Source organism: Miscanthus floridulus, chromosome 3, assembly GCF_019320115.1.
Source record: "Miscanthus floridulus cultivar M001 chromosome 3, ASM1932011v1, whole genome shotgun sequence".
Classification (NCBI taxonomy): Eukaryota; Viridiplantae; Streptophyta; class Magnoliopsida; order Poales; family Poaceae; genus Miscanthus; species Miscanthus floridulus.
In genome coordinates this window covers 69,174,567-69,238,650 of record NC_089582.1, presented here as the reverse complement: position 1 = coordinate 69,238,650, position 64,084 = coordinate 69,174,567, and the positions used below count along the sequence as shown (strand labels likewise).

General features: G+C 42.9%; 3 protein-coding genes across 5 annotated transcripts; all 3 read right to left on the bottom strand.

Moving 5' to 3' along the window:
- Positions 1–4,245: 4,245 nt before the first annotated feature.
- LOC136541768 (kinesin-like protein KIN-4A) lies at positions 4,246–7,807 on the bottom strand. 2 transcript variants are annotated; one of them, XM_066533853.1, is made up of 10 exons: positions 7,709–7,807; positions 7,303–7,374; positions 6,940–7,033; positions 6,814–6,845; positions 6,648–6,745; positions 6,467–6,562; positions 6,035–6,256; positions 5,538–5,694; positions 5,149–5,304; positions 4,246–5,045 (listed from the first exon to the last, which is right to left on the bottom strand). In XM_066533853.1, exons 3-10 carry the CDS (start codon positions 7,001–7,003, stop codon positions 4,842–4,844), a joined length of 1,029 nt encoding a protein of 342 aa, XP_066389950.1. In that variant the 5' UTR covers positions 7,004–7,033; positions 7,303–7,374; positions 7,709–7,807; the 3' UTR covers positions 4,246–4,841. The 2 variants fall into 2 exon arrangements, with proteins under 2 accessions (XP_066389950.1, XP_066389951.1); XM_066533854.1 differs by having other exon boundaries at positions 4,951–5,063.
- Positions 7,808–14,942: 7,135 nt separating this feature from the next.
- On the bottom strand, positions 14,943–15,284 carry LOC136541769 (uncharacterized). Its single transcript, XM_066533855.1, has one exon. It carries the CDS (start codon positions 15,282–15,284, stop codon positions 14,943–14,945), a length of 342 nt encoding a protein of 113 aa, XP_066389952.1.
- Positions 15,285–32,603: 17,319 nt separating this feature from the next.
- LOC136541767 (kinesin-like protein KIN-4A) lies at positions 32,604–46,817 on the bottom strand. Of its 2 annotated transcripts, XR_010780463.1 has the most exons (26): positions 45,965–46,817; positions 44,540–44,686; positions 43,969–44,118; positions 43,582–43,838; positions 43,139–43,326; positions 42,831–42,955; positions 42,526–42,562; positions 42,259–42,350; positions 42,021–42,131; positions 41,830–41,940; positions 41,511–41,604; positions 41,240–41,352; positions 36,681–36,776; positions 36,462–36,569; positions 36,268–36,384; positions 36,074–36,154; positions 35,668–35,739; positions 35,305–35,398; positions 35,179–35,210; positions 35,005–35,102; positions 34,824–34,919; positions 34,392–34,613; positions 33,896–34,052; positions 33,507–33,662; positions 33,124–33,421; positions 32,604–32,899 (listed from the first exon to the last, which is right to left on the bottom strand). XR_010780463.1 is itself a non-coding variant. In XM_066533852.1 (25 exons), exons 1-25 carry the CDS (start codon positions 46,085–46,087, stop codon positions 33,200–33,202), a joined length of 3,099 nt encoding a protein of 1,032 aa, XP_066389949.1. In that variant the 5' UTR covers positions 46,088–46,817; the 3' UTR covers positions 32,604–33,199. The 2 variants fall into 2 exon arrangements, 1 of the variants encoding a protein (XP_066389949.1); XM_066533852.1 differs by having other exon boundaries at positions 32,604–33,421.
- Between the last annotated feature and the right edge of the window lie 17,267 nt (positions 46,818–64,084).

Sequence of the window (64,084 nt, the reverse complement as noted above, 5' to 3'; positions counted from 1 at the left end):
AGTGTGGCACATCACAGTTATGACCGTGAACCACACAATTACATTAAAAACTATGGCGTGGCAAGTTGTGGTTATAAACCAAACAAACCCTAAGCCCCGCGTCTGTTCTTGGACTCTCAAGAAAAAGGACTCCCGTTACAACACACGAGTATATTTGCTAGTAATAGGAAAAGACTGATTTAATATCTCAAAATTTGTAACTACTAGTACCATTTTTCCAAAAATGTTACCTATTGGGTGAGTTAGTTTTGAAACGTATTGCTCCTCATTTATTTAAATAATCATTCTGCACTGTATCAAATCTAGGTACCGACCAAGAGGATCTGGTAGACTATGTGTCGGTATTTCGTACCACCATCAAGTAAATTTAATATCGCACACTAGGTCTCAGATGGGATAGTACACAAGACACTAAGGGTATGTCAGGAATATATGTATGTCACAAAAAAATCATGCAAAAAATCCACAGGAATTAATTTAATTTCAAAGAAGTATGTAGGAATAGAGAAATTTTCCATGGTTCCAAACAAACCCTAAGGTTTGTACTAGCTCGGGCAAGCGCACTACATCTGTCCCAAGTATTTGAGAGTTTGATAGGGGGTATTCGAGCGCTTCACGTGTGAAATTGGGCATCTTTTTATGCAGTTTTGGTATCATGATGGCTCCATCGGCCTTGCTTTTACTCCCTCCACGTTCCTAAAGAAAGTCGTTTTGAGGTTATCTTAAGTCAAATATTTTAAACTTTGACTATAAATAAATTTTTTTGGGTTGAATTTGAAAATATAAAAGTAATGCAAGTAGAGTCATCTCGAAATGTAGTTTTATAAAAGTATATATTGACTATATTTTACAAATATTTTATAGCAAAAAGTAGCGGTCAAAGTTATTTTTGGAGATCGTGTTGATGTCCAAAACAACTTTCTTTAGGAATATGGAGAGAGTACCTACTTAGTTCTGTCTTTAAACTTGATGATTATGCACGGGTCTAGATATCCGTCACTATGAGTACCTAGAAATATGTGAAAGTCAATACCAACCCTCACTGATGCCACTATCGACCACATATATAGATCTTATTTTGGCATTGCATGGCTAGCACTACAAAGGAGCGCCTTAAACATCATGCAATCAAGCAGCGATGCCATCAATATAAACTAGAGCGCAAAACAATAATTTAAATAAATAACAAGCGTGACTACAAGCAATTTAAAACAACAGAAATATGGATAAAAGATACACAATCTCCCTGGAAAAAATAGTACCAGTTTTGTATTTTCTAATTTAAATGGATTTTAGGTTAATTCAGATGTTTATTATTTTTAAAAAAACTCCAAACCACTTTTCTAACCAGCCAAAGGAAAATTGGTGACGCCGTTAAGTTGTTTTGCAGGTAGTTAAAGGACATCGGTGGCCATGTTATCCCGCCCATACCGGCAAAGTGGGTGAATGGCAGGAGCCGTCCAAGCTATGGTGATAACGTCCATGAGCAAGCCGGTAGTCTCTTAACGCGTCGGGTGTGAGAGCTGAGTATCCTAACTAGCTAGACTACAACGGGTGCTCCTCCTACACCTATGGTCATTTTATTTCTTTCGACATGTGTAATTCTGTATAAGGCAAAGTCACTATCAGGTATAAGCAAAGCATCGCATGGCCATGACTGAATCCCTGCCCCGTCGCTACATAAAGTATACCTAGCTATTAGCAGCACAGTTTAGCATAAATGCTACCAACAAAATCTTAGAAACACCTCATTCTTTGCATTCAAATTGTAACTGATAGGTGGTAAAAAGTACTCCCAAGAATTTGCTTGAACTTGCCTTGCACAGAACACCACATATGAGTTAGGAGGTCAAACATTACATGTTGGGCAGTAAAATACATTGAAGGTGTCGGCAAAGCTAAAGGATGGACCATCCTCCTGTTAGATGTATAGATGTACTTTGTATTTTTCCTCTATTTGGAGGGGTTCTTTGCATATGTACACATATGTATATTTGCCCCTTTGATCCTGGAATAGAATGAGTTGGCCAATTCTAACATGGTATCAGAGCTCATGCTTAGAATAGTGTTTCTGAGCGCAAGCATCGTCTTATTCTTCAGACTGCTCGTGCTCTCTTGATCTCTTCTGCACTTGCTCCTCATTTCTGGGTTGAGGCAGTTTCTACGGCTGTTTTCCTCATAGGATGCAGTCTGCTTCTTGGTTTTCCAGGCAATTAAGAAGGAGCCAAGGAAAACACAATAAGCTGAGAGAGAGTAGCGATCAGTGGGATCACTTGCCCAGGTCACGTCAGAGTACGCCTAAAGCTTGAGAGAACTAGAGCGAGGGAAGAAAAGGCGGTGGGAGATGGTTTCATGAAGGTACCGCAGAACACGAAGTAAGTGAGCATAGCGGAGCTGGGTAGGAGCTGAGACAAACTGACTGAAGATATGAACAGAGTGAGTAATATCAGGACGGGTGATCCCAAGATAGACAAGGCTCCCAACAAGCTGACGATAGCGAGTGGGATCAGCAAGTGGTGCACCATCAGTGGGTCGGAGGTGAACACTAAGCTCCATAGGAGTGTCAACAATGCGGTGATCAGTGAGAGCAGCACGAGAAAGGAGGTCCTGAGTGTACTTCTCCTGAGAGAGAAAAATACTATCAGATGTGGAGGTGACCTCAAGACCAAGGAAGTAACGAAGAGGACCTAAATTAGACATGAGGATTGTCTCATTGAGACGTTGCTTCACAAAGGCAATGTACTGAGAGTCATCACCTGTAATGATCATGTCATCGACATAGAGGAGTGTGCGACTATGAGGAGTAGTGTGAACGAAGAGAGAAGGATCATGGTCACTAGGCTTGAAGCCAGCATCGGTGACAACAGTGACAACAGAGGAGAAACGCTCGAACCAAGCACGAGGAGCTTGCATAAGACCATAGAGGGAACAATGCAACCGACAAACCATCCCATCCAGAACGGAGTACCCTAGAGGTGGCTACATATAGACTTCCTCACGGAGCTCACCATTGAGGAAGGCATTCTTGACATCCAACTGAGAAATTGACCACTGACAAACAGAAGCAACTGCAAGTAGAGTCCGAACAGTAGTCATGTGAGCGACAGGAGCGAAGGTCTCCTCATAGTCACGACCTTGCTCCTGTTGGAAGCCGCATGCCACAAGACGAGCCTTGTAGCTCTCAAGAGAGCCATCCGAGCGGATCTTTACCTTGTACACCAACTTGCAAGTGATAGGAGTGACATGAAGTGGTAAAGGAACAAGATCCCATGTGCCAGTACGCTCAAGGGCAGCAATCTCCTCAGCCATAGCATGCTGCCACTCTTGGTGAGCAACAGCTTCCCGATAGGTCTCGGGCTCAGCCAAAATGGCAGCAATGAAGCCAAGGTGATCGGGAGGGCGAAGCGTACTGTGGTCATGAAGAGCATAGCGAGGACGAGACTCAAGATGAGGTCCAAGGACGGACAGGGAAGAGTCAAGTGGCGGTGCAGGGCGTGGATGACGAGTGTAGTAGTGTGTGATCTCACGGGAAGGACGCAACGGTGATGGTGGAGGAGAGACTGGTGGTGGAGAGGTAGGAGGAGGTGGCGGAGATGGAGAGATAGGAGGAGGTGGCAGAGGGGGAGAGGTAGGAGATGACTTATTGAGGATTTTGGTGTGCCTGCCACTACACCCACTCCTCTCTCTACTGACAGCACCGGTGCGATCAGTATTGCTCGGGACCCGGTCAAGCATGAGCTCACCAAACACATTGGCGTTGGTGCTTCCTACATGAGATCGCAGGTGCGTGATCAGGTTGTGTCCCTCCACCACATGCCTTCAGAGGTTCAGCTAGCCGATTTCTTCATCAAGGCACAGACACGGACCCATCATAGATTCTTGCTCTCCAAACTCAGTGTTGTAGATCCACCATGAGTTTGAGGGGGGTGTTAGATGTATAGATATACTTTGTATTTTCCCTCTACTTGGAGGGGTTCTTTGCATATGTACACACATGTATATTTGCCCCTTTGGGCCTGGAATAGAATGAGTTGGCCAATTCTAACACTTCCAAGGTTTTGATACATCTCGACTAGCGAACAATTATCTTATTTGTTGGATGAGCCATGGAAAACATGTTACATATATATGTACATGATGCAAGAAACAGAGCTGCTGCTTTCTGGCTGCAATTTTAGAGGTACATTGCACATGAAGATGAAAGTCCTGATTTCACATTTGGTCAGCAATCCGTAGTCCACAATATATAGATTAAAAGGGTGGATTGATATAGGGGAACAAGTCTCTGCATTACATCACAATACTCCTAGCAAAACCAAATTAATGTCACTTGACTTCTCTCATCTTTAGTATCAACAAACAAAAGAAGAAGGGGAAAATAGACTATCACTCGAGCACAAAAAGCATTCAACTTTCGGTTAATACCCTTCACACAAATCTATCACACAACAGCACAAGAAAGACTTTACAAGGCGCCTTCCTTTGACAGATTCCTTTATGAAGACGAACACCAACTATCGACATGTCACCGTCAGAGAAGGCTGAAACATTAAGCATTGTGCTCAGTATTTGCATGAAAGAATGCCCATTCACTCTGCTCACTCACCCACTAACTACTTTTTTTCTCTACGTTGACATCTCACTTTATACGCACGAATTTACATCCATAGACAACAGCCACCCAATCAACACATACTTGTCGATCCCGTGGCCCAGTAAAAACAAGCACGAAGGAGATCTCATGGAGTATTAACTGCTTTGTTACCTTGTGTAGGTAGTTAGCTGTGTAGGTTTGCAAACCGTGTCAGTTCATGTTGAGACAAAAATAAGTCCCTTTCACATCACTTATGAGGTTTATGTGGAAGAAGTTGAGGTCTGGGCCTAATCCTCGTGATTGTTTCATCACTGTTTCGGATCATCTCAGACAAGTTCCATGGCTTCTGCCACTTCCACTTGAACTGCAGCAGCCACTGGTGATGGCTCCTTTTCCACCTCCAGAGCTTTCCTGATTGCCCTGCTATTGAAACTTTCCTCCCCACAGACAACTATGCAATAGGAACCATCTGCATTAAAAATTGTCAATGAAGGTATTAAATAGCGACAGATGGCAACAATGATGATGAGATACAATATGATACTAGTAGATACCTTAAGTTGCTCTTTTTTTATCGCAGCAATCCCTTTGCTGGGGCTATTTACAATACCAGCAGAATACTTAAGCTGCTTCTGTGCAGGAACGGCAACAGGGGACAGTGGTGTGTTGGGGTCATCAGCAGAGTGCTTTGCCATGCCATTTCCACTTTTCTGTAACAGTGAAATTAGTAGCTTTAATGTCATATGTTCATTTTTGCTTTTTATTTATTATATTGTTAAGGTCAAAATGAATCGTTTATATATTACATTGTTAAGGTCAAAGTGAATCGTTTATATATCTTTGTATCCTAGGACAAGCAATGATTTTCTCCTGCTTAAACTGTACATATTGATTGCACGTCAACATTGGTTAAAATCATGCACGATGCTGGGAGAAATCATACCGGAGGTGTAGTGGCCATTGGAGCTGTCTGTTCTCTTTGCTTGAGCTGCTTTTCCATTTCTCTTCTGCATGATTCACTGTGTCGAAGAATGCCCACAAGCTCTGTCATTTGTTCCTTCATTTCCTTGATCTCCACTTCCTTCTCCCTTACTTGGCATTTGAAACAATATTTTAACATTTTAGAGGATTATCACTGATTTTTTGAAGGCAAAAGTATGGCAAGAACTTGGCTTTGCAAAACAGCCATGGGCATCTTCCCGTGGTTGAGTCTTTTCCCCCAATAGGTGTCAAACAAAATTAAGAGAACAGGTAACCATTCTACTTTGAAGTGGTATCAGATTCTAAGAAAAAGCATCAGTGTAATGGATTTTCATCTATTTCTTTTTTAAGGGACGATTTTTTAGTTCCAAACTTTAGTAGTTGAGAACTTCGAGAGGGATAGGTCATGTCATAATATGAAATGAAGAACCAAAACAAAAAAAAAAACAAAAACATAACCTTGCATCAGCAGCAACATTAAAGATATACTGCAGTAAGCTCTTTGCCTCCCCCATTGACCGCAATTGATTCCAACGACTTCGGCCAGAGAAGGCACGCTCTCTTTCTTCAGCTTCTGAGAGTTGAGAAGCCATTGCAACAAGAGTATTTGAAGAGATTGTCACCATGCTCTCAAGTGATGCTATCCTAGCTTGTCTTGCATTTGGTGACAAGGTATTTGTCCTGAGAAATAAAAATGCAGTAAAAAATGCATTAGTATTTGGATACCCTAATTGTCACTTAAGATAAGAAGCAGATTAAATATGTTCAAAGCGTATTAGAGGACTGCATTGGACATCTTGCTATGTGTAATGGGTATACTGTTTTTCCTTATGCGAATTAAATACAAGCAATGGATACCTAGTATCAAACAAAAGAGGAGATAACAATCACCTAGTGTTTCCATTCTTCCCTCTTTGGGGGCTAGATCCACCAGCTCGTATATCGTCTTGTTTCAAAATGGCAAGCTCCTCACCATGTGCAGCGCGCCTTCAATAACAAAAAAAAGCTTCCGGTGAAAAATCCATAAAGCCTATAAGTCCATATAATGACAGCAAAAATAAGAGTTACATACAGTTGGCTTTGTTTTTCGTATTCATTTCGGACTTCATGCACATGCACCATAACTTCAAGCTCTTGATCAAACCATTTTTGCAGCGATCTCTCACTCATCTGTGTTATATCAAGAATGGCTTTAGGTATAAATTGAACTTAAGAACGTTAGGTATGGATAATCTTACGTTAGAGCCTGGAGATGTACCATTAGTGACAGCTATGTTTAGAGGGAAGGAGAACAGTGGAACCATTAGATTGAAACTATTTTTATTATACACAAATACATAATGTCACGATGCAGAGAAAGGTACCAGAACTGTCACGGGCGGAAGATTTCCTAGCTTCTAGTATCTCTTTTAGCCTTTTGGTAGCCATAGCAGCCTCTTCAGTCTTCCTTTGCAAAACCTGCAAACAAAATTTTGTCGACTCTAGCAGTTAGAATAAATTGAAATGCAAAATGAAAATGTTTTAGATGGGAGCTTTAGAATAAAAGAATTGAAAATTTGAAAAATTAAAGGAAAGTGTTTAGAAGGAAGCTGTTTTGTGGGAAAAAGGTACTGTAAAAATATTGGCTAGTGCCTAATATGTAATAAGCTTTTTTTATTCATTTGTTTTCTTTTGTAATTTTCATAGAACAACATTTCTTTTGTCATCACTTTAGGAAAGAAACTGACCAATTTCTGCCGCTGATTAAGTGCTTGAAGCTTGTGGCGTTCATACTCATTTCTCCGTCCCTCTTTGTGTAACTGTTTATAGAACAAATTGGCAGAATTAGTGAATCTTGCTTCTTAAAATGGTCTTACTTCAACTATTAAAAATTTAAGTCAAAAGCCTGAATAATTATATAACTACTGGAGATTAAAGCGGGCGGTAGGAAATAAATACGAGCATGGATCAGCAAGTACATATGGTCATCAGTTTAACCTCAATCTTGTGTTGATCGATTATACATTTCTGAATTATCATTTTGCATTTAGTTTTGGTGACTACTATTATAGTATAAAACCTCGCATATAGTAGTTCTGGTGAATACTATACATGAGGTTGTATACAATAATAACTAAAATTGATAGTTCATACCTGAAGAAGTTCCTTCTCACGGGTAGCTTTCCATTGCCTGAACTGTTCCGCTTCCTGTTTAATTTTGTGTTGTAGTTGAACCTGACAACATCAATAATTGGATTAATGCAAATGAGTTCATATTATTATCATGTATGAAGAATGAGACAAGTGACAGCCTAAATTTATTTGCAATGAATTGTACCACCTTCCTATTCCATAAGTTGATTTGTACGTGGACCTCCTATTTATTATGTTTAGGGAAAAAGTTCTCGACCAACAGATATAGATTACTAGCGAATCAATGCAAACACGAGTATACTGTATACACAATACAGGTAGTTGGGCACAAAAAAAATAGAATCTTGTGGTGAACTTGTTTTCTTCGCTGTCCTAGACTCCTGCTGATCCGGCACTTGGCGATGATTAGCCACTAGTCCACCACAAGATAGCAGGACAAGCACTCGACAGCTAGCACCAAATCGAAGCGATACATTCATTGAGCAATGGCACTGAACAAGTTGGCCATACAGTAGCAAGAGATCGAAACGAGTGAAGAGGAAGAGGGAGACCGAGCCAAACCTGCTGTGGATCTTGGAGAAGGCTTGAGCACGCTCCAGTGAAGCAGTGCGCGCGGGGAAGGCTCGGGCGCGCTCCGGTGAGGCAGCGTGGGGAAGGCTCCGGGGCTCCTCGTCCTCAAAGGTGTGACAGCGTGGGGAAGGCTCGGGCGCGCTCCGGTGGTCGCCTAGGGGCGGCGGTGGGGAAGGCTCGGGCACGCTCCGGTGAGGCAGCGCGGGGAAGGCTCTGGGGCTCCTCGTCCTCGAAGGTGCGGCAGCGCGGGGAAGGCTCGGGCACGCTCCGGTGGTTGCCTGGGGGCGGCGGCGCTGCTAGATCGGATCGATCTGGTGGAGAAGAGAGGAAGAGAAGGGAGAAGGGCGTGGTTTACAAAGGGAGACCTTTAGTCCCGGGTGATGGTTAGAACTAGGACTAAAGGTTCTTTAGTAGTCCCGGGTGATAGTTAGAACCGGGACTAAAGGCTCTTTAGTCCCGGGTGATGGTTAGAACCGGGACTAAGGGTCTAAGCTTTAGTCCCAGGTGTAGCCACGGCCCGGGAGTAAAGGTGATTTTGGCGGACCGCGAAAACGCAGCCCACCTTTAGTCCCGGGTGGTTGATCCACCCGGGAGTAAAGGTGGGCTGCAGTTTGGCTTCCCGCCGGTTTCTAGAAGTTTTTCCTTTTTTATATATTTGTTTTATACAAATATGCAGAGAGTTGTTAATTGCCTAGTAAATAAAATATTAGCAAAAAAATTACAAAAAGAATTCCTGGACCTGGTTTTGCATTATTGTACATAAGAAAAATCTGTAACCTAAACTCTTTTATTTTACCATATAAATATTTAACATAGTGTAAATAATAATCATAATTTTCACCATGCAAAAATGTACTACTTAATTAAAATCATTAAAACTATTGCTTTTCGATAGGAAATTAGTTTTCACATCTTATTGACGTTGAAAATTCATTTAAACCGTAGAAAATATGAAAACATGACAAAAAATTCTGAAGTCGCAATTATTACATAATAGGTCTAATACATCACCATATCAAGCCAGGACTAAAATAATTTTTTCACTAATTTTTTCACATCAGATGCATTGCTTTTGCTTTTTGCTTTGTGCGACATGGAAATCCCACCATCAAACACAAATTTAATCTGAATATAGAAAAAAAGGAAACATCTAATAAACATCTCTGAATTCATAATTATTACATAATACCTCTAATACACACTGTTAAACATCGTTATATATATCAAGCGGGCACAGTAGTGAACTTCTTCTTAACGTATATCCCTTGGTTATGATCGCGTCGTAACTATAGAGTGTCCTCATCATTTAGCTGGATGCTTGGGTCTTTGTTCACTGTGAAGGGTGGAATTCAGTCATCCTTTTCATAATCTTCTGATATGTCTGACTTGTCTTCAATTCTGACAATGTTTCTTTTCCCTGAACGAACTATGTGGCGCTTTGGCTCATTGATTGGGTAGTTGTTGTGTTTCCTTCTCTTCGGTTTTGTAGACATGTCCTTGACATAGAACACCTAATTCACATCCTTGACAAGGACGAATGGTTTGTCTTTGTACCCAATATTGTTGAGGTCCACAGTTGTCATTCCATACTGGTTGTCGACTGCTACCCCGCCTCTAGTCGCCTTTACCCATTGGCACTTAAACAAAGGTACCTTAAAAGTAGGTGCATAGTTTAGTTCCCATATCTCCTCTATGCGGCCATAATATGTTTGCTTATTTCCATTAGGGTCGGTGGCATCTATGCGGACACCACTGTTTTGGTTGGTGCTCCTTTTATCTTGGACTACTGTGTAAAATGTATTCCTATTTATCTTGTATCCTTTGTATGTGAGGATATGCCACGATGGCTGCCTAGCCAACAAATACAGTTGCTCATCAATACTCTCATCACCCTGACATTCTTTTCGCAACCAGTCACTGAAAGTTTCCACGTGCTGATGCGTAATCTAAGCTTCAGACTTCCTTAGAAACTCATATCGGAGCAACTCTTTATGTGCCTCAATATACGGATCCACCAAGGAGGAGTTTTGCAGAACTGTGTAGTGTGCTTTATTAAAATAATTGTCCTATGTACCAATATATGTTTTCTTCCCTAGTGTCCCCTTTCCACTTAGTCTCCCCGCGTGTCGCAATTCAGGAACACCAATCGGGTCAAGGTCGGGAATAAAGTCAACACAAAACTCAATGACCTCCTCTATTCCATAGCCCTCGGCGATGCTTCCTTCTGGCCGAGCATGGTTGTGAACATATTTCTTTAGGACTCCCATGAACCTCTCAAAGGGGAACATGTTGTGCAGGAACACAGGACCGAAAATGCTAATCTCCTTGACCAGGTGAACTAGGAGGTGTGTCATGATATTAAAGATAGAAGGAGGGAACACCAACTCAAAGCTGATAAGACATTGAACCACATCATTCTGTAGTTTAGCTAGATCCATTGGATCGATTGCCTTCTGAGAAATTGCATTGAGGAATGCACATAGCTTCACGATGGCTAGACGTACATTTGGAGGTAGAATTCCTCTTAATGCAACTGGAAGCAATTGCGTCATGAGCACGTGGAAGTCATAGGACTTTAAGTTTAGGAATTTATTCTTTGGCACATTTATTATACCCTTTATATTCAAGGAGAATCCAGATGGTACCTTGATGCTTGCTAGGCATTCAAACATGCTTTCCTTCTCTTCTTTGCTAAGAGTTAGCTGGCAGGACTTAAGTAATGGCGTCCATCATCTGTCTTCTCTGAATGTAGGTTGTCTTGTTCTTTCAAACACCGCAGGTCCTGTCGTGCTTCAAGTGTGTCCTTAGGCTTCCCATACATACTCGTGAAGCCTAGCAAGTTCACACAAAGATTCTTCGTCAGGTGCATCATGTCGATCGTGCTATAGACCTCTAGGACTTGCTAATAGGGTAGCTCCCAAAATATGGACTTCTTCTTCCACATGGGTGCGTGACCGTTGGCGTCGTTCGGAACAAGTTCGCTGTCATGTGCCTTTCCAAATACTACTTTCACATCCTTGACCATATTGAGTACATCCTTACCAGTTCGGTTGCCTGGCTTGGTCTGGTGGTCTGCCTTACCTTTAAAATGCTTGCCTTTCTTTCTTAGGGGGTGATTCACAGGAAGAAATCAATGATGGCCAAGGTACACAACCTTTCGACATTTTTTCAAGAATATACCTTTAATGTCATCGAAACAGTGCGTGCATGCATTATATCCCTTGTTTGATTGTCCTAAAAGATTACTTAGAGCAGGCCAATCATTGATTGTTACGAACAATAATGCTCGCAGGTCAAAGTGCTCCTGTTTGTGCTCATCCCACACACATACACCTAGTCTGTTCCACAAAAGTAGAAGTTCTTCAACTGGTGGCCTCAGGTACACATTGATGTCGTTGCTAGGTTGCCTTGGGTCTTGGATGAGCACTAGCATCATAATAAACTTACGCTTCATGCATAACCAGGGAGGAAGGTTGTAGATACATAGAGTAACAAGCCAAGTGCTATGACTACTGCTCTACTCCCCAAAAGGATTTATACCATCCGTACTTAAAGCAAACCTTAAGTTTCTTGTGTCATTTGCAAACTCCGGGAATTCTCTATCGATTGCTCTCCACTGGGACCCATCAGCAGGGTGTCTCAACATATTGTCGACCTTACGGTATTCTTTGTGCCATCACAACAACTTTGCATGGTCTTTGTTTCTGAACAGACGTTTTAAGCGTGGTATTATAGGAGCATACCACATAATCTTGGCAGGGATTTTCTTCGTGGGACGTTCGCCCTCAACATCACCAGGGTCATCTCGCCTGATCTTATACCGCGATGCATGACATACCGAGCATGCATCTAACTTCTCGTACTCCTCGCCACGGTAGAGGATGCAGTCATTAGGACATGCATGTATCTTCTGGATTTCTAATCCCCAAGGGCAGACTACTTGTTTTGCTTCATACGTAGTAATGGGCAATTCGTTATCCTTCAGAACATCTTCTTTTGGATTTTCAGTAACTCCCCAAAACCCTTGTCAGATACACCATTCTTTGCCTTCCATTGCAGCAATTCCAGTGTGGTACCTAACTTTTTCTGCCCCGCATCACAAGTTGGGTATAGCAATTTCTTTGTGATCCTCTAGCATGCGCTCGAACTTGATCTTCTCCTTTTCACTTTCACATTCTCTTTGTGCGTCACGAATGGCCTGACCAAGATCATCAGCGGGCTCATCTTCTGCCACTACCTCTTCTTTAGCTTCCCCCATTGCAATATCATTGAAGGCACCATATTCAGCAATAATGGCATCATCGTCTCATTGTTCTTCTTCACCTTCTTCTATTACAACCCTGGTTTCTCCGTGCTTCATCTAATAAATATAGTTTGGCATAAAACCCGACTTCAACAAGTGTGAATGAAGACTCCTTAAGCTAGCATATTCCTTCAAATTCTTATATATGGCACATGGGCAGCACATGAAACCATCGCGTTTGTTTGCCTCGGCCACACGTAAGAAAGAATGTACGCACTCAATGAACTCTTGGAAGCAGCGATCAGCATTGTACATCCAATGCCGGCTCATCTGCATTATATGACATACATACCATATTAAAACCTAGAACATAATTAGTTAATTATACGACATGCATGCCACCACACAAGGTATTAATTTATTAAAGTCTCGCTACAATGTAGACAATCTCAACTACCACTAAAAAACTAAAGCTAAAATGCACTTCAGCAGCATAAGGATTTCGCGACCAATCCCAACTAAAACAGACAGATCATGCGTTTGTTCAACATCTATGGGCTTCTTCCGCAGGATCACTGCCTCATCAGCTGCCGTAGTCGCCTGTGCAAGAGAGTTTTGCACGTGTTTAACATACTCTTCCTCCCAATACCAGCCTGAACATCCAGTGCCATCCCACTAAAATTAAAACAAAAAATTAGAACTTTAATCACAATCAACAAGAAAATAAGTATAAATTAACCATAACCATCAAATGCGATAAAATAACTCACATTGCAATCCGGACACTTGTAGAAGATACAGCCCTTGTTGGGACACTCCTTCCTCACCCGGTACTCCATCACAATCTTCTTCTCACACTTTCCGCATGCAATGAGAGGGAGGTCCGACCTCAGTCGCTTTGGAACCCGATGAGAGGCCGAGGACCCGGAAGTAGTTGTCATCTACTCTCTATACTAATTTTTAATATAATATAAATTTCTCATTTTATAAATAAATAAAATTAAAAAAAACTCTAAAATTCTCTATCTCTAAACCATGAAGTGTGCTATGCATGCTAGAAATGAAAGCTGAATACTAGTTTTGAATAACTACTTTAACCTTCCTTCATCTAAATATGCAAACTTTAAAGTAATTTTGAGCTTAAATGGCTTACAAATAAAAAAATCCACCATAAAAAACCACAAATATCTAGTCCACAAAATGAGATATACTACTGATGAAACATGAGAGTATAAAGTTGGTAACCTTTAGAACCGAAGAATCGATAGAGAAATCGAAGAAATCTTGTGATTACCGGCGATGAGGAAGAAGAGAGGCCGTCGATGAAGCAAGAACACTGAGCTCGAAGTGACTCAGGCTCGGGGAGGAAGAAGGGCTATATAGGAGGCGACCTTTAGTCCCGGTTGGAGATAGAAACCGGGACTAAAGGTCCCTTTCTAGTCCCGGACGGAGCCTACAGCCGGGAGAAGACTTTTACTCCCGGTTTGAGGGACCAACCGGGAGTAAAAGTTAACCTTTAGTCCTGGTTGGTAGCTCCAACTGGGACTAAAGGCGCCCTGCAGCAAAAGTCTGCCACAGTAGCCGTTGGGCAGGGACCATTAGTCCCGGTTGGAGCTACAAACCAGGACTAAAGATATCTCTAGTCCCGACGTGAAAAATACCAGGACTAAAACCAAATTTCCTGGTGGAATCAAAGGTCGTTTCTCTACTAGTTGCTATCGATCTCGTTCGAGAGACATAGCTTCTTCTACCATATTTTTTATTTTAAAAAATACTTTGGGCAACGGGCGGTATCAATGCACCGACACAGAACATAGATCTAGTATGATAATATTTTATAATTTTAAATTATAAGTAATTTTTGCTTTTCTATTACTTTTTTAAATACGTAGCATTTATTATACGTCTACACTAATATCTGATAGAATAACGATATTTTATAATTTTAAATTAAGTAAATTTTGCTTTTCTAAATAGATAGCGTTTAATATACATCTAAACATAGTCTATATCCGACGTGTTGTTTGTTTCGTTCAGTGATAACGAAATTAGTTCAAATCCCATGTGTCCACCGGTCTAACTTGTTTCCATTTACGTTACTGTTCAATCAACCACCAAACAGCACGTAAGTACATAGAAAAACAATTGTAACCAAGAAAGTGAATACACTCACAAAGTGGGGGAAAAGGAGAGGACAGATTTGTTTCCAGTGTCATTTTCAACTGAAATCAAGAGTTGAGCTTCTTTATTCTGGAGCGATAGAGAAATCTTTATTCAGTTGGATCTACCACGACCTAGTCTTTCGCAAAGCAGAATGTGGCTCCTCGACACATGCATGGAAACAGAGCTGAACACGAGCAACAGAAGTAGCTATATATATACTATTATTACATCCTGTTACAGCTACCACGGACGACCGAGCTACTTCGCTTCACGCGAGCCCTCAGCAGGATGCTTCTCTGGGTCACGGCCGGCAGCCGGGTCCCCGTGGCCGACGGCGACCTTGGCCACCTCGGTGGCAGGCGTGCCGGGCCTGGCCTTCTGGTACAACACGTGGTAGCCGATGACGCCGACGATTCCGAACCCAACCAGCGCCATGGTGCCGGGACCGTACGGCAGCCAGCCGCGCTGATGCAGCACCTCTCCGGGGCCCCGGCCCGGCGGGCGCATGGACGCCTCCAACCCTGCCGCACGCACCTCCTCCGGGCTCATCTTGTGCGTGTCGGCGTTGCGGCGCCACTCCTCCGTGCCGCTCTTGGCCATTGCGTTTCCGGGCTCTCCACTACGGGAAACACGTGATTTGCCAAGTGCAAAAATCTTTGCTAAGTGCCAAATTTCGGGCACTCGGCAAAGACCTGTTTTGCCGAGCGTCGCACTCGGCAAAATATGGCACTCGGCAAAGAGGCCTTTGCCGAGTGTCTGGCACTCAGCAAAGACCTGCACTCGGCAAAGGCTGTCTTTGCCGAGTGCCTGACACTCGGCAAAGATTGGTAGGGGCTTAACGGCATCCAGCGGCGTCCTCTTTGCCGAGTGCCCCCCGTTTGGCACTCGGCAAAGAATTTATTTTGTCGAGTGCCAAAACTTGGCGCTCGGCAAAATATTTTTTTTATTTTTTACCATCAATTTTTTTGAAGCTTTAGTACACTACCACAAACAACATGTTTAAATTTGAGATATTTTCATTGCTTTTTGGCATATTTCTATAGTTTATTTTGTTTTGTTGAATTTTTTCAGAAAATATAAGTTTGAACTGCATGTGCATTGAATAATGGATTACATTCGTTCAAAAAATGTTATCCTTGTTTCTTAGTGTAAATTTAGGCTAAATCCAGGAACTGTCTCAAAAAATTTCGATCAACATGCTCACGGGGCAACGCCGCCAACTTGCGTGGGAGTGGTTTTTTTAATTGTATAAAATGTGAACGAATTCCGAAAATCATGAAACTTGTCGAGTTGTCGCCGTATCGTATGCGTATACCGTGAAAAAATTTTGAAAAAGTTTCGAGCACATTGTCACGTACGATGCTCACAAACCAGGACATCTCCACATGTGATCAGGTGCATGGACGCCTCCACCCCTGCCGCACGCACCTCCTCTGGGCTCATCTTGTGCGTGTCGGCGTTGCGGCGCCACTCCTCCGTGCCGCTCTTGGCCATTGTGTTTGCGGGCTCTCCACTACGGGAAACACGTGATTTGCCGAGTGCAAAAATCTTTGCCGAGTGCCAAATTTCGGATACTCGGCAAAGACCTGCTTTGCCGAGCGCCGCACTCGGCAAAATATGGCACTCGGCAAAGACCTACACTCGGCAAAGGTTGTCTTTGCCGAGTGCCTAGCACTCGGCAAAGGCAGACACTCGGCAAAGATTGGTAGGGGCTTAACGGCATCCAGCGGCGTCCTCTTTGCCGAGTGCCCCCCGTTTGGCACTCGGCAAAGAATTTATTTTGCCGAATGCCAAAACTTGGCACTCGGCAAAAAAAAAATTTTTGTTTTTTGCCACCAATTTTTTTTGAAGCTTTAGTACACTACCACAAACAACGTGTTTAAATTTGGAACATTTTCGTTGCCTTTTGGCATATTTCTATAGTTTATTTTGTTTTGTTGAATTTTTCCAGAAAATGTAAGTTTGAACTGCAGGTGCATCGAATAATGGATTACATTCGTTCCAAAAATGTTATCCTTATTTCTTAGTGTAAATTTAGGATAAATCCAAGAACTGTCTCGAAATTTCAATCAACGTGCTCATGGGGCAATGCCGCCAACTTGAGTGGGAGTTATTTTTTAATTGTATAAAATGCGAACAAATTCCGAAAATCATGAAACTTGTCGAGTTGTCGCCGTATCGTATGTGTATGCCGTGGAAAAATTTTGAAAAAGTTTCGAGCACGTTGTCACGTACGATGCTCACAAACCAGGACATCTCCACATGTGATCCCCGCCTGCACGCCCCCCTCGGTGGCCACCTCCCCCGCCTGCACGCCCCCTCGGTGGCCACCTCCCTCGCGCGGTGGCCCCCGCCCCCGCCCCCGCCAGCGACCACTGCAGAGAGAGAGGAGGAGGAGGCGCGCCGCGGCCACCGCCCCCGCTCGGCCTCCACCGCCCGCGCTGGCCCCCTTGGCAGCACCTCCCCCGCCTGCGCGCCCCCCTCGGCGGCCACCTCCCCCGTCGGTAGCCCGGCCACTACAGAAGAGAGGAGGAGGAGGCAGGGGAGAAGAGAGGAGAAGGGGACAAGAGAGGAGGAGGGGAGAAGAGAGGAGGAGAAGGAGAAGGAAGGTGCTGGCCTAGGCCTGTCGACCCTCACGCTGCTGAGGTCATCCCTGCCGTCGTCACCGACCCTCGTTGTTGCCATTCTCATCGCGAAGGTATGCCCTACACCTGTAGTAGTTAGTAGTAGTACTTAGTAGTGTTAGTAGTAGTAGTTAGTAGTTAGAAGTGTTAGTAGTATTGTTAGTAGTAAGTAGTGATAGTAGTAGTGTTACTAGTAGTAGTGTTAGTGTTAGTAGTAGTTGTAGTGGTAGTAGTACTTGTTGTTGTACTACTTCGATACTTTCATCTGCATGGAATGAGAACTAAAGTACATGGCTCGTCTTGGTATATATATGTTTGTTGGCCTTCATGCCTATGTTTGGTATATATGTGGTTGTTGGCCATCGCGGCTACGTTTCTTGCAGGTTTTGGAAACCTCCCCATGCAGGGGAGGTGCTGCCGAAATTTTCAATGGATTCTAACCTATTGCCTTTTTATGTAGGAGAAGGACCCATGGGAGGGACTCGGCAACCCCGATCGTCTTCGTCGGCGCTGCTGGTCTGCCTACACCGTATCGCCTTGCCACTGCACCGACACGCCACTGCCCCGCTAGCCTGACTCCACCGCCACCCTAGGTATAACCCCCTCCTCCTTTGCATGCATGTTTTATATGGTCACGTAGCCCAGTTAGGCGTCTCATGTTCGAAAGAGATACGGTCGGAGGTATGCAGATCTTTGCATATCTACGACCGTATCTCTTTCGTATTATCCACGTATTTTGGCCAGCCTGCGGATGCGTAGATGAGGTTAGTTTCCATGGTTCGCTCCGGTCCGAGATAGACTTTCGGCATCACCTCCCTGTTGTTCTCTGGATACACACTCTCCCTTGCAGGACATGTATCAAGAGAATAGCGGGGAGGTGCTACCGAAATTCTATCTCAGATAGGAGCAAAGCATTGAAACTGACCTCATATACGCATCCGCGGGTGGGATTAGGACCTATCCTCACCTATTAGATGGTAGGAATGCCATGTAGATGCAATTGCTGGTTATATTACTCGCTTACATATGTATATGCCAGAGGATGGTGAACCGTGATTGGATGCACATGGGCCACGCAAGTATGACCCCAGAATGGATGACTAAGACTAATGCTTTCTTGGAGCATTCATTTGGCGAGGCTGCTAGAGGGTCGAGTCGGATGCCATGTCCCTGCAGCAAATGTGACAACCGTGTAAGAAAGAATAGGAAGAACGTGGGGGAAGATCTTTGCAAGTATGGATTCACGCCAAACTATACCTGATGGATCCACCATGGTGAAGCCGATCATATTAGAGAGGAGGTGGTGAGACCACGCCTCGAGGCTTTTGATGGAGATGCCAGGGTTGTAGATTGGATGGATGACTTTCAGGAGGCACGGTTCGGTGAAGGATTAGAGGACGAGCCAGAGGAATCCGCAAAGGCGTACTACGATATGTTGTCTTCGGCATAGAAGCCCCTTCACGAAAAGACAATGGTTTCGCAACTAGATGCCATTGGACGCCTAATGGCGTTCAAGTCGCAGTGTAGCATGAGTCGAGACAACTTCGATGGTATGTTGGCAGTTGTTGGATCCCTGCTTCTGGAGGGTCACATTCTATCGAAGAACTTGTACGAGTCACAGAAACTTCTTCGTGCCCTTAAGATGTCGTATGAGCACATCCATGCTTGTCCGAATGGTTGCGTCCTATTTAGGAAAGATCACGAGAAAGCAACGCACTGTCCAAAGTGCAAATCCTCTAGGTATCTGGAGGTCGACACTAGTGATGGCAAGAAGGAACAGCTTGGTATCCCCGTGAAGGTCCTACGGTACCTTCCTATCATACCGAGGATCCAACGGTTGTACATGATAGAGGAGTCTGCAAAACAGATGACATGGCACAAACATGACAAAAGATACAATGCTGACAAGATGGTACACCCATCGGATGGCAATGCATGGACCCATTTCGATGGCATACATCATGGTAAAGCTGATGAGGCTCAAAATGTACGTGTAGCGCTGGCAACAGATGGGTTCAACCCCTATGGATTGCTGGTGGCCCCGTACACTTATTGGCCCGTGTTCGTGATCCCCCTCAATCTCCCCCCCCCCCGGCGTCATGTTTCAACCCAAGAACGTATTCTTGTCACTGATAATTCCTGGACACCTAGGGAACAAGATGGGTTTGTTCATGGAGCCTCTCATTTATGAATTGATCCTTGCTTGGGAAAAGGGGGTACTGACATATGACCGAGCTACAAAGAAGAACTTCACAATGCATGTGTGGTACCACTACTCCCTGCATGACTTCCTGGCATATGGCATATTCTACGCATGGTGTGTTCACGGGAAGTTCCCATGCCCAATATGCAAGACAACTGTGAGGTTCACTTGGCTGAAGATGGGTGGCAAGTTTTCTTCGTTTGACCGACATCGTCAATTCCTCCCTCTTGACCATCCATTTAGATGAGACGTCAAGAACTTCAGAAAAGGGGTTCAAGTCACCGACCCTACACCTTAGATGATGACCGGTGCCAAGGTCCATGCTGAGATAGAGGCTCTCAAAGATGATAAAGAGAATGGTGGTTTTATTGGATATGGTGAGGAACACTAGTGGACTCATAAATCAGGCTTGACTAGGCTTCCCTATTTTAATGACCTTCTTCTTCCACACAACATTGATGTAATACACACAGAAAAGAATATCGTCGAGGTGCTTTTTGCAACACTCATGGACTTTCCTGATAAGTCAAAGGACAACATTAAGGCTAGACTGGACCTGGCAACAATGTGCGATAGGCCAAAGCAAGTGATGAAGCCTCCCATGCCCGGCAAGAAATGGAGAAGGACTCTGGTTGATTTTGTCTTGAAAAAGGACCAAAGGAAGGAAGTACTGTAGTGGATCCAAACGTTAATGTTCCCTGATGGGCATGCGGTCAATTTAAGTAGGGGAGCGAACTTGTCCACTATGCGAGTCTTAGGGATGAAGAGTCATGACTACCATATATGGATTGAGCAGCTCCTTCCTGCGATGACCTGGGGATACGTCCCTGAGCATGTGTGGCGTGTGCTGGCAGAGTTGAGCTATTTCTTCTGCCAGCTTTGTGCCAAGGAGTTATCTCAGGACGTGATTGATGACTTGGAGAAAGTGGCACCTGTGTTGCTCTACAAGTTGGAGAAGATCTTCCCACTCGGCTTCTTCCTGGCGATGCAGCATCTGATTTTGCACCTACCGTATGAGGCATGAATGGGGGGCCCGTGCAGGCCCGTTGGTGCTATACAATAGAGAGATGTCTAAAGATTCTTCGGAAAAAGTGTAGAAATAAAGCCAAAATTGAGGCTTCTGTGGCAGAGGCATTCATTCTGGAGGTGTCAAACTTCACAACAGTATACTATAAGGATGGCCTTCCTAGCGTGCACAATCATCCCCCTCATTACAACGCGGACGAGAGTTCATCGAACCTCAGCCTTTTCAAAGGGCAACTCGAAAAGGCAAGCGCATCGGGCACCAAGACCTTGCAGCATGATGAGTGGCGCACTATCATGCTGTATGTGTTGTTGAACCTTGACGAAGTGAGGCCTTATGTGCAGTAAGTTCTCAATGAGCTTGTTACATATGCCCTTGTCACTATCCTCCATCTATCGAACCCTCTTATCTCTTTTTTTTCAGGGAATTTCTGAATAAATACTAGAGAGGGAACAAGGCTCCTTCCCCTCAAGAAGAAGATAGTCTTCTCAAGGATGGTGTGCCTGATTTCATATCCTGGTTCGATACGAAGGTACCATCCAATTTACCTCGTTCAATCTTTGACATCCCACTTTGCTCCTACGAGCGAGTAATGTAACGATCTATCCGGCCTCACCTTGTAGGCCCACAAGGATGCGGAAATGGATGCTGAGTTGAAAGGGCTCGCCAAAGGCTTCGCCTACAAGGTCAAGTCATTCACCGTTTATGATGTGAATGGCTATCGCTTTCACACAAGAAACTACGAGCGGAGTCGGCCCAATCGGAAAACCACGAATACCGGAGTTCGTACGCCCGGCACCGATGAGCGCGACTACTACGGCATAGTAGAAGAAATATACGAGCTCAATTTTGAGTGTCGCAAAGCTCCTAATCAAGTCATATTCAAATGCCATTGGTTCGATCCTAATGTCACGAGAACAGCCGCTGAGATTGGACAAGTCGAAATTCGACAGGATTCTATCTATCAAGGAGAGGATGTCTATATTGTGGCTCAACAGGCCACGCAAGTTTATTATCTCCCATGGGCATGCCAAAAAGACCCCAATCTTATCAGTTGGTACCTTATGCACTTGGTATCGCCACACGGTAAACTGCCTGTCCCAAACGATGAGGATTACAACTTGACCCAAACACACGGGAGTTCTATCAACCAGAGAGGCTAGAAGGGAGGTTTGACATAAACATGTTTTCGCTGATGGGCATGGAAGTAGACAATGACATTGATCAGGACGATGGAGATGAGGATGACGGAGAAGAGGTGCAAAATGCTAAGGACTTACAAATGCTTGAGCGATTACAGTTAGGCGATGACAATGATGACAACAATGGAGATGAGCCCGATTTACTCGACAATATTGATAGTGATGACGACACCTATGATCCAGCCGCTGCCGATCGTGAAGAATATTTCTAATTCATGTAATACTATATTATTATTATTATTGCAATTATGTTTCGTTCATTTTGCATCTCTTTATAAGTACTTGTAATTTAACTATGCAAATTGGTTTACTCTTTGAAATTGTAGGCACTCAACAAAATGCCGGATGGAAGGCAGGTCCATCGGGGGGTGAACTCCCTCTACATGAGGGAGTGCTCACCACCCCACGCTAAGGAGGACCCCTTGCTGGAGCCGTCGACGAGGAGGAAGAGGAGCGGCCGCCCCCGTGGCTGTCCAAGGACGAGGGTGCAGCCGGCTACCACCCCATCGGTGGACAAGGACGACCAAGCGATGGGCCTGCACATAGGAGGGGGTGGCACTTCCTCTGACTTGTCGGACCATGAGGAGGTGGTGATAGCGACAGCAGGGGGTTCCACTTGCACTGCCTCTGGCTCTACCTCGTCGGAAGTCTACTTGCGCGGGCCCTCGTAGCTCCCGGTGCAGCCGATCCCACTTCACCGGTGCCCGGTGATTCAACCCAGCGGCGACAAGTAAGTATTATTTCACTACTATTTCATATGACATGTTGAAAATCGAACTGGAGACTAACAATTCTTCTTAATGACTCTTGCAGCAACTGGGAAGTTGTGTCCGGAATGGGCCGGCACATCAATGGCACCCTAGGCCTTCTGATTCGGCAGCACTACCCTGGCATGGTCACCTACGCCTCGGTGACTTCACTGCCCTGGACGTGGGACCACTTCTACGCCGCCGAGGACAGCAAGTTCGGCACCGTTGTGGCGTGGATCAAGGCCGAGTTCTGGGTGAGTCTTCATTGCACTAAATTGATCAATACTACGCATTCATTGGTCGTTCTTGAAATAATGAAACGATACATGATGTCTGTATGCAGGACTTCTTTTGGTGCGACGAAGGGTTTGAGGACCGGGCGGCGCGAGTGTAGGACAAGGTCTATAGGTCCCGACTCTCGGACCTATACCACGAGACGCGGCTCCAGTGCATCATCAACTACAACGCCGACGTCCTTGGTTAGGTGGTGAGGAAGGACGATGCCAGGACTAGGACGCTCACCAATGAGCAGTACCTCTCGGTAAGTACGAAACATTAATACTGACTCCTTCCATGAAGAATAGGTAGGCTTTATTTCATCTTCTGATATATCAATAACTTGATGGCATGCAACAATGTCCTGATTGGTGCGCCCGACACCGCCTCTGCTGGGAGGCCATTGTGGACAGGTGGCTCTCGGAGGAGTGGGTGGAGAAGCACAACATCCGTCGAGACTGCCGCCTGTAGATGGGTGGGGCGCCACACCACCAAGGCAACCGGAGCCTCAGCGCGTATGCCCAGACTGGGTAATCTTCTTTGTGTTTTCATCTTTATTTATTTATTCTAACACCCAATTCTCATTACTTGTAATTATCTTTGTGTTTTCCTCGCAGTCCCAGGCGCACCAAGGCCAGGAATGCAACGAGTTCATGGCGTACGCCCTGGCACACAAGGGCAAGGCGACGGCCCTGGAAGTCACCTACAACCCGGTGGACGGGCCCGAGGCATACACCAACACGAGCGTCCACAGCAAGCTTAGCGAGTACACCTCGGCGGCCTACGAGCGCCATGGGGAGGACTTCGATCCGGCCACCCAGCCCCTAGACATAGACCTCCTGATGAGAATGGGAGGAGGGAAGCAGCACGGTTGGTACTGGATGGCGGACAGCACAGTCGACTCCGCCTATGTTCCCAACCTCGCCGAGATTCGAGCAAGGAGCACGAGCTCCTCCCTCCCCATATGCTCTCGGCAGCAGAGCTCACAGCAGTAGATGACGGAACTCTAGGTTAGTACTGTTTTATTCGTCGTTCATTACTTTTACACATCTACCTTGCCTTTGCATTGTTTAAATATTGCGGGTGGAATGTTGCAGGCCGACTTGCGGAGGTTGGAGGCCCAGCAAGCAGCCTAGGCGGAGGCCCATCGGCTGGAGATGGAGGCTGTACAAGCCCAGAGGGTGGCCGAGGCGTAGAGGCTGCAGGACATGTTCAGCTTCATGGCGAGCCTTCATGCCTTGCCAGGTGTGGTCGTGCCCCAGTCGCTGCTCGCTCCAGTTGTGGCTCCTCCTCCTCCTGTAGGGACTCCGGTGAGTATGTATGGTTGTTTATTCCTTTAGCTTGTGCGGCCCTCTTGTAGATACTCATGAATTCACTTCTCCTTTGTGCAGCAACAGTCGGCGGGTTCGAACCCGACTCCTCAAGGTGGCCCTTCTCCACAGGCCGGGTGGACAACTGGCCCTCCTCAAGATGGCAGTTCACACTCCGGGTGGAGAGGCTGGCAGTAGGTACCGTTTATTTGTTTCTTTTCATGTTGCATAGACTTGTGTTAGACTTAGCCTTATGTTGGACTACTACTAGAGACATATATATATTGTGATGGATATTGTCATGGATGATGCGAATGTATGTGATGAATTATGGACAATGAATTTGTATGTGATGTATTATGGATGGTGGATGCGTATGTGATGGGTTATGGATGTGTATGTGATGGAATATGGATGTGTATGTGATATATCATGTGCTGTGTGTTGATATATATGTGATTTCTTTATTTGTGCTGATAGAAAGCAAAAAACCAAAAAATAGCATTTTTTCCCTCTTTGTCGAGTGCCACACTCGGCAAAGAGGGCTTTGCCGAGTGCCGTGACCATGGCACTCGGCAAAGTTGGGAAGCAGAGACCCAATTTCCCAGCTTTGCCGAGTGCCAGAGCCATGGCACTCGGCAAAGATTTTTTTAAAAAAAGAAAAAAAAATTTGTCCGAGTGCAAGAGTATGGCACTCGGCAAAGAATTTTCAAAAAAAAAGAAAAAATTCTTTGCCGAGTGCCACTGAGGTGGCACTCGGGAAAGAGGCCGTCAGAGTTGACGTCGAATTTTTTTTGCCGAGTGCTGACGTAACACTCGACAAAGGCTTTAGCGAGTGTCCGATATGTGACACTCGACAAAAAAACCTTTGCCGACGGATTCTTTACCAACTGCTCTTTACCGAGTATGGCACTCGACAAAGTTTTTACCGAGTATATTTAGAGCTTTGCCAAATACCACAGACACTCGAAAAATAGCCTGAATCGAGTAGTGCTCCCTCCCCCTCCGTGCCACTCCGACTCCGTGCTGCGAGACAAGTGCTGGTGGGATGCGGCGACAAGCTTTGTAAACTGTAGTATAATATATAAGGTGCAAAGCGAGGTGGCGACGTGGCGTCAAGAATGGAACACGTAGCGAACACGTGTTGGACATCCAAGCCGACACCACGACCAGATAGTGCTGGCTGGTACTCGAAAGAGAGGAGCACGACGGGATTGTTTATAGTTATTCGATCGGTGCAATGCGTACTAAACAAGAATAGAAGACGCACACGTATGGTATGATGCATCGACGTGCGGACCCACGCTATGTTTTTTTGTGGATACGTCGTCTCGAGGGCAGAAAGACAATCAATCGATCATGCTAGTCCGGTGCGACGTTAGAAGTATATGTTGCATATATTTGTTTTAGACAAAGGCTATTTTTCACCCTTCAATTTACACTATAGTTTTCCATTCTCCAACTTACATGTACGTCTGATTTTCAGCTTTAAAGTACAAAATTAGATTTCGGACGCCTTGAACTATTAAAGCTGGATAAATTTGGTTTTTCTATTTCCTAAAAAACTATATCTATACCTAATAATAAAGAGACAAAATTTCTGCCGTACTTTTTTTCTGCCTCCTCTGAATTTCTTTTTCAGTCCGGGTTCGAATTCCTTTTCCAGTTCGGTTTCCATCCGTATTTTTACGGCTGCTCGCATGCGTTCCGTCTCGTCTGCTCCTTGGAACTTGGTAATCCCAGTGACAAAAACATCTAGCCTATGAAAAATGCGCCTAAAACTTCATGCCGCAAGACCTGAACCCAGGTCTCCAATAACAGAAGAGAGACCACATACCGAGACACCATATGCTTTACATGATATAAAACAAAAAATTATATTTGATTCTCCTTTGAGCTGCATCGATTCGAGAAATCTAGGTTGATACATAAATACTTGATTTCCTTTTTTGTCTCACCTCAGCCGTGGAACAGTACAAGATGAAATGTTATAAATGATTAGGTCAAAGCAATTTTAAAGTGCTTGATGATCATCTTGATTGCGCACTACAATAACTAAATTGCATTATAGTTCAATAAAGAATCTTGACACGAAGATACTTTTAGGCTTGGTTTGTGCCGTAGTTTGATTGCCACCGATATATCCTGTTTGAAACCGCTAAAAAGTAGATTCTCAGTTGCAGAATGCGACAATCATACAAACACGTCCTGGTTGCGTTGATTTCCTCCTCGCATCAGGCCACAGGCCATGGGATTTTAACTAGAGTCCTGTTTTTTTACCACGACTCACGCCATAGACGCACTGCACGATGGGCATGCACAAGCTGAGCCAAACATGATCAAAGTACGGTGAGCAAAATAGAAGCTACACTTGCGGCAAAGTTTGGCAAGAAAATGAGACTATAACATGTGGAAACAGTCAATGGCGAATCTAGGATTTTAGCTTAGGGTATGCCATCCAAAAAATTTCATATACAATTCGGTAAATCCATTTTACCAATTTGATAATAATTATAAAATTGATAACGTAATTTGGTATATATGCACTAAGTAACACAATAAGGCTCAAATTCATGGATTAAGTTGAAGCCATCCACTAAATACAATATAAATAGTTCAAAAGCCATACCTAATTGAAATATAGGCATAATAGAATACCAGACTTACAATTTTTTTTGCTGCCGATTTTGTTCGGCGCTTTCGAAGGGACATAAATGTCTTGATTATATCATCTTCATCAACTTGAAAGAAAATATCCCGCTCAATGGAAGTGACTAGACAATCATCCAAAAGGCTATCTCGCATCTTATTTTGTAACTTTGTTTTCACTAAAACCATTGCAGAAAATACCCTTTCAACATTTGTCGTTGCCACGGGTAGAAGCAATACCAATTTGAGAAGCTCATAAACCATATCATTCACTTTGTGCCTCTTTGTTTTAACAAGCTTAACTGAGAGATAAACAATATTTTCTAGACCTTTGAAGCTATTATTCTGTCTCATATCATCAATATAACTATGCAGCTGCAATTCAAGTTTGAGCAAATTATTATTTGAGAACTCCATTAGGCAGAACTCAGCTAGTCTGCGTAGCTTTTGTGCATCAAAAGAATCAAATGAATTAGAAGGATTGAAGGCCGCCATACAAGACAACAACTCCATATTAATCTTGTCAAATCGATTATTAAATTCTTGACTTATTTGATCAATGACACCAATATATACTTCTCTTCTGAAGTGGTCATCATTGGTTTACTTTCGGGTACGAGCTTTCCTAGCTGATTTTCCACAAGGAACATAATCATCATCCATAGCAGGAACATCAACATCATGTTTATCACAAAATGAGGTGACCCTCTCAAGAAAATTATCCCAACCATCAGACCTCAATTCTTGCATTCTTTTCTTTGCCACATTAATAACTGATATTGCATTAAGAATATCTTGCTCCCTTCTTTGCAAACACTCGGATAACTCATTTGTGTATCAAGAATAATATACCTTGGGATTCTTAAAGCCAATGTATCTCTCTTGAGCTGCAATATATGCTCTTCGAATTGCATCTTGATCATGAACAGGATATCTCAAAATGGGCTGTCTTTCACCTGGATCATGTGGAAGGCAATCGATGTCATAAACCGGTGGCAGTGAAGATGGTTTGTGGCGGTGGTGGTGGCGGCGATGGCTTAGGATTTATAATTTTCTCAATTACTCTCTCACGAGTCTGCTCTTCCACCACAGGTTCAACCGGATTAGAGAAACGATTAGAAGTTGCAGCATCAACCACCGCCTTCTTTGTTGCATGCTTTTCAAAAAGAGATGTAATATTCGAGTTTCTCTTCGTAACTGCACAAATATTAAAAAAAACATGAGGCTAAATAATTAAATATTTTATTATTTGTGATGTTGGCAATATTTTTCTAAACAAGACGAATAGCACGAGAGATTAGATCATACTCACCACATCTCTGCGATTCTACGTCTCTGCCTCTGCCCACCAGGCTGTCAGGGAGTCCGGCGGCCCTATGACCACTTAGATCAGGGGAACCAGGAAAGTTACGCCTACTCAGAGTCTGGCTACGCGTGGGGCGCGGGCAGTCTGAATCTGCGCGTGTGTAACTGCTGCATGGGGTGACCAGGGTGTTCGTTTCCTGGTCCTTTCGTGCACTTGCCAAGTGGGCCGCCTCACGTAGGCCTTTCGTGGAGGGCTGGAGGCGTGATCCAGGATTCCAGATAAGTTTTTTCTTTTTTTTTTACAAATACACATGCTTATGCTAAGAAAGTGTGGCACATCGCAGTTATGACCGTGAACCACACAATTACATTAAAAACTATGGCGTGGCAAGTTGTGGTTATAAACCAAACAAACCCTAAGCCCCGCGTCTGTTCTTGGACTCTCAAGAAAAAAGGACTCCCGTTACAACACACGAGTATATTTGCTAGTAATAGGAAAAGACTGATTTAATATCTCAAAATTTGTAACTACTAGTACCATTTTTTCCAAAAATGTTACCTATTGGGTGAGTTAGTTTTGAAACGTATTTGCTCATCATTTATTTAAATAATCATTCTGCACTGTATCAAATCTAGGTACCGACCAAGAGGATCTGGTAGACTATGTGTCGGTATTTCGTACCACCATCAAGTAAAATTTAATATCGCACACTAGGTCTCAGATGGGATAGTACACAAGACACTAAGGGTATGTCAGGAATATATGTATGTCACAAAAAAATCATGCAAAAAATCCACAGGAATTAATTTAATTTCAAAGAAGTATGTAGGAATAGAGAAATTTTCCATGGTTCCAAACAAACCCTAAGGTTTGTACTAGCTCGGGCAAGCGCACTACATCTGTCCCAAGTATTTGAGAGTTTGATAGGGGGTATTCGAGCGCTTCACGTGTGAAATTGGGCATCTTTTTATGCAGTTTTGGTATCGTGATGGCTCCATCGGCCTTGCTTTTACTCCCTCCACGTTCCTAAAGAAAGTCGTTTTGAGGTTATCTTAAGTCAAATATTTTAAACTTTGACTATAAATAAATTTTTTTGGGTTGAATTTGAAAATATAAAAGTAATGCAAGTAGAGTCATCTCGAAATGTAGTTTTATAAAAGTATATATTGACTATATTTTACAAATATTTTATAGCAAAAAGTAGCGGTCAAAGTTATTTTTGGAGATCGTGTTGATGTCCAAAACAACTTTCTTTAGGAATATGGAGAGAGTACCTACTTAGTTCTGTCTTTAAACTTGATGATTATGCACGGGTCTAGATATCCGTCACTATGAGTACCTAGAAATATGTGAAAGTCAATACCAACCCTCACTGATGCCACTATCGACCACATATATAGATCTTATTTTGGCATTGCATGGCTAGCACTACAAAGGAGCGCCTTAAACATCATGCAATCAAGCAGCGATGCCATCAATATAAACTAGAGCGCAAAACAATAATTTAAATAAATAACAAGCGTGACTACAAGCAATTTAAAACAACAGAAATATGGATAAAAGATACACAATCTCCCTGGAAAAAATAGTACCAATTTTGTATTTTCTAATTTAAATGGATTTTAGGTTAATTCAGATGTTTATTATTTTTAAAAAAAACTCCAAACCACTTTTCTAACCAGCCAAAGGAAAATTGGTGACGCCGTTAAGTTGTTTTGCAGGTAGTTAAAGGACATCGGTGGCCATGTTATCCCGCCCATACCGGCAAAGTGGGTGAATGGCAGGAGCCGTCCAAGCTATGGTGATAACGTCCATGAGCAAGCCGGTAGTCTCTTAACGCGTCGGGTGTGAGAGCTGAGTATCCTAACTAGCTAGACTACAATGGGTGCTCCTCCTACACCTATGGTCATTTTATTTCTTTCGACATGTGTAATTCTGTATAAGGCAAAGTCACTATTAGGTATAAGCAAAGCATCGCATGGCCATGACTGAATCCCTGCCCCGTCGCTACATAAAGTATACCTAGCTATTAGCAGCACAGTTTAGCATAAATGCTACCAACAAAATCTTAGAAACACCTCATTCTTTGCATTCAAATTGTAACTGATAGGTGGTAAAAAGTACTCCCAAGAATTTGCTTGAACTTGCCTTGCACAGAACACCACATATGAGTTAGGAGGTCAAACATTACATGTTGGGCAGTAAAATACATTGAAGGTGTCGGCAAAGCTAAAGGATGGACCATCCTCCTGTTAGATGTATAGATGTACTTTGTATTTTTCCTCTATTTGGAGGGGTTCTTTGCATATGTACACATATGTATATTTGCCCCTTTGATCCTGGAATAGAATGAGTTGGCCAATTCTAACATGGTATCAGAGCTCATGCTTAGAATAGTGTTTCTGAGCGCAAGCATCGTCTTATTCTTCAGACTGCTCGTGCTCTCTTGATCTCTTCTGCACTTGCTCCTCATTTCTGGGTTGAGGCAGTTTCTACGGCTGTTTTCCTCATAGGATGCAGTCTGCTTCTTGGTTTTCCAGGCAATTAAGAAGGAGCCAAGGAAAACACAATAAGCTGAGAGAGAGTAGCAATCAGTGGGATCACTTGCCCAGGTCACGTCAGAGTACGCCTAAAGCTTGAGAGAACTAGAGCGAGGGAAGAAAAGGCGGTGGGAGATGGTTTCATGAAGGTACCGCAGAACACGAAGTAAGTGAGCATAGCGGAGCTGGGTAGGAGCTGAGACAAACTGACTGAAGATATGAACAGAGTGAGTAATATCAGGACGGGTGATCCCAAGATAGACAAGGCTCCCAACAAGCTGACGATAGCGAGTGGGATCAGCAAGTGGTGCACCATCAGTGGGTCGGAGGTGAACACTAAGCTCCATAGGAGTGTCAACAATGCGGTGATCAGTGAGAGCAGCACGAGAAAGGAGGTCCTGAGTGTACTTCTCCTGAGAGAGAAAAATACTATCAGATGTGGAGGTGACCTCAAGACCAAGGAAGTAACGAAGAGGACCTAAATTAGACATGAGGATTGTCTCATTGAGACGTTGCTTCACAAAGGCAATGTACTGAGAGTCATCACCTGTAATGATCATGTCATCGACATAGAGGAGTGTGCGACTATGAGGAGTAGTGTGAACGAAGAGAGAAGGATCATGGTCACTAGGCTTGAAGCCAGCATCGGTGACAACAGTGACAACAGAGGAGAAACGCTCGAACCAAGCACGAGGAGCTTGCATAAGACCATAGAGGGAACAATGCAACCGACAAACCATCCCATCCAGAACGGAGTACCCTAGAGGTGGCTACATATAGACTTCCTCACGGAGCTCACCATTGAGGAAGGCATTCTTGACATCCAACTGAGAAATTGACCACTGACAAACAGAAGCAACTGCAAGTAGAGTCCGAACAGTAGTCATGTGAGCGACAGGAGCGAAGGTCTCCTCATAGTCACGACCTTGCTCCTGTTGGAAGCCGCATGCCACAAGACGAGCCTTGTAGCTCTCAAGAGAGCCATCCGAGCGGATCTTTACCTTGTACACCAACTTGCAAGTGATAGGAGTGACATGAAGTGGTAAAGGAACAAGATCCCATGTGCCAGTACGCTCAAGGGCAGCAATCTCCTCAGCCATAGCATGCTGCCACTCTTGGTGAGCAACAGCTTCCCGATAGGTCTCGGGCTCAGCCAAAATGGCAGCAATGAAGCCAAGGTGATCGGGAGGGCGAAGCGTACTGTGGTCATGAAGAGCATAGCGAGGACGAGACTCAAGATGAGGTCCAAGGACGGACAGGGAAGAGTCAAGTGGCGGTGCAGGGCGTGGATGACGAGTGTAGTAGTGTGTGATCTCACGGGAAGGACGCAACGGTGATGGTGGAGGAGAGACTGGTGGTGGAGAGGTAGGAGGAGGTGGCGGAGATGGAGAGATAGGAGGAGGTGGCAGAGGGGGAGAGGTAGGAGATGACTTATTGAGGATTTTGGTGTGCCTGCCACTACACCCACTCCTCTCTCTACTGACAGCACCGGTGCGATCAGTATTGCTCGGGACCCGGTCAAGCATGAGCTCACCAAACACATTGGCGTTGGTGCTTCCTACATGAGATCGCAGGTGCGTGATCAGGTTGTGTCCCTCCACCACATGCCTTCAGAGGTTCAGCTAGCCGATTTCTTCATCAAGGCACAGACACGGACCCATCATAGATTCTTGCTCTCCAAACTCAGTGTTGTAGATCCACCATGAGTTTGAGGGGGGTGTTAGATGTATAGATATACTTTGTATTTTCCCTCTACTTGGAGGGGTTCTTTGCATATGTACACACATGTATATTTGCCCCTTTGGGCCTGGAATAGAATGAGTTGGCCAATTCTAACACTTCCAAGGTTTTGATACATCTCGACTAGCGAACAATTATCTTATTTGTTGGATGAGCCATGGAAAACATGTTACATATATATGTACATGATGCAAGAAACAGAGCTGCTGCTTTCTGGCTGCAATTTTAGAGGTACATTGCACATGAAGATGAAAGTCCTGATTTCACATTTGGTCAGCAATCCGTAGTCCACAATATATAGATTAAAAGGGTGGATTGATATAGGGGAACAAGTCTCTGCATTACATCACAATACTCCTAGCAAAACCAAATTAATGTCACTTGACTTCTCTCATCTTTAGTATCAACAAACAAAAGAAGAAGGGGAAAATAGACTATCACTCGAGCACAAAAAGCATTCAACTTTCGGTTAATACCCTTCACACAAATCTATCACACAACAGCACAAGAAAGACTTTACAAGGCGCCTTCCTTTGACAGATTCCTTTATGAAGACGAACACCAACTATCGACATGTCACCGTCAGAGAAGGCTGAAACATTAAGCATTGTGCTCAGTATTTGCATGAAAGAATGCCCATTCACTCTGCTCACTCACCCACTAACTACTTTTTTTCTCTACGTTGACATCTCACTTTATACGCACGAATTTACATCCATAGACAACAGCCACCCAATCAACACATACTTGTCGATCCCGTGGCCCAGTAAAAACAAGCACGAAGGAGATCTCATGGAGTATTAACTGCTTTGTTACCTTGTGCAGGTAGTTAGCTGTGTAGGTTTGCAAACCGTGTCAGTTCATGTTGAGACAAAAATAAGTCCCTTTCACATCACTTATGAGGTTTATGTGGAAGAAGTTGAGGTCTGGGCCTAATCCTCGTGATTGTTTCATCACTGTTTCGGATCATCTCAGACAAGTTCCATGGCTTCTGCCACTTCCACTTGAACTGCAGCAGCCACTGGTGATGGCTCCTTTTCCACCTCCAGAGCTTTCCTGATTGCCCTGCTATTGAAACTTTCCTCCCCACAGACAACTGTGCAATAGGAACCATCTGCATTAAAAATTGTCAATGAAGGTATTAAATAGCGACAGATGGCAACAATGATGATGAGATACAATATGATACTAGTAGATACCTTAAGTTGCTCTTTTTTTATCGCAGCAATCCCTTTGCTGGGGCTATTTACAATACCAGCAGAATACTTAAGCTGCTTCTGTGCAGGAACGGCAACAGGGGACAGTGGTGTGTTGGGGTCATCAGCAGAGTGCTTTGCCGTGCCATTTCCACTTTTCTGTAACAGTGAAATTAGTAGCTTTAATGTCATATGTTCATTTTTGCTTTTTATTTATTATATTGTTAAGGTCAAAATGAATCGTTTATATATTACATTGTTAAGGTCAAAGTGAATCGTTTATATATCATTGTATCCTAGGACAAGCAATGATTTTCTCCTGCTTAAACTGTACATATTGATTGCACGTCAACATTGGTTAAAATCATGCACGATGCTGGGAGAAATCATACCGGAGGTGTAGTGGCCATTGGAGCTGTCTGTTCTCTTTGCTTGAGCTGCTTTTCCATTTCTCTTCTGCATGATTCACTGTGTCGAAGAATGCCCACAAGCTCTGTCATTTGTTCCTTCATTTCCTTGATCTCCACTTCCTTCTCCCTTACTTGGCATCTGAAACAATATTTTAACATTTTAGAGGATTATCACTGATTTTTTTAAGGCAAAAGTATGGCAAGAACTTGGCTTTGCAAAACAGCCATGGGCATCTTCCCGTGGTTGAGTCTTTTCCCCCAATAGGTGTCAAACAAAATTAAGAGAACAGGTAACCATTCTACTTTGAAGTGGTATCAGATTCTAAGAAAAAGCATCAGTGTAATGGATTTTCATCTATTTCTTTTTTAAGGGACGATTTTTTAGTTCCAAACTTTAGTAGTTGAGAACTTCGAGAGGGATAGGTCATGTCATAATATGAAATGAAGAACCAAAACAAAAAAAAAACAAAAACATAACCTTGCATCAGCAGCAACATTAAAGATATACTGCAGTAAGCTCTTTGCCTCCCCCATTGACCGCAATTGATTCCAACGACTTCGGCCAGAGAAGGCACGCTCTCTTTCTTCAGCTTCTGAGAGTTGAGAAGCCATTGCAACAAGAGTATTTGAAGAGATTGTCACCATGCTCTCAAGTGATGCTATCCTAGCTTGTCTTGCATTTGGTGACAAGGTATTTGTCCTGAGAAATAAAAATGCAGTAAAAAATGCATTAGTATTTGGATACCCTAATTGTCACTTAAGATAAGAAGCAGATTAAATATGTTCAAAGCGTATTAGAGGACTGCATTGGACATCTTGCTATGTGTAATGGGTATACTGTTTTTCCTTATGCGAATTAAATACAAGCAATGGATACCTAGTATCAAACAAAAGAGGAGATAACAATCACCTAGTGTTTCCATTCTTCCCTCTTTGGGGGCTAGATCCACCAGCTCGTATATCGTCTTGTTTCAAAATGGCAAGCTCCTCACCATGTGCAGCGCGCCTTCAATAACAAAAAAAAGCTTCCGGTGAAAAATCCATAAAGCCTATAAGTCCATATAATGACAGCAAAAATAAGAGTTACATACAGTTGGCTTTGTTTTTCGTATTCATTTCGGACTTCATGCACATGCACCATAACTTCAAGCTCTTGATCAAACCATTTTTGCAGCGATCTCTCACTCATCTGTGTTATATCAAGAATGGCTTTAGGTATAAATTGTGTAAATAAACTTAAGAACGTTAGGTATGGATAATCTTACGTTAGAGCCTGGAGATGTACCATTAGTGACAGCTATGTTTAGAGGGAAGGAGAACAGTGGAACCATTAGATTGAAACTATTTTTATTATACACAAATACATAATGTCACGATGCAGAGAAAGGTACCAGAACTGTCACGGGCAGAAGATTTCCTAGCTTCTAGTATCTCTTTTAGCCTTTTGGTAGCCATAGCAGCCTCTTCAGTCTTCCTTTGCAAAACCTGCAAACAAAATTTTGTCGACTCTAGCAGTTAGAATAAATTGAAATGCAAAATGAAAATGTTTTAGAAGGGAGCTTTAGAATAAAAGAATTGAAAATTTGAAAAATTAAAGGAAAGTGTTTAGAAGGAAGCTGTTTTGTGGGAAAAAGGTACTGTAAAAATATTGGCTAGTGCCTAATATGTAATAAGCTTTTTTTATTCATTTGTTTTCTTTTGTAATTTTCATAGAACAACATTTCTTTTGTCATCACTTTAGGAAAGAAACTGACCAATTTCTGCCGCTGATTAAGTGCTTGAAGCTTGTGGCGTTCATACTCATTTCTCCGTCCCTCTTTGTGTAACTGTTTATAGAACAAATTGGCAGAATTAGTGAATCTTGCTTCTTAAAATGGTCTTACTTCAACTATTAAAAATTTAAGTCAAAAGCCTGAATAATTATATAACTACTGGAGATTAAAGCGGGCGGTAGGAAATAAATACGAGCATGGATCAGCAAGTACATATGGTCATCAGTTTAACCTCAATCTTGTGTTGATCGATTATACATTTCTGAATTATCATTTTGCATTTAGTTTTGGTGACTACTATTATAGTATAAAACCTCGCATATAGTAGTTCTGGTGAATACTATACATGAGGTTGTATACAATAATAACTAAAATTGATAGTTCATACCTGAAGAAGTTCCTTCTCACGGGTAGCTTTCCATTGCCTGAACTGTTCCGCTTCCTGTTTAATTTTGTGTTGTAGTTGAACCTGACAACATCAATAATTGGATTAATGCAAATGAGTTCATATTATTATCATGTATGAAGAATGAGACAAGTGACAAATCAAAATTATAGAAGAGATGAGAAAAGGAAGGGAACCTTTTGCGCTTTTATAAAATGAATTTCTTCTTGCAGTTTCTTAGCAGCTTCATCGCTCTTTTGCTTTTCCTTCAAAAGCTGAACTTGGTTCTCCTGCTTTTTCTTTAGGTCTAGAATCTGAAGACAATATTGTGTTGAGTAAGAAGTATCAAAGAAGGTAAAAATTTTCAAATGCAATGTGAAATGCTATTCACCTGGGATTCAAGGGATTTTAGTTTCTGCAGCTGCGCATCTCGGAGTTTATACGTTTGGCCATCAGCATTTAGGCTTTCAACTTCAGCCAACAATCTGTCCCTCTCTTGCTGAAATTATTCAGAATTTCCTTTGTAAGATCAAAAGTATTCATTTGCATGGTCTAGCAACATACCACTCCGTTGTGATCTTCTATAGTACAATAAAATAATTTAACAGACCTGTACTGCCCTTTTCTCTTCTTCAAGCTCCATAAGTTTCTTTCCGAAGTGCTGCTTAAGTGCAACCGTATCACATCCGTACATTTTCATCTCAGACTGCAGGCGTTTGATAAATCTAGGTAAGTTTCTTGGAAACCACAACAATTAACTTCAGTTTTACAACCTAGATTCAAACTTTACAATCATTGACCCAACATTTGGCCAATAATTTTTAACTATTGTAATACATAGTTGATGCAATTAGATTTGTAATCAAATTTGCGATCCAATAATCATAATCTTATAATGATAAACAATATAATATAAAATGAATTAATTGTCAAAGTGTAACTTGAGAAACAGTGCATGTCAAACTGCAACTTATAAACTGGTCGTAGTCCAAAGGGAGTAACTTACAAGAATAAAAATGGTGCAGTTAATGATGCCTTTCAAAGTCAGAGTGTTGCACGTTTACAGAACCATTGTAAGCGTAACATTTTAGATGAATACATTAGTGTAATTCCTTATTATTTTATTTCTAAAAAAATTGATAAAGGAAGGATTTTATTAATTCACAATTATTACATCGAGTTGATACAATAATCATGAACTCACTTCCAGCCTCTGCATAAAAGCACCCAGCCTAAACAAAACAAAGAGAAGTCTGGCACTATAATGACTATCAATCCTAAGAGTTTGTACTTCTAAGAAATTGACTTTGTACTTTCAGCCTTCAATCTTTTGCTTTACTGGTCAGATAGGAACCCTACAGCTGTCAGATGCTATAGGATCATACACGAGAGTGCAACATGTTGGTTGGATGTGTGAATTTACACCCCCACCTCTAGTTTGATTCCTCTTCTACTTGAAATTGACCAAGTTCTTTTATTATATACACAACACGATGGCACAATATGTGGTAATGTGGAGGTGAACATAGTCCTCCAGAACAACAACAACAACAACAACAAAGCCTTTAAGTCCCAAACAAGTTGGGGTACGCTAGAGTTGAAACCCAGCAGAAGCAATCAAGGTTCAGGCACGTGAATAGCTGTTTTCCAAGCACTCCTATCTAAAGCTAAGTCTTTGGGTATATTCCATCCTTTCAAGTCTCATTTTATTGCATCTACCCAAGTCAACTTCGGTCTTCCTCTACCTCTCTTCAGGTTACTATCCTCGCTTAGGATTCAACTACGCACTGGTGCCTCTGGAGGTCTCTATTAGACATGTCCAAACCATCCCAACCGGTGTTGGATAAGCTTTTCTTCAATTGGTGCTACCCCTAATCTATCACGTATATCATCGTTCCAAACTCGATCCCTTCTTGTATGACCGCAAATCCAACGCAACATACGCATTTCCGTGACACTTATCTGTTGAACATGTCGTCTTTTCGTAGGCCAACATTCTGCACCATACAATATAGCAGGTCTAATCACCGTCCTATAAAACTTGCCTTTTAGCTTCTGTGGTACCCTTTTGTCAAAAAGGACACCAGATGATTGGCGCCACTTCATCCACCCTGCTTTGATTCTATGGCTAATATCTTCATCAATATCCCCGTCTCTCTGTAGCATTGATCCTAAATATCGAAATGTATCCTTCCTAGGCACTACTTGACCTTCCTAATTACTATCTTCCTCCTCCCGAGTAGTAGTACCGAAGTCACATCTCATATACTCAGTTTTAGTTCTACTGAGTCTAAAACCTTTGGACTCCAAAGTCTTCCGCCATAACTCCAGTTTCTGATTCACTCCTATCCGGCTTTCATCAACTAGCACTAAATCGTCCGCGAAAAGCATACACCAAGGGATGTCCCCTTGTATGTTCCTTGTGACCTCATCCATCACTAAGGTAAACAGATAAGAGCTCAAAGCTGACTCTTGATGTAGTTCTATCCTAATCGGGAAGTCATCCGTGTCTCCATCACTTATTCGAACACTAGTCACAATATTGTTGTACATGTCCTTTATGAGCCCGACGTACTTCGTTGGGACTTTATGTTTATCCAAAGCCCACCACATAACATTCATTGGTATTTTATCATAAGCTTTCTCCAAGTCAATAAACATGTGTAGGTCCTCCTTCTTCTCCCTATACCATTATATAACTTGTCTTATTAAGAAAATAGCTTCCATGGTTGATTTTACGGGCATGAAACCAAATTGATTCATAGAGACCCGCGTTATTGTTCTCAAGCGATGCTTAATAACTCTCTCCCATAGCTTCATAATATGGCTCATCAACTTAATTCCCCGGTAATTAGTACAACTTTGAATATCCCCTTTATTCTTGTAGATCGGTACCAATATACTTCTCCTCCACTAGTCAGGCATCTTATTCAATCGAAAAATATGGTTGAACAGCTTGGTTAGCCATACTATAGCTATGTCCCCGAAGCATCTCCACACCTCGATTGGGATACCATCCGATCCCATCGCCTTACCTCCTTTCATCCTTTTCAACGTCTCCGACATCAGATTCTTGGATTCTCCGCACAAAGCGCCTATTGGTGTCATCAAAAGAGTCATCCAACTGAAAGGTTGTATCCGTATTCTCACCATTGAACAATTTATCAAAATACTCTTGCCATCGATGTCGGATCTCATCCTCCTTCACCAAGAGTGTTCCCTTTCATCCTTAATGCACTTAACTTAATTGAAGTCCATTGTCTTTCTCTCATGAACCCTAGCCATCCTATAGATGTGCTTCTCTCCTTCCTTCGTACTCAAATGTTGGTAAAGATCCTTATACGCTCTATCCTTTGCCACACTTACAGCTCGCTTTGCAGTCTTCTTTGCCACCTTATACTTCTCTATGTTGTCCATACTCCTGTCATGGCACATGTGTTTATAACATTCTTTCTTCTCCTTAATAGCCCTTTGGACTTCCTCGTTCCATCACCAAGTATCTTTAGCCTCGCCTCCACTTCTTTTGGTTACTCCACACACCTCTAAGGCCACCTTCCTTCCTTCCAAGAGGTCTCTTTGATAACTCTTTCCCTGAATACCTCTGACGTCTCCTCTTTCAGTTTCTACCACTTTGTTCTTTCAATCTTAGCTTGTTTATCCCTACGGGCACGCACCTGAAAATGAAAGTCTGCCACCAAAATCTTATGTTGAGAAACAACACACTCCCCTGGTATCACCTTGCAACCCAAGCATACTTGTTTGTCCTTTCTTCTTGCGAGGACAAAGTCAATCTAGCTAGAGTGTTGTCTGCTACTGAAGGTCACTAGATGAGATTCTCTCTTTCTAAAGAAAGTATTGGCTATCATCAGGTCAAAAGCTACCGTGAAGTCCAGAACTTCCCCCCCTCCTGATTCCTATTACCATACCCAAAACCTCCATGAACTGCCTCAAAACCTACGCTTGTAGTACCTACATGCCCATTAAAATCTCCTCCTATAAAAATCTTCTCACTACTAGGTATAGCTCTAATCAGGTCATCAAAGTCTTTCCAGAACTGTCTCTTAGCACTCTCGTCGAGGCCTACTTGGGGGCATACGCACTAATTACGTTTAAGACCATATCACCAACGACAAGCTTGACTAAGATAATCCTATCTCCTTGCCTTCTCACTCCCACCACACCAATCTTGAGGCTCTTATCAATCAAAACTCCTACTCCATTTCTATTCGCGACTGTACCTGTGTACCAAAGCTTGAAACATGTATTGTCCACCTCCTTCGCCTTCTAACCCTTCCATTTAGTCTCTTGAACACATAATATAATTACACGCCTCCTAGTCGCGGTATCAACTAATTCTCTTAACTTACCTGTAAGTAGGGATGAAAACGGTACGGATATTTTCCGACCGTATTCGAAACCAAATCCGTTTAGAGGGGTTGAGATCTGTCTATATCCGAGTCCGAATATCCAACATCCGATACCGTATCCGTATCCGAATACTCAAATCGCATATTTATGATGTCGATATCTAATCGTATCCTATCCGACATAGTTGACACTATCCGTATTCGAATCCGAATCCGGACAGAAATATAAAAACAAATGTAATATTGGTGATATCCGTCCGTATCCGATCCGTTTTCATCCCTACCTGTAAGCGACCCTACATTTCAACTACCTAAATAGATCCTAGTTGGTTCGACTAGCTTCCTTACCCTTCGCACCCGTCGACTCAGATGTGAAGACCCTTACTCATTTTTTACTACCCCGTGCGCCAATGTAGTGCGCCACTAAGGAAGCGACGACCCGATCCTTGCTCACTTGACACCATACCCAGATCGCGACACGGCGTGTCATCAAGGGGGTGCTGACCCGGCCCTTGCCCATTTAACACCATACCCGGGTTCCAGTATGGCGCGTCGCTAAGAGGGCTACGCCCCAACGGTTTTCTTTCGAGTTTCATCTCCATTAGAATGGCTAGATTTAACGTTGGCTCGCCACGCCTATCACAACCCTCCTCCTTTACCAGGGCTTAGGACCTGCTATGTTGAGAACAGAAACAATGCTAAAAATATATTGCAATAAGAAGCACAAGGACCTTTAACGAAATGTACATTGACTAGAAATTTACAATCATGAACATAATTCTTATTGTTAGATATCCAATACCTCCTTTTGCTCAAGTTGTCGGTTTAATTCATTCAACTCCTTGCCCAAGCTATCCTGCAGCATTGTGTGTTCCCATTCTTTAGCTACTTCATCTTCAATATCCTTAGGGTTGCCTGCAGCAGGAAGGGGACATCGATGGATATGCAGAAATCAATATAACTACACAAAGAACATGTTAATGGTATCTCCTTGATGCTAAGAGCCATGGTGAAAAGGAAGCAATACCTCTGAATACTATGATGAAGAAATCATAGAGGTACCAAGAAATTACCTCTTACTGAGTCAGTCATCGGGACATCAAATGGATCTGTGCTTTGCAAGCTTCTTTTGAGCCCTTCGCTTTTGGTAAAGCCATTTAAAGTTCTCTGGAACAAAGAGCAGAATTTGTTATGGTCTAGCTCAAGCACTATGTGACTTGAGAGAAATTCCGTGGAGAAAACAAATGTCTAGTAGGCGCTTTGTTAAGTCATTGTTTCTCTCTGTCTACAAGTGAGGGGATAAAACTTATCATCAAAGAACAAGAGGTGCAAGTCATGTGGTTGCCTAAATGTTCAACATACAAAAGAGTGCACAAGGACTCTGTGGCATACTTGTATTTCAGGTTCACATGGATCATTCTGAGACCGGCTGCGAATATCATATAGTTCCCTGCAAAGGTCTTCATTTGTTTGTTCAAGCCATGAAATCCTCTCTTTGAGACCCTGAAAATTGAAGTCTTGTTATTATGATTCTTATTGCTATTGGATGTCTTTTACAGTCTAAGTTTGTTGAGGATATTTACCTGAACATCATCTGATGCGACTCCTCCTCGAGCCGAAACAAGCTCTGCTTGCAAATATTCAATCTGCTGGCGCATTCTTTTCATCTCATCAGCAACAGGATTTCTATTGACCTGAAAATTCAGTTTCATCAACACATCAGACATTGAATGAGAAGAGAAATCAAGATACATCCTGGATAAGAAACAACTAAGAACATGTCAATTAGGTTTCTGAAGAGACAAGAAGTAACAGACTCACAATTGGTTTATTTTGGATATTACGTGCCCGGTTAGCATATTTCAAAGTGTTTAATGTCTCTTCAGCATTAATATCTGCTGGACTTATGCAAGCTGCAGGAGAAAAAGATATATTAATGTCAGGCGAGTGTAAGCTGAAGCAACACTTTTTTAAGTCTTTTTTGTAGTGAAACAAATATTCTTGGACTGCTATTTTCAATGCCACTTATATTAGCAAATTCTAGGTAGAAGGAAAGAAAATGGAGCAATCTCTGACAAGATAAATTACCTATCATGACAGTCTTGCTATTTCCACCTAGGGAGTCCTGTATAGACAAAGCAGATGATACAGGAGTAGTCAGTAATATGAATTCCTTGAACACACTACGGATGAAAATATCAATAGCATGTAGTAATATGAATTCCATGAACACGCTGGAGACGAAAATATCAATAGGTTTCTATTAGGTTGGAAAATATTAACTGCTGAAAGAGTAAAAATGAGTTGAGCATAGCTATTTTTCTGAACACTACTATAAAGTGCTCAATGAAATCAATAACTTTCTTGTATTTATAGGTGACCAAAAATTATACCTGCAAAAGACGAGTGAGTTTGCTGTCCCGATAAGGAACGTGAGCACCTTCTTTCCTTTTTTTCTCATCTCCAAGAGCACTTATGACATTGCCGAGAGCGAGAAGTCCTCGGTTGATGTGAACACCTATATGACAAAGTATAAATAGCCTTTAATTAGTTTGGTGTGTGTAGAGTGTGTGTGTGGGTGTTTGGGTTCTTGTCCCGTATTTTCTTCTTAGTATAATGAAGCGCAGCTCTCCTGCGTTTTCGAGAAAAAAAAAAGAAAAAATGTAGGATAAGAGTTTGGATAAACAAGAAGCAAGCATGCCTTCCTTGAAGCGCAGGCCATCTGAACCCGTTCTCTTAGCCCGTTCTGATCCAGCAAGATCTACTAAATGCAGTTTGGCACAGAGATAGTCTTCATTCATCTCTTCAATAGGCATTCCATCTGCAGTCATGATGGGATCTGTTTTGCGCATCTGCTCCAATGTGATTGTGAAGATGGCATGGGAACGACTATTACATGGTGAAACCAGAGCATAAGGTTCATTGAAAACAAGCATCATAATGATAATAGAATATCAAGGAATGTTCTTAATCTTAACACATGGAACACCAAGGTAAACATAAAAAGCAATAAATTACAACTTCTCATGCATCAATTATGAATTTGACAGGCTTAATGATCTGCTTATTGTCATTCATTATAATTGGTAAATATTCTCCATCCATTGTACAAAGATAAAGTCAGGTTAGGATGATGTGGCCAACCTTGACTGGTTGTTCATGTTGGTACTTCCAGTTGCGCGACTCAGGGAACCTTGTTCAAGGCATGCAGTCATTTCCTTCTGAGTGCTGACATGCACTTCAGTCGATCCAGCTAGCGTTATGACTCCATTTGATGCCTCTCGGATCTGCACAGGGGGTTTCCCTGGCACAGACAGTTTTGCGTGCCCATTGCCATTCTCAACTTTGCCCACAGTAGCAGCAGTAGGGTCAAGCAGATCCCTCACCTCTTCTTTCAGAATCTGCGAAAAACATATGCACAGCAGGGTTCCACATATTACATTAACAAAAAACAAAGTTCCACATATAAGATCTCAATAGAACAGATTTGACATTTTATTCACATGCAAGAATATGGAACGATTCTTGTACCTCGATGAACGATATGCGTAACTGAAACTCCACTTGGCTTTTCAGGTTCTCAATCTTGTCAAACAGTGCAGCCATGGCTCGTGGGATGATCCCCATATGCGATCCCTCCTTGCAGGCAGTCCCCATGGTATACGTCTTCCCTGATCCGGTCTGGTGAGGACAAAATGAAGAAAAAAAAATGTATTAAAGCTAAGCATCATGATTTGATGGATTGATTAGGATCCAAATGCCCTCTATATATCCAAACAGGGCTGAAACTGAAATGATGAGCATTTGGGGGTTCTAGGAGCACAGAGACACAGTCGACCCCATCATCATCGTGTCACAAACAGCTGGAGAAAAAAAGAAGAAGCAGGTAATTGGTGCTCCATCCCAGGCCCAGCACCAGACCACATGTTGTGCTGCTGGCTTTTGCCGTGTGCTAGGCCCCAACTCGGTGGTCCAAGCTTTTCAGCTCTTTGGCGGTATCAATGGCACATGGGATGCGAGCCAAATGATTGAGGGAGGGGAGGACCGACCGAGGGCAGGGCATGCGGTGGTCGACGAAGAAGATAGATAGAAGGATACGAACCTGGCCGTAGGCGAGCACGGTAGCGTTGTACCCCTGGAAGAGGCCGTCGACCAGCGGCGCGACGCACTCGTCGAACATGGCCGCCGACGGCGTTCCGGTGCTGCCGTAAACATGGTCGAAGGTGAAGGAATGGCTGCCGATCTGGACCTGCACGATGGAAAACAAAATACACAAAAATGGTGGTCAAATCAAATGTCAGCCTGTCTATCTAATGATGATGAGCATGAGCATACTGTAGTAGTAGTAGACTAGTAGTGTAGACAGAAACCCAGTTGGTAAAAGCAACAAAGTCATGGAAGGCCACACATGACACATGCATGTGCTGCATATCATCATCATCATTGGTATGGGTATGGGTATGGGAGGCAAGGAATGAAAGTTCCTTTTCATCTTCACCACAAAATGCATCAGCCAAAAACGATTGTTAAAAAACAACAGAGAGATCATCATCATTGGTATCGTGAGGAAACCCAAGAAAGAAAGGTACGGTGTAACAAGGCTGCCTGGCTGGCTGGCAGCTGGAAATAGAGAGAGCATCTAGAGAACCCAAAACAAGTGTAAAAGTCTGATCCAACAGATCTCATGGTTACTCATCCACTTACCGGAGGATTAGTAAGTATAACACTTTTTTTTCCTAAAAAATGATTAAATTTTGGTGAAGAAAAAAAAGGAAGCAAGCAATGGTGGAGAGATGTGGAGAGTCTGATCAACAAAAGTTGGCCAAAAAAATAATGACAAATCAGAGTTATGATTTAATATTACTGCGCGATGCTGACAGGACTCCTGCCTAGCTAGACAAAGGAAAACAAGAACATGAGCAAGATTGGGCACAAGTTCGCACCAAAAATGTGCAAGATTTGGCCCTGCCGACACTTTTTTTTCTTCTTCCTAAAACTGAATTAATGAAAAGAAAGAAGAGAAATTCTGGGCATCTCTGTCAGAGGCTACTCAGAGAGAAGAACGGAAGAAGCAACCTAGATTCCATTCCTCCTTGATTTTTTCACATATACTCCTATATATAGAGAGAAGAGAGATCTTGATTTTTCCAAGAATGGGGGGAAGGTTTCGACATGGTCAGTTTATCTCTGCTCTGCTGTGCTCTTGTTGGCGAAACAGACTCTCACCGGTGCAAGATAGAATAGGAAAAAAAAAACATCCTGAAACTCTGCAAGACAGTGTCAAAATGTCTCTGAAAATTGTACTAGAAAACAGGGGAAAATACCAGGACAGGCAGATTTCTAAAAATACTGATTGGCAGGAGTCAGTCAATCCACAGTCTGAATTGGGTCATGCAGATACAGATAAACAAGGAATGGCCGCAGGAAGAGACAGACAGGGCCAGAAACACCCAAAGAATTCAGAATTCATCCATCCCCAGCAACGAAACAAGAATTCGCAGTCCAAAAATGGCAGAACTGATGGTACCTGTGGTTTGCCCGGCACGACGGCGACGCAGTCCTTACAGCCCTGCAGCTTTTCGTCGCCGATGAGCGGGCGCACGTGGACCGCCACCTTGACGCAGCAATCCTCGCCATGCTCCATGGTCATCGTGCCCACTGACGACCATTCAATTAGCGACCACTTTCTATATCTCTTTCTCTCAATGCAAGCAGCACCAAGAACAGGGAGGGCAATAAGACAGGGGAGGATAGGAAGAGGAGGAGTGAAGCAAAGGACTAAAGGAGGTGGATGGTGAGTGGCGAGTAACAGCAGCCACTACCAACAGTCCACCACCACCGACGGACGGATGGATGGATAGATGGCTGGATGAATGAATGGATCAATCCTCCTCCGCCGCCGCCTGCCTCTCTCTGTTCGTGCAGGGTAGATAGAGATGGAGCTGGAGATGTTGGTAGCCTCAGGCGGCTCGGCTGGCCAGACCTAGGTGAAGCAGCGAACGAGGAAAACTTCACCGTCACTTCTGCAACTACCACCACCACCACCTTGCCTTGCCGCCGATCCAATCCAACCGCAGCTGCGGCAATTGAGCTGAGGCTACAAATGCTGCTTGCCCCTCCTGCTCGGATCTTGCTGCCCTGATGATTCCCCCTCCCTGCTGTGCTGGTGCTCTTAGTTGGGACGGCAGGCGAGGCGAGCGCGGGGCGAGAGGAGGGGGGATCCTTTGGCCTGGTGTTTGGTGGTGGGTGGAAATGGAGACGGAGACGGAGACGGAGACGGAGGACAAAGCAAGCCAAGGTGAGGGAGCTGAGTGTGTGTAGGTGGAGGGAGAGCTGTGGGGTGCCCCTGCCGCTCTCTTGCCTTGCCTTGGAGTATTTTATTTCCTTTCCTCCTTTTCCGGCGAAGGTGAGTGAGTGAGTGCAAGTGCAGCGACCAGCGAGCGAGTGATAATCACTGCCTGCAGCTGCAGCTGCAGCTGCGGTGAGACTGGTTCTCACTGCTCGTCCGCTGCAACAAGGACGTGGCATCTTCTTGGTTGTTAGTGACCCAAGCCCCACCCTACCACCAAGCACAATTGACCGACCTGACCTGTGACCTGACCACCTCTCTCTCGTGTTGACGTAAATTCTATCTATCTGCTAATTTATCTTTTTACAGTTCCCTGTCAAGCAAGGCGTATTACTACATCTGTAATAATCCTTCTACGTACTGTACAGTCTTTTTGGTTTCATATTTTTCGCATTGGCATTCGCTTGCTCGGAGATTGTCATCTCAAGAAATAGTAGTAAAATGAAAACAACAACTGTTTGCTCCGATTCAGTGCCTGTCAGTCAGTCAGGAGCCAGAAATCAGAACTGGCACCTGCTCTCTGCTGCTAGTAGTCTGCTGACTGCTTGTTTAGTTCCAAAAAATTTCTCAAAAAGTGATACAGTAGTTATTACATCAAATTTTGCGATACGTACATGGAATATTAAATGTAGACGAAAAAAACTAATTGCGCAATTTGATTGGAAATTGCGAGACGAACGTTTTGAGCCTAATTAGTCCATGATTGAACACTAATTGCTAAATAAAAACGAAAGTGCTACAGTAGCCAAATTCCCAAAATTTACGAACTACACACGCACTGATTGTAAGGGGTGTTTGGTTCCTTAGTCCAGATTTTAGTCTATGTCCCATCAAATGTTTGGACACATGCATGGAGTATTAAATATAGATTAAAAAATAACTAATTACACAGATTGCGACTAATTTACGAGACGAATTTTTTAAGCCTATTTAGTCCATGATTTGATAATATTGTGCTACAGTAAATATGTGCTAATGATGGCTTAATTAGGCTTAATAGATTCATCTCATAAATTAGTCTACTCCTGTGTAATTAGTTTTTTAATTAGCTCATATTTAATCCTCTTAATTAACATCAAACGTTCGATGTGACACGGACTAAACTTTAGTCCCGGAACCAAACACGCCCTACGTTGTAACGGACAAGGGCAAAGGAAAACTGCAGCAGGACAAGACAAGCTACGTACACCACCGCCACCGCACTGCATGTGGAGTCACGCATACTGTAGCGTTACTCGCCCCGCCCCGTTGCAACCAACACAGCGCGCGCATGCGCGCGCGCGTGCGTGAGTGTGATGCTTAATCTAACATAACACAAGCCATACTTATTTTCATGCATTTTACGTATTTGCCAAACAAGCATGATTTAGTTTGGAAATGTCACTTGTGTACATATGGGTTACTTATTTATGCATAACAAATGTCAGCACTGGTTTGTTAGTTCAATCAGGAAGTGATGGGCACCACCAATATAATCCACCATGGTCCATGGTCGTCCACCAACTTACACATTGGCTCCCAAATGTATTCTATTATTTCGCATTCGGTCTAAACGCAACTCTTTTCCCGTTCAAAAATACTCCTGAAAAAATCGTTGTGTTTATTATTTAATTTGCCATCAATTATTGTAGTCAACAACTTTGGCAGTTTTTTTTTCTAATATTATGCCCTGTTCGCTTGGCTGAGAAGCCATGGCGGAAAGTACTGTTGGCAGATTCGTTGTGAGAGAAAAATATTGTTCGTTGACTGAAAAAGTACGGCTTATAAGCCAAACGAACAGGACGTATCATCTCTCATAGTTGTTTACACTTCCTTTTAGCTGCTCTTTTTAGCTTAGCTTGAATTCAAATATGAAAGCAGTTTTTCCTAAAGGAATTAATAACCTTAAGGTTTATTATTATTTAACTAGCCTTTTTTCATACTTCTCAAGGGGGCTAAAGGCCACTTTGACGATGATGGACAAGCTATGAAGTACACAATGCAAGACATTGGTAGCAAACATATGCATTAAAAGCAGTAACTTCAGCTGTTAGATCCAACAATCTTGTTTCATGTAACTTTGGCCTTCAATTGCTAATTAAGAAAGCACTGTCCACATCTTCTCCATACTTGGACCTCCGTCCCTAGCTTCACCACCGCCCTATCTTTATCATTCACGAAAACAGAAACCCACATTGGAAGCCTTGGCTCTTTCACTAAAGGACATAGTCTAATTTCCTTCTCACAGGAATCATATTTTTAATTAGCAGGATGTTTTCTTAGATTAATATATTATGATCTATCGGTTATATATTCACACGAATTTAGGGCAGATCTAGTTTGTATGCAATATAAGTACCAGTTTAGCAGAGCCAATGATTTTTTTCCCAAAATCGTGAAAAAAAAATTGCTGCAAGTTTTATTGGAAGGATAAATAAAAAAAGCACAAGCTCCAGCCTAGTTTTTGAATGAAAACTGGCAATAAAACTTATGATTTTTAAAATCACTCCAGTACCAAGTTAAGATTTTTGAAGTTACTTTATCACTTGCATTGGGCTAGCTAGAAGTGGTTAATTGCAACCATCCCATAAGTCAATGTTATTTCTGCTTAATCTGCTTTTGATGTGCTCATCAAGTTTGACAAGTCTGGTTTTTTGGATTGAATTTTGATCCTGAATTGTCTTCCATAATTATTTGAATATTTATAATTATTTAAATATTTTTTAATTCCACATTTTAGTGCGCGGCCTGTTATTTATTAACATACCTGATTTTGTATAAGATAAGAACTGGGGAAAACATATCGTCAGACTATCGTATCATTGCCTTGTTTATACTACCATTTAACGACGATGCTAAAAGCCAATTTGACCGAGGCTAGCTTAAAGTAGACAAGAAATTTGGGTGCTGAAAAGCATTAACTCGTGCCGTTAGATAGATGGAGGAAGAATCTTGTTTCATGTAACTTTTTCCCTTGAATTGCTAACAAACGCTGTCCCCATCTCCTCCTTCCTGATCTGAACCACCCTCGTAATAAGCTTTCACCTCCACTCTACCCACCCACCGTTCATCACCAAAGTAGTAACTAGAAAAACACAGAGCAGCAACGCTATGACAACACACAATTTTGGTATTATATACTGTAGTATTAATTGCAGCAGGATATTGATGAATGGAGCTAGCTAGATGTGGTCAGGAGTCAGAACCAAGTATCATTTGATTATTCATTAATTATATTTTTATAGTATATCTATTTGATGTTATAATTTTTTTGTAATTTTCTCTATAACTTTGGTTAAACTTAAGATAAATTGACTCTTCAAGAAAATTAGAATAACTTATAATTTGAAATGAGTGAGGAATAATTAAGTTGCAAGGCGCAAGCATTGAGCATGGCGACGTCACTCGCTCATGGGACATACTACAGTAGCTGAAACAACACCCCTAACTCGATCGATCGGAGGCTGATGAGGCGTCAATTCTGCTGCCATTGGCTACCAGACCAGGGTGGAGGCGGTCATGCGGAGGAGGCGTAGGCGTGATGGGTTTCCACACAGGCACAGGCCACATTTGGTCCGGCGAGAGTTACGTTGCTGATGCCAGCTCTTCACCTCCCCTAATAGCGACTTAATCCCGTAGTTTATGCACGGCAGGTGGCCCTCTCGATCGCACACATCACATTGTCTGATTATTATCATATTGTTTTGTAAAAAGTGCTGGATCCCTTTCACGTCGTCTGAGGTGCAGCTGGTGGTTAGCCAGTCCCATGTGGCGTCAACAACAATTCAAGGATTATTATTTTTTTCACTTTGGATTTTGCCTACGCTTTTTTTTCCAGTAAAGTTATATATATTCCATCCAAGAGCAAACTTTTTTGTGAGATTTGGTTGTGAACTGCCACTGCGGTACTGCCTAAAGTTAGCTGTACCAGAATACAGCCTGCAGCATGGGCGATGACCGACCGACCGACCTCTCTGCACTTTTTTTCTTTTCTTAACCGCTTCTTTTTCGCTGTTGCTTTGCTCTTTCTTATATGGTTTTTTTTAGTAAACCTCATGGACATTATATTATTACCTGGAATGTCGTATACTCGTATGTGGATGAGAAGACCCCACTATGCTACTAGCTTGTGAAATTATCATTTAAAATATTAAAGGGCCGTGTATGTGTAGGATTTACCAGAAACTTCCTAGATCATGCATAACATCCTATCTTTTTAACTAATAATTGTGTATTTGTGACGTGGCAAAATAGAACTTCATCGGCTGTCTCACTATCTGAGTCCTGAATAGCGTGCACTATGACAGGAAAGAACTGTTATTAATTATTTTACTTATGCTAGCTTTCAAGTTACAAAGAATGATCGACTAGGCCTATATCATGGAACAAAATATTTCATTACAGAACAGGAGATCCTAATTTTGTCACATTCAGAAATGATGACCATCATAGCCAGATCCACTACTAGGAACATAATTATTTGTCAAATTAGAGGAGATTTGAACTACTCACCCATGTGTCAGTGAGACATTGATGGCTGTTTTGGGATTAGAAAAGTTCTCTCCAGGAAATAACTAATTGGCCCTAAGAAATAATAATTCTAGTGACCTAGAGCATCTCTAGGAGGCTCTCTGCATTGCGCCACTTCTATGTCTTTTCCGCCCCCCAAATCACCATTCACGCTCTCTACTAATGGAGATGCTACATGGCTCTTTAAATTTAATATATAGTAGTTCTTTTATGAATTTATTTCACATAAGGAAAATAAAGATAAACCATTAGAGTACAGAAATGAAAGTTAAAAAGTCTATTAGAGACATGAGAGATATATATAAAGAGAATAGTCATGGAATGACTGGATAGAGATATATAGATTAAAGTTTAGAGAGGCCCTTGGAATTGCTATTAAATCTGTTATTAGGAAGATATATCAATTTGCTCCACAAGCCCAATAGATAAACTCATACAGTAGTTAGTTCATGTTTGCCTTAATAATGCGTAAATATAAGGAAAAATACAAGTGTGCAACTAATTGTTTTTATACACTACTATTTGCTTGCTTCTACAAGTTAAGTGACAAGTGATACTAGCTAGCTTCAAGAAAAAAAATCACTCCAATCAAACACCAGTTTTGCCTAGTTTATAGCCACACACGACAACTTAATCTCGGTGTCTGATCAGCATCTAGTGCAGACCCTTTTCCATTATGTAATTCTTTCTATGAGCAAATTAATTGAGGATTTGATCCTTAATGCAGTTTCCCCTAATCTATCTAGTACCACACATAAGAAGAGTTGCTTAAATCTTGGTCCACGGATACAATTTGTTGGGTATAAATAGTATTTCCTCCGTCCCAAACTATAAGACGTTTTGACATTTCTAAATTCATAGCTTTTATTATATATCTAGACATAACATATATCTATGTGTGTAGCCAAACCTATGAATCTAGAAAAACCAAAACGTCCTAAGTACTTCACTATCTGTGCACGTGTCCACGAGAGTGAGTACGGAGTAGAATATATTGCCTCAGTTCTAAAATTACATGTATTTTAAAATACGAATAGTGACCATAGTCACGTCACATCGAACTTCTCTGTTCTTTTTTTCCAACAGTAGAGACACGCATACACACTTTATCTTTATGAATATCTATAGAAAACTGAACCGATATATCTTGATATTGAAGTTATCATAGACGCCTCCGATTGAGTAGCATGTTGCCTACCACTTTTAGATTCTGAAAAAAATCAAACACCCACGTTGAATCACAAACTTAAACACAAATGAACATATTCCACAAAAAGAAACCAGCTAAGCTAGACTTAGTTGTCATCAAATTTTCCTATATGTGACTAACTACTTGTCATTACTTGATTTGTTTGACAATTGATTTCACTATTGCGGCAATATATTAAGCTAAATGTAACTGTTTCCAAAAACAAAATGGAAAAAAGAGAAGAACGTAGTCAATAATTTGATAGGATCAATACAAGGATTCTTGAATTCATTTACCATTGTTTATGTATTCCCTTTGATTTTATAATTTCTATCGCTTTGGACATTATATTGATAGGATCTAAAAACATAACTTTTATTACGATTTTGTATTTACTATTTACATTATTGAAAAGTCACAACAAATATATAGTATAATGAACGTACTTTTAAAATTAATATATACATGTTACCCTATCATCTTGAACCTAACTATTTTTAAACGTTATTGTTAATCAGAGTTCACAATTTTAACCAAAACCATGTCAAAAACGTTAGAAATTATGAAACTAGTGGGATATATACATCTTTGAAGGCATGCATTGAAACTTGGATGGTGTTTGTTTCGGCGCTTTCAGCTTTGTTATCCGTTCACAGCATAAATGGATCACATTGTTTTTCGTTTGGAACAACTAGCCCGTAACAAATCACGGCGTGAACTGATCCTTTCTAATAGAACGTTGCTCCCACCCCCGTCTCAGCGGTATCCGCTACCTTCGCGTGCTTGTGGAGTCCTATCTCACCATCACATGCTTCCCTCGTGCGGCGCGTGGTCAGCCAAACAAATATCCGGTATCCCTTGCACTGGAATTGATTGCATCACTGTTGCCATTGCCCGTCCTAGACCAAACAACACGTAGGATAGTTACCTCCTAGAAAATTAAACAAGGATACTCGCTCATCAGTCAACACTCTTTTCCTTCGTGTGCCAGGTCTTCATCTTCATGAAAGCATAAAATTCTTGTAAGAAAAGAGCTTGGTAACTTATTTTGAATGTCTTTGCGCCGTCCCCGCTTGGCCGCCCGCCGCCACGCCCCACTCCGCTGGCTGCCCCTGCCCGCCGCACGCCCGTGGCCCCGCCGTCTCCAACGGTCCAGTCGCCAGGCCCCCGTGGTCCAACCGGAGCTGCAGAGTCCAGAGCCCTCAGCCCAAAGGAGGCGGACGGACGGCGGAAGTGACCGGCGCAGCCCGGCGCCCGGGCCTTCCCTCTCCCCGGTTGCTTCCCCTCCAGGGCGCTCCCTGGATCTGCTCGCGACTGGTGCCATCCTCCGTCAACGCGCTTGGCAGCAGCAGCATCTCTGTTCGTGAGCCCGACGCCGCATCTCTGCTCGCGAGCGGCTCCGCCATCCCCGTTCGCACGCTCGACAACAGAAGCACCACCAGCGAGTTGGGAGCAGCGCACGCCGACACGTTTGCCGCCGCCGCCCCGACCGCCTGATGCAGCCCGGATCCGGGGTCTTGCCCTCTAGGACGAGATGTAGAGCCCACCGGTGGAGGCACAACAGGCAGACCATCGAGATCTACGCGCGGAGAAGGCCGCAACATAGTCCGTCGCCGCGGAACCCCCATCGACGACCGCCGCCGCCGCCATCCCGACCGCCCGACACCGCCCCGCCGTCGGTAGCCGAGGGGATATCTGACGATCGTGCCGCTGGCAGCCGCTGCACTAAGGGGATCTCCGACGTCCACGCCACCACCCTCCCAAGGGGTAACTGCTGTGGCCGCAGCTGAATCCTGCTGCACAAGCCGCAGTTGGGGAACGCGGTCTGCTGCGGGATCCGACGCTGACTCCTTCATGGTGCGTCGTCTCAGAGGGTCCCGTGAGGCTCTCCACAGCCCTCCGCACCTCTAGGTCCTCTACTGGCTGCCGCCTGGCATGTGAGGAGTCATGTTGTCTCCACCGTCGGCCTCTAGGCTTTTCGTGCCCTGTGCAGTGAGTCCCCCTTTGCACAACTCATCGTCAGGCTACGATGTGCAACCGTCGTCACCGTCAACAAAGTCAAGAGAGGATCGTTCAGAGAGTCACCCTTCACATAGCTCGTCGTCGGGCTGCTATGTGCAGCCGTCGCCACCATCGTCCAAGTCAAGAAACGATCGTAGCCTTGCCTTCAAATCATGGGCTCGTGGAAGATGCTAACATTGTCTTGCCCGTGATCATCAGGTCAGCTCATGTCGGGACTCCTTCCGCTGCATCTGATGTCGTCATCCTAGGCATAAAGAGCGACATTGCAGCCTCCACCCCCCCTCGGCTTCACCACGTTTCAGCTCTCCTTCCGAGCATAACCATCTAAAGAATGCTCGGAGATGGGTAGATGTTGTGGCTACATCTCCCCCAAATGGTCATCGTGATCCGCTGTCAGCTTTAACTAATCACCATCCTCGATGTGCTGCATGTGGTTTGTCATTGTCGCACTGCACATGGTTCGTCGACCTTAGACCTTCAATCTTTGTTTGGACCTTTGATGGAGTCGCTTCGTTTAGATCTCTAGGAGTTCTTCGTATCTTGGCTTGAGGAGGTGGTGCATCCTTTTAGGGTTGAGACATCAACCATCAAGTTGTGGCTTGCACGGATGGCAAACCATCTAGAACATGGAGGGCCACCAAGTGAGGACCATTACATTGTAGACTTGGCGGGGCTTTTTGGTCCTTGTTCCCCAGTTCGGCAGTCTTCGACTCCATTATTTTCCACAACAAACCCTGTCGCTGATGAGCTAGAGTTTCACACAGTGTTGAACCCTGACAGTAAGGAAGTGGCCACAAGGACGATTGATGCAGAGATTCGCCAAGAGACACCTTTGGAGCAAGCCACTGAGGGGCCTTCAGTGATGTCATTGATCCTTGCTTCTTTGGAGGAGATTTTCATGCATGCTGACTCCTTGGTGTCTGAGGTCACATGTGTGATCAGTGCAGATTCCATCAATGGCGAGATGACCTTTGAGAAGGTTGTTGTGGTGCCTTCGATGGCCTCGTTGCCACAGACCGTCACCCCTGTTGAGGATATTATTCAGGTGGAGGATGCGTCCGATGATGAGGAAGCCATCTAAAAGGTCCTAATATGGCTAGAGGGCGGGGGTGAATAGCCTATTTAAAAATCTACAAATCAACTAGAGCAATTTGATTAGTATGACAAATAGCGAAAAAGCAAACTTGCTCTAGCTCTACAAGGGTTGCAAGCCACCTATCCAACAATTCTAGTTGCAATAATTCCTAGGCACACAACTTGCAAAGTTACTACTCACTAAGAGCTCTCAAACTTGCTACTCTAAAGAGCTCCACTAGATGAACTTAAAATAACAAAGCAAGCTCTCAATTCTAATTACACTAAAGAGCTTACCACAACTAGTTTGCAAGAATATAAATGAGTGAGTAGGGTGATTATACCACCGTGTAGAGGAGTGAACCAATCACAAGGTGAATATTAAATCAATCACCGGGAGAATACCAAATGGCAAGAGACAACCGATTTTCTCCCAAGGTTCATGTGCTTGCCAACACGCTACGTCCCCGTTGTGTCGACCAACACTTAGTGGCTCGGTGGCTAAGAGGTGTTGCACAAACCTCATCCACACGATTGGACACCGCAAGAACCTACCCACAAGTAAGGTAACTCAATGACACAAGCAATCCACTAGAGTTACCTTTCGGTGCTCTGTCGGGGAAGGTACAAATCCCCTCACAATCATCGGAGATGGCGACAAACAATCACCAACTCGTGCCAATCCTCTACCGCTGCACCAAGCCATCTAGGTGGTGGCAACCACCAAGAGCAACAAGCGAAATCTGTAGCAAAACACAAATACCAAGTGCCTCTAGATGCAATCACTCAAGCAATGCACTTAGATCCTCTCCCAATTTCACAAAGATGATGGATCAATGATGGAGATGAGTGGGAGGGCTTTGGCTAAGCTCACAAGGTTGCTATGACAATGCAAATGGCCAAGAGAGTGAGCTTGAGCCGGCCATGGGGCTTAAATAGAAGCCCCCACGAAATAGAGCCATTGGGCTCCTCGCTGCACTGAACATAGGCCGACCGGACGCTCCGCTCATATTGACTGGACGCTGGACCTCAGCGTCCGGTCGTGCGATGTGCGCCACGTGTCATCGGCTTCAAACGTCGATCGCCTGATTTCAACGATCAAGTGATGACCGGACGCATCAGTTAGAAAGTGACCGGACGCTGGATCTCAGCGTCCGGTCGTTTCTAGTAAGGTTCTAAACGCGAATTTTCACGACCGGACACGTCCGATCATGCTCGACCGGACTCACCCAGCGTCCGGCCACTCAATGTCTCCACTGTGCACCACACGTCAGCGTACGTCAGCATTGACCGGATACACCTTGCTAGCGTCCGGTCACTCTTCGCACCAGCGTCCGGTCACAAGACTGAGACGCATGCTCACTGCTGCTACTGACCGGACTCTGAACCCAGCGTCCGATCACTACACTACCAGCGTCCAATCACTCTATGAACCCCTTGTCTTTTCTGTCTAGGGCGCCGGTGGCACCGTTGGACTGTCTGCACTCTACGGGCGGACACTCCGCCGGTGAAGTTTCTAACCCTTGCTCAAATGTGCCAACCACCAAGTGTATCACCTTGTGCACATGTGTTAGCATATTTTCACAAACATTTTCAAGGGTGTTAGCACTCCACTAGATCCTAAATGCATATGCAATGAGTTAGAGCATCTAGTGGCACTTTGATAACCGCATTTCGATACGAGTTCCACCCCTCTTAATAGTACGGCTATCGATCCTAAATGTGATCACACTCGCTAAGTGTCTCGATCACTAAAACAAATTGGCTCCTACAATTTTACCTTTGCCTTGAGCCTTTAGTTTTTCTCTTTCTTCTTTTCCAAGTTTAAGCATTTGATCATCACCATGCCATCACCATCGTCATGATCTTTGCCACTGCTTCATCACTTGGAGTAGTGCTACCTATCTCATAATCACTTTGATAAACTAGGTTAGCACTTAGGGTTTCATCAATTAACCAAAACCAAACTAGAGCTTTCAATCTCCCCCTTTTCGGTAATTGATGACAACCCTTTCACAAAGATATAAATTGAGATTTAATGGAATTCACGTTGCTTGCCCAAGCATATTTACCATGTGTAAAAGAATATGGATAAGTTTCATGAACTGCAAATGGTAGCAATTGCTCCCCCTACATATGTGCTAAGAGTTTGGATTGTAGCTTGCACATATGCTTAGATAGGAAATATAGGAGTCAATTTCTACCAAATGATGCTAAGGTATAAGAGATGGACCTTTGAAGCGTGATACCAATCGGAGTGCACCAATATACCATCCTTAGCACCATTAGTAACTAGACATACACAAAAACTAGAATACCCCGTGAGATCAACATTAGAAGCAAGGGTCTAGTTTTCATAATGTGAGCATGAGTCTAGTTACTTAGTCTATGCATGCTAGTTTTTTATTTCATCATTCAAACCTATAACTAGCATACACCACACAAGCATGGATATTGAAATTTAAGACTTGTGATATGCAAGCAAATATTATGAAATGCACATCAAAATGCAACATACAAGTTTATGAGCTTGCCCCCCCTACTTGTGTGCATTTTTGATTGATCCCCTTACAATGTCATTTCATTTGTTTGCTCATCCTATCTTATTATCTTTGTGAATTTCTCTCCCCCTTTGTCAACAATTAGCACAAAAGGTGAGCTCAAATTGTGGATAGGTTGGCGTGAAACCATATGAAATGAGGATCATTTTCCAATTTGGTTCAATCTAGATTACTTTGCAAAAGATATTTAACTCGGTTTGATTCAAGGACAAGCTTCTTCACACCTCCAAATAAGGGTTATCTTGTACCATGTTGAGTTAAACACTTATAGCTCATTTTCGAGATCAAACTCTAGGTTTACAAGCCCACAAACATGTCATATGCTAGCACTAGATCATTTCAAGCATACAAGCAATAGTGGTACCATACAAGCATCAAATTCATTTGATTTTCATGAATGAGCCTATTCAAATGTGAAATATGTCTAGATGCACTAAACATGTCCTTAGCAAGTATGTATGCCATGCCAATCAACTTTTACCTTGGATTGCTCGAAGGAGAGGCATGTCATATAAATTTGGGGGGGTGCATCAACACATATTGGAGAAGTCAAGTATGTTCAATTCATTCGTTAGCTTGCAAAATCTCTTCTCATCAAGTGGCTTGGTGAAGATATCAGCGAGTTGATCTTCGGTGCCCACACTCTCAATGTAAATGTCCCCTTTTTGTTGGTGATCTCTTATGAAATGATGATGAACATCAATGTGCTTTGTTCTTGAATGTTGAACCGGGTTGTTGGTGAGCTTTACGGCACTCTCATTGTCACATAGCAATGGCACTTGCTTGAATTTGATTCCAAAGTCACTCAAAGTAGCCTTCATCCAAAGTAATTAAGCACAACAACTACCGGCCGAAATGTACTCCGCTTTGGTGGTTGAAAGTGCTACACTATTTTGCTTCTTTGATGACCAAGACACAAGTGATCTTCCCAATAGTTGACATGTGCCCGATGTGCTCTTTCTCTCAACTTTGCATCCCGCATAATCGGAGTCCGAATATCCAATCAACTTAAATCTTGCTCCTTTGGGATACCATAATCCAACATTTTGTGTATGCTTCAAGTACCTCAATATTCTCTTTGTTGCCTTCAAATGACTTTCTCTTGGTGAGGCTTGAAATCTAGCACACATGCATACACTAAATATTACATCCGGTCTTGATGCGGTCACATAGAGTAGGCTTCCAATCATAGACCGATACATCTTTTGATGTTGCCACTAGCATCACTATCCAAGCTTCCACTTGTCCCCATTGGTGTACTAATAGCTTTAGCATCATCCATTCCAAACTTCTTGAGCATGTCCTTGATATACTTGCCTTGACTCACAAATGTGTCATTCTTCATTTGTTTGATTTGAAGACCAAGGAAGTAACTAAGCTCTCCAATCATGGACATCTCAAACTCACTTGCCATCATCTTGCCAAACTCCTCACAAAAATCTTGATTTGTTGACCCAAAAATGATATCATCAACATAGATTTGCATTACAAACAAGTTATTTCCAAGCTTTTTGGTGAAGAGAGTGGTGTCAACCTTTCCCATCTTGAATCCCTTAGAGAGTAGGAAATCCCTCAATCTCTCATACCATGCTCTAGGTGCTTGTTTCAATCCATACAAAGCCTTTCTCAACTTGTAAACATGGTTGGGTTTCTTCTCATCTTCAAAACCGGGAGGTTGCTCAACATACACAAGCTCATTGATGTACCCATTAAGAAATGCACTCTTCACATCCATTTGGTACAACTTGATGTTGTGGGCACAAGCATAGGCTAACAAGATCCTAATTGCTTCCAATCTTGCAACCGGGGCATATGTTTCTCCAAAGTCAAGACCTTCAACTTGAGTGTAACCTTGAGCCACTAATCTTGCTTTGTTCCTGATTACTATCTCATCTTGATCTTGCTTATTCCAAAAGACCCACTTAGTTCCTATCATATTATAATCCTTAGGCCTCTAAACTAACTCCTATACTTGGTTTCTTGTGAAGTTGTTTAGCTCTTCATGCATAGCATTGACCTAATCAACATCTTTCAAAGCTTCATCTATCTTCTTTGGTTCAATGGATGACACAAATGAGAAATGCTTACAAAATGAAGCCACTCTTGATCTAGTTTGTACACCTCTTGAGATATCACCAATGATAGTGTCCAATGGATGATCTCTTGCAACATTGGTTGGTTGGAGCACTTGCACTTGATTGCTTACATTAGATTGATTACTTGGTTGAGATGATGAACTAGCCACTTGTTGTTGATCACGCACTTTGTCATGACTAGTACTTGCTTGAACTTGATCATGAGAACCACTAGCTTGCACATTTGAGTTAGAGAGCACTTGATTCTTGTCATCTTCAACATCAATCACCTCTCTAGGCCTTATATCACCAATGTCCATGTTCTTCATTGCATTGACCAATTGAGTGCCTCTTACATCATCTAGATTCTCATCTTCCTCTTGGGAACCATTTGTTTCATCAAATTCCACATCATGAACCTTCTCAAGAGTACCACTAGCCAAATTCCAAACTCTATAAGCCTTGCTAGTAGTGGAGTAACCAAGCAAGAAACCTTCATCACATTTCTTTTCAAATTTGCTCAATCTAGTGCCTTTCTTCAATATGTAGCATTTATAACCAAAAACCCAAAAGTATGCTATGTTGGGCTTTCTCCCATTCAATAGCTCATAAGGTGTCTTCTCCATCATGGGGTGACAATAGAGTCGGTTGCTATAATAGCAAGCCGTGTTGATTGCTTTGGCCCAAAATGAATGACTCACATTGTACTCACTCAACATTGATCTTGCCATATCAATCAAAGTTCTATTCTTTCTTTCAACTAGGCCATTTGATTGTGGAGTGTACTTGGCCGAGAATTGATGTCTAATTTCAAATTCATCACATAACTCATCAATTCTTGTGTTCTTGAACTCACTTCCATTGTCACTTCTCACTTTCTTGATGGTTGTTTCAAACTCATTGTGAATGCCCTTGACAAATGATTTGAATGTTGCAAACACATCACTCTTATCAACAAGAAAGAACACCCATGTGTATCTAGTGAAATCATCCATAATCACAAATCCGTATTTGTTTCCACCAATGCCAGTGTATGTGGTTGGTCCAAACAAGTCCATGTGCATCAACTCAAATGCATTGGATGTGCTCATCATGCTCTTCTTAGGATGTGTGTTACCAACTTGCTTTCCAGCTTGACATGCACTACATAGCTTATCCTTCTCAAATGTGACATCTTTCAAGCCTCTAACTAAGTCATGCTTAATCAATTTGTTCAATTGTTTCATTCCAACATGACCAAGCCTTCTATGCCATAACCAACCCATGCTAGACTTAGTGATCAAACATGTTGATAATTGAGCTTCTCTAGCATTGAAATCAACCAAGTATAGATTCTCTTATCTAAATCCTTTGAATATCAAGTTAGAGCCATCTACACTTATGATCTCTACATCATCCACACCAAATAAGCACTTGAAACCAAGATCACACAATTGAGCTACCGATAATAGGTTGAAGTTTAAGCTCTCTACTAGTAGCACATTGGAGATGCTCAAATCATTGGATATTGCAATCTTAGCAAGCCCTTTAACCTTGCCTTTGCCATTGTCACCAAATGTGATACTATCAATCCCATTGCTCTTGTTTTCATTTATTGAATTGAACATTCTTGGATCACTGGTCATGTGTTGTGTGCACCCACTATCAAGCATCCAATGCCTTCCTCCGGCTTTATAATTGACCTACAAAAGAAGATCAATTCGTTTTAGGTACCCAAACTTGCTTGGGTCCTTGAAGGTTAGTTACCAAGGTCTTTGGTACCCAAATGGCCTTCTTCTTTGGGCCCACAATTGGTGTACCAATGAACTTAGCCTTCACACCATTTGCACCCTTAAAAATCATGTAACAAGAATCAAATTTGATTGAGGATACATTAGGTTGCTTGTTCTTGTTAATTTTGCAATATTGCTCTATATGCCCAACTTGCTTGCATCTATTGCAAAACCGACCATTGCCCTTCACAAAGTTAGCTTTGGGAGTGACAAAGGCCACCTTGCCTTTCTTGGGGGTATAGCCTAATCCCTCTTTGTTGAGAGAAAACCTTTGGCTACCCAAGCACTTTAGCAAGCAGGCATCTCCACCATAGACATTGCCTAAGGCACGAGTGAGCTCACTCACCTCCTTCTTGAGGGTCTCATTTTCCACTTTTAGTGACTTTTCACAAGTGAGACCATCACTCAAGGGTGAAGTGGAAGTGGTAGTGCTACAAGAAGTGTTAGTGGGAGCAACAAAAATAGATTCATCAATAAGATCACATGTTAGTCCCACATCACATGATATGATCACTTGCTCCTTCTTGGCTTCCTCCACTTTGACTTGCTCAATGAGAGAGGAGTGAGCATTTTCAAGCTTAAAGTGAGCTTTGCCAAGCTTCTCATGGGCTTCCATTAGCCTCTCATGAGTAGCATTGAGCTCATCAAAGGATTGCTCAAGAAATTTTACTTTCTTACACAATTCTTTGCACTCCTTTCTCTTCATCTCATTGCAAGCGTGCACTTGCTCACATATGTCCAAGAGCTCCTCCTTGGTGTACTCCTCATCCTCATCATCATCATCATCATTATCATTCCTACAAGAGTCACTTTCACATTCATCATCATCACTCTCATCATATTTTACCTTGGTAGGCTTTGCCATGAGACATGTCGATGGAGTGTCGAAGATGGAGAGCTTCTTGTTGATGGCGATGCTTGCTAGTGCTCTCTTGATAGATTTCTTGTCATCATCACTAGAGCTATCACCATCCGAGGAACCATCACTATCCCAAGTGACTACATAGCCTCCACCCTTCTTCTTCTTTTGGAAGGTCATTCTCTTCTCCTTCTTCTCCTTCTTTTCATTCTTATCTTTCTTGTGCTTCTTCTTCTCATCTTCATCATTATCACTATTGTAGGGACAATTTGCTACAACATGATCGGGGCTCTTGCAATTGTAGCATCTTCTCACATACTCTTTACTCTTGGTGTGATCTCTTCTCTTTCTTGCACCATAGTCCTTCTTCTTCATGAATTTGCCCATCTTGCGCACAAATAGAGCCATGGCTTCATCATCAATGCCACTAAGATCATCATCATCACTTGATTCTTTCTTGGACTTGCCCTTGTTCTTGGATGATGATGAGCTAGCCTTAAATGCTACACTCTTCTTCTTCTTGTCCTCTTCTTCCTTCTTGTCCTCCTTGTCATCCCCCTCCCTTTCCACATGGTATGTCTCTTGGGTCATGACATCACCTAGTACTTGGTTGGGGGTAATCTCTTTCAATCCTCCTCTTATGATGAGCAATCTCAACATCTCAAATCTTGGAGGTAGGCACATCAAGAACCGATGAGAGACATCATCATCCTTGATCTTCTCTCCCAATGCCTTCAAATCATTGATAATCACTTGCAAACGATGGAACATCTCTGGAATGCTCTCATCTTCCTTCATCTTGAAGCTTGTCAATTTATCCTTGAGGATATACAATTTGGTACTCTTCATTGCCGGTGTGCCCTCATATGTTTCCTCCAATCTCTTCCACACCTCATTTGCTCTTTCACAATCCTTGATTTGCTCAAACACCTTGGAATCAATGGCATTGTATATGGTGTTGAGAGCCATTGTATTGCATTGCTTGTTAATCTTATCTTGGTTGGTGGGATCATCGGGATCAATGATAGCATAGTCACTCTCGGTCACTTCCCATACTTGATCATTGATTGAACCAAGATACATCCTCATCTTTCTCTTTCAATAATCATAGCATGTGCCATCAAACAATGGTGGTTTGCCCCCCCACATGATTGAACACAACTTGAGCTATAATTTGACACCGAGGTTGTTAAGCCTTCAATCAAATGGTGACCACGGCTCCGATACCACTTGAAAG

Bases quoted from the DNA above. Each gene is read 5' to 3' on its own strand.
- LOC136541769 (XM_066533855.1), bottom strand. From the start codon at position 15,284: ATGGCCAAGAGCGGCACGGAGGAGTGGCGCCGCAACGCCGACACGCAC.
- LOC136541767 (XM_066533852.1), bottom strand. From the start codon at position 46,087: ATGACCATGGAGCATGGCGAGGATTGCTGCGTCAAGGTGGCGGTCCAC. The intron at 44,119-44,539 runs GTTCGTATCCTT...TGTCCTCACCAG, and splicing joins CCGTGCTCGCCTACGGCCAG to ACCGGATCAGGGAAGACGTA. The intron at 34,920-35,004 runs GTATGTAACTCT...TTGTTATTGAAG, and splicing joins TACGAAAAACAAAGCCAACT to GCGCGCTGCACATGGTGAGG.
- LOC136541768 (XM_066533853.1), bottom strand. From the start codon at position 7,003: ATGGCTACCAAAAGGCTAAAAGAGATACTAGAAGCTAGGAAATCTTCC. The intron at 6,563-6,647 runs GTATGTAACTCT...TTGTTATTGAAG, and splicing joins TACGAAAAACAAAGCCAACT to GCGCGCTGCACATGGTGAGG. The intron at 5,305-5,537 runs GTATGATTTCTC...TCACTGTTACAG, and splicing joins CAATGGCCACTACACCTCCG to AAAAGTGGAAATGGCATGGC.